Genomic DNA, 60,948 nt, shown 5'->3' with positions numbered 1-60,948 from the left:
CTGTAATGGAACTACAGCTCATTCACTTTATGTTGAAGATAATGAAAAATATGAATTATGTAGCATTTTCCAGATTATGTTGACTCAAAAAAAAACCTCCATAGAAATTAGTGTTAAACATGCAGAAGTTCTCTTGGAATGACAAATGCTAGCTGTAGCTGTCTCTATAAGCTACTTTGATGTGTTAGTTTGGATAAAAGGAGTGATCATCAGATACATTACATGTGTGCTTTTCCAGCATATTTTTTCATTTATTTCCACACCGTGTGCTTAATGTGTCTGAAAAAAAAAAAATATCAGTCTTTCAGCAAGTCTTTATCCGGCAGATTGGATGATAAGTGAAGAGAAGGTAATATAACTTGACCTGTGACTATATTTGGTTATAAAACGTTCTAAAATGCCAAGTAAGGCAGAATTACTCAACAAACAAAGGAAATAGATAACTGGAGTTGGCATGAGTTCTTTGGGCGTGTGCCAGCATAGGTGATTGTGCCTTTTTGCTGAGAATGTCAGATCAACTTCTTTAAAGCGATGTAATTCCTTGGGCTTTGTCTGCACTTGCGTTTTTCTATGTTGTTTTCCCATCCTAGACCATAAGAGAATATAAAATCTGGAGATGAGATGGACCAAGGTGCCTATCAGACGTTTAACTGCGTGGACTGCTAATTCTAATTGACCTGTTGGGAGTAGGGACATGGCAGCCTAGCTATTGCCCAGTCTTCCTGTGTACAGCACTATAACCCCAGTGGTCAGAGCTCTGACTTGTCAGCCATGAGACATTCATTCCTACGGTAGGGTAGTCAGTTGAGATTGCATCAGTTATTGCATCGATGCACTACTGATCCTGAAGATCAATGACAAGCCTTCTTCCAGTAGTACTGCTCTTGACATCTAGCTCTTGACCTGAGAAGTCAGTATTACTTTCTCTGAATAATGAGATTAAACTGCTCTTGAATTATCATGAGTACTATTACTAGTATGAAGCATAGTGGCAAATTTCTATCATGGAGCCTGGAACTAGACTGAAATGTAATGTAATGTGGAAAACCCTAGATAACTTTTAAATGGAACAGCTTCAGTCCCTACTAAACTGTATTTTGCTTTATACAGTCTGAGCAGTTGAATAGCTCAAATCCCATTCTTTCAAAGTCTCAAGTAATCCCCACTCCTTTCTAGAATACTAATGTCTGCAAGAGAGATTTTCTTTTCTTGAAGGACAAGTTTGAGTCAAGACTCTTTTTATGATCTTTCATTTTATGATATTTACAGTCTTAAGAAGCTGGGCTCTGCTTGGGGAGGAGAAAGCTTTGCCTAGCACCACCGTTCTATACAGCAGTACAGTACAAGTGGCTTTGCATTGTTTAGCAGTGGAGGGTACTACCGGTGCAGAGCCTCTCTCTGTTTTTACGTGCCCAGTGAAAATTTGAGATGCCCACTAAACAGTATGTCATTTCAGGGGTACTTGGAGAATGGTATCCGTGTAGAGTAGCTTTCAGGATCAGGGCTTCAGACTTAAAAACTACCTGGATTTAAAATGTAAGTAGTTATATTCTAAACACTGGTTTTCCTAAGTTAAAGGGATAGGCATAGGTAAAAGGACTTGACAGCTGGTTCTCATTTGGTATTAGAATTTTAGCTTCCTTGGGAGCTGGCCAAGTAAAACTTATTGGTCAAACTGAGAAAGGAACATCAAGTAACATCATAATGTATAAAGGAATTAAGAATTACACAGTATGATCACACAGTTCTTAATTCTTATATACATTATGATGTTACCTCCTCCCTCTTTTATATTTACCTTTTTTTGATGAGGAGTACAATTCGAATGGACACGGCTTTGGATATTTTTCTTCCCAGCTTCATCAAATCAAGTACTTGCACTTATTTTGTGAAGGTTTAAGCCTTCCATCTGTACCCCATCACTTATTAATTTTTTTCTCACTATGATATGACTATTCAGTTTTCTGCATGGTTTTGTGTTGGCAGCTGTAGTTCATACTGCATTGTATAATATATTGTAGTGTCATACAAGTTCCTGTTCAGAAAAGCTTTCAGTTGACATGTTAATATTTTGGTTCTCACTTGTCACTGAATAGTTTCTATTTAATGAATGAACACTATTTTTATTTTGGGGAAGATGCCTTCAGTTATTTTTAAAATCTGATTATGATTTCCATACCATAAACTGAATCTCCATTTGTTGCTTTTTAGATTTGTGCTGACAAATGTGATAGATTTTTAAGTTTGGTTTAAGTATTTTTATTTTCTTTGATTTTTCTTCTGTTCCAGTGTTTAATAATGCAGCCTTCCAGTACTTAAAGGGGGCCTACAGGAAAGCTGGAGAGGGACTTTTTACAAGGACGTGTAGTGATAGGACAAGGGGCAGTGGATTTAAACTGAAAGAGGGTAGATTTAGATTGGATATAAGGAAGAAATTTTTCACTCTGAGGGTGGCGAGGCACTGGAACAGGTTGCCCAGAGAAGTTGTGGATACCCCATCCCTGGAAGTGTTCAAGGCCAGGTTGGATGAGGCTTTGTGCAGCCTGGTGTAGTGGAGGATTTCCCTGCCCATGGCAGGGGGGTTGGAATTCGATGATCTTTGAGGTCCCTTCCAACCCAAACCGTTCTATGATTTAATGTTAGCTGTTATGAGATCATAGCTTCTAAACTGCTCCTAATTTGAATGGTATATTAGTTCTAGCTGCAAGATAAAGTTTTATATATGTATAGTGTAAACATCAGTATAGTTCTTGTAATGAGGTGTCAGGTAACTCAGAACATTAGCTAAGATAGAACAAACTGTACTGCTTTTTGAATTCCTTTCTCTAGTCAATTGTAAATGTTACTGATCTCTGGAGAAAGGTAATAGGTCATATTTAATGTAATAGGGTTTTGGTTTTCTACTTTATCTACTAATTTTAAAAATCTTTAAAAATAAACTCATGTAACAGGTCTTAATGTGAAATTTACGGGAAGGGCAAAACCAATGTGTACTTTCTCATTACCTATTATATGCTCAATACTACAACAGCTGATTATTTATATTTCATGTGCTTCCTAACACAAGTGAAATCTGGAGTTACTCAAATCATTAGCTAAATACATAGAATAGTTTGATATGGAATGTATAACAAGCTCCCTGTATTTCTTCACTTCCTTGCATTAATTGTATTTTACCTCTAGTTTTCCTCTTTCAGGTCTTTACAGAAGGTACAATTCACCTGTGTGCATATGAAGCTGAAGTACTGTGTGTCATACATAGTTGTAACTCTTTCTGTAGAAATATGTCAGTTGACATAGAATAAAGGCAGGTTACAAAAGACTATTCAGAGATACTTTAGTAGTGAACTAATTTGTGTATTGGGGCATTAAGCAGAACTCTTAGAAAGATATATTTCCAACATTGACACTGCCATTTCTGGTCTATATTAAAACTTCCTACTAGTGTTTTTGAAAATATTTTTCTGAAGGCTACTGTGATTTTTAGCTTTGTATAGCAGCTCACATGATTGTCTGGATAAAAGTTATGCTAGTACACGAGTGGCCACATTGGCCTTGTGTGCGCCATCAGTCATATTGTTTCTGTCCTAGTGAAGATCAAGTATAGAACTTGCAACTTTTGGCAGAGAGAAAAACATGTATTTGTAAACAAGATTACAGTTCCAGTACACAAAGTATTAAGTAAACTATAAGGTGAGCATTCGTTATACCTCTAGTCTTTACTTGTTATATTGAAGTATACTCAGAAGCAATTTATAGTTTTACTTCAGCTTGGAGCAGCTTCTGCATGAATACAAATGGATAAATAGATAAGCCTCTTTACTTTCCATCCTTAACTCTTCATATTTCAGGAGCTTTGAAAGTTACACAACTTAAAATTTCATGGTTTTGTATTGTTGCTTTTGTCAACACAGTTTGGTAAGATTGACCTAGAGTACCAGCTTCTCTTTGAAGAACAGTGCTTTCTTCTAAGTGTTTTTTGCTGGTGTATGTCAACATGTAAATTCTGCATATACTTGGCTGGACTTTCTCCCAAAACATGTGATGGAAGAGCTAGGGTGGGCAGAATATTCCCAGGTATTGAAATGGTAAGGGGAAAATAAATGTTTAAGACTTTTCAGATTAGCTGTGAGTCAGGTAGATAGGGCTAGTCTCAACCCCTTAGTGTAATACACCTCAAAAATGAGAACTGTCTAGTACTGCAAGTAATAAAATAATTTGTAAAAGTTACTGAATTAAAGGCAACTGAGTGAAGGTACACAGCAATAGTCATATTAGCATGGTTCGAAAAGTAGTAGAGGTATTACCTCTACATAAAAACTGTGAAGAAAATGATGCATCTTTATTGACAAATAGGTACAAGAAGGTTTTTATCATTTGTTATGCTGCTGTGCATTATAACTTACAACAGTAGAGGGAGACCTAAAATGACTTATAACACCATACTTTGAATTTTTTGATTTTTGCTCGAGGTGTTTTCAGACAGCTGAATTACCATGGAAAAGGGTAGGTATTTGTGCAGGCCATATAAAGCAATGTTTCAAGCATTTTATTCACAGATTTTGTTCCATTGTGATCATTTCATGTAACTTTTATGGGCATAGTAGGATAGAAATGATCATCTACAATTTTAAGTATAATCAATCAAATTATTTTGAATGACTAGTCTATGTGCATTGCTACCTTAAAGCCTGAGAGAAGTTATCTCTTAGAAATAGGGAAATTTGCATTTAAAAGGCACCTTTGGCTCAGTCAGCTCTCTTGGTAGTTAGTGTCACCTGTTCTCTGTTAAAGCTTAACCAGTTTGCTAAACTAACATCTGTCTAAATGGTTGAAATGTAAAGGCTTATATATTAAAAAGCTAATGCTAATTTCCTTTATGTATTGTCTTAATTTTTTGCTAGGTAAATGTTAAAGGACTTTAAAAGTTTTTGTTTCTAGAAATTTGAGTGTCATTTTCACTAACTTAAAATACTCTGAAATTTTTATCTTGTTTTTTTTTTCCTGCAGTGCTCTAGTAAATTAGCAACTTTACTCCTTAGTCATAATACCTGTGAAAAAGCACTTACTTGGCTGACATTTGTACAATTCTGTAAAGAAATTGATATGTTGCTTCTTTAGCCACGACAAGGAGGAAGTGTGTGCAGTGAACTATCTGTGATCTTAGTGGTGCTGTTCACTGTTGTATGGAGCCAGCTTGGTCCAAGTCTGAAGGTTATATTTCCTTAAGGGGGCTTTATCTCTGAAAAAATCTTAATCATCTCAACTTCTAAACAGAAAAGTGTGTCTTTTTCAGTTGTTAAGGCTGGAATGTATTCGGGGGGGGGGGGAGGGGGGGCTGTATAGTGTATGCAATAGGAAGTTCCTAAAATAAGCTGGAAACTTCTTTGCGTTTTCAATAAGAGAAATACTAGAGATTCGGGTATGAAAGTCAGTACTGTCATGTAGCTAACATCTGTCAAGAGTTTTGTGTAAAATACAATGCTCACATCAGAAGATTGTTTTGTGAACTTTCCTTTTGAGATTTTAGATGTGTAGAAATCTTGTCTGAAGCCAGCTTTCATGTTTGAGATACGAAAGTATCAGGGAGATCAGGTATTTAGTATATTGGATTGCCAGTTTCTTTGAACTTAACAAACATACACTCATGATACCACATGAAAGATGTAGTTGTGTACGGCAGAAATAGATAAAATGTGCAGGATGTGGCTCAGGGTGGGGGAAGAATAGAAGAGGTTTGGTGCCATAGGTTTAGTCCTAGTCAAAAAATACTTGCTGTTGTTTCTGTTTACAGGAAGGTTAAATATTTGCTCTTCTGGAGAGATAACTGTGTAAACAGTGAGGATGTAAATGAACTCCTGATTGAGTTATTGGTCTAAAGAGGTCTGGTGGGCTTCTGTGCCATCTGGCTGCTTCTGGAGCTGCTTGTGTAGTTTCTGATTTTGCACAGCCTTGGAGTGCATCTTGATCTAGTGATGACTTATGTGCTTCTAGTGTGACTTTGAGTGGCTGGCTTTTTAGTTAACAGACATCTAACTTGAATTGTTTAGTGATGCCAAATGAAAAAATACCCCACTTGCCTTAAATGCAAGAGGAAGTGTTTTTTGTTAAAGTTTACTGTTAACATATCCACTTGAGAAAGGTGTTTTACTAACACTAGTAGATTACTAATTTATCTCACCTAAGTAAACTTATGAATGATGCCTTTTCAACACTGCCCCACACCACAAAAGCATAGTCATAGCAGTCTTACCTACAGCTATTGTCCCAAACATTGATATCTCATTTTTGTCTATGAATGTGCAGTCAGTGTTCATTTTTTTGTTATAAAACTTCATCTTTTTTGAGTGAGACTTTTGTAAAGGTGAGAAGATAAATGGTGACTTTGTATTGTAAATATTTTTTCTGCCGTAGCGTGGAGGTCACCTACAGTATGGGACAGTAAATTCCCTTTCCTGAGCCATTAAACCAACTGCACTTGAGAGCAGCCTTTAATTATGGCTATCTGCTATAACCAGTTAATCCCAGTGAGGTGTATAATTGTTGTGGAAGATGGATTCCAATAGCTTTCATAATGTGAAATACTAGCTCGCACGATTTGAGCCTTTTTTTTTGCGAAATGCACTGGATTTGTGCAGGAAGAGATGTACTTTATTAATATTATAATGCCTGTTGCACTACATTGTAGAGATGTTCTGGAACTTGTATTACTTAGTCAAACTGAAAGGTATTTGCTGTTCTAGAAATAGATTTTACAGCATCCATTAAATTGAAGCCTGGTGAATTGTTGCTCCATTTAGAAAAAAGCTTTATTTTCCTGCTTGGTCAAAAAAAATTCCATTTAACAAAAGAGAAAAGACTTTTACAAGAAGAAAATAAAAGCTGATACTAGCCTGATATCTTGGGGTTTTTCTCTTCCCATCCTAATAAATCAAATCTATAGGAAGTTAATCTGATGGAAATAGGGCTGTTTTGGTGGTTGTGTTTCTTTGAGCTGTTGCCTCACCTTCATCTTAGATTCTGTTTTGTTTTATCAACCTCAGTTTATCAGAAGGTTTACGTCCTAAAGTGGATTATCATTGGTAATGATACCTGTGGATAGTTTTCTGTAGATTTAACCACTTTTCTAAAAAAAAAAAAAAAGCTGTGATGATGCTACTCTAATGTTGAGATTTTTAAGATGCTGAAATATCTGGAAGAATATCTTTCTTGACAGAAGATATAGCAGTTTAGTTGTTTAAATAGTTCTCAAACAAGGGTTTGGGGAATGAGTGTTCTTCAACAAAACATGTGCAGCACTTTTGTGTCTCGTTGACCTTTTACCTTTATCTTTGTTTTTTCTACCCAAAAGGTCACTGTTCTTCAGAACTTTTAACTTCTTTTGTTTGCAACAGCCACCGTATATTCATATCTCCTTGGTTATGTGTTTATTGCAAAACAAAAATCAATAAATAGCATTTACTTAAAAGGAGATCTCACAAGGCACAAAGGCAGTGAGGAAAGAATTATCAAGTTAATCACAAAAGCCTACTACCATTACTCCAATTTTCAAACACAATGAAGACCATCTCAGTGGCTGAATTGAAAGCGTATTATCAGTATTCAGATTTTTGCATCATTTGGTTCCAAAAAATAATCCTTTAAAGTAAAATGGTTGATGCAACAGCTGAGTAGATGTGTCCATATGATCCAAGCTTGTATTTACAGAAGAAATATCTTTATTTCACATCAAGGAAAATACTGTCCTTTTAGAGCACAGCTTTAGAAGCCACAGGCCTTGATCCTGCAGGCAAGTAGGTACGTGTTAAATGTTAGCAAGGTCATTTGATTGCTTGCCTTAGTTCTTTATTTTAATAGTTATGAAGAATCACTTAGTGTTTCTAGCCTTTAATTCAGTATCTTAACCTTTGAAAAGTGTCAGACTGTGTGGAATTTCTGAAAACATTTATTTTGGTTTAAATTATTGATCCCCTTGCTTATGCTGCAGGAGTATTTAGGAAGGTTTCTATTGCAGTGCCTAAATCATAGGTGTTTCATGTTCAAAACAGTGTTTTGTTACTGGAAATGCTGCAGATAGGGGAAAAAAGTTTGGATACATGTTGTTTTGTGGCTATATATTGCTGAATACAGCTTTTATGTATTTGTAAACCAGCTGTACCCGTTTTGAGGGCAAATGATATTGTCCTCTGGTAATAGCGAGTGACAAGGACTAAATACTGAATGGATTAGTATTGCTGCTGTTTAATACAAAAAGTACTGAAAGAAGTTACTTTATGATCAATAATAATCTATATTCAGATAGCATTTAGAGGTAACTGTATACTAATTATTACGGGTACTGTTGTAGGCTAGTGATTTTCATAAATTTAGATATTGACTAACAGGATTCTTGCTATACCACTGTGTTTGGTCAACAGCTGCTTCTGTGTACAGTATTCCAGAAACATTACTTTGTGAGCCAAATAGCTGTCTTGGAGTAAAATTACTTTTGGTTAAACAGACCTGTTACAGATAGGACTACAGTCTTTGCCTGAAACCTTGTATTAAAATTTAAAGAAAAGATATTGGTGATTGTTACCATCACTAAACAAAGGATGACAAAAATAAGACTTGTAATTACCTATCCTATCCGTTTCCCCATATGTACTTTCTCCCACATGCATGTTCTCTTGACTTCTTGTTAGGTCCCACTAGCCTAGTCTAAAGCAATCCACTTAATTCTCCTTGAGCTGCCATTCACTTACAGGTTTAAACTTCTTTTAAGCCCATATGATACATCCCTCGCTCTTGTAGAGCATAAGATTGCTTCAGCTACAAGCTGCTTAGCTTGAATTTTTTCTGACAGTTTTATTTTCTGTTGAGTTCCTCTTACAACATAGATACATATGTAATGTATTTGGACCAAGCTTCTTATTGATTTGGTGGATAGATGCTGTTGCTGGTATATTGATTCGCTTGCAGTGCCAGCATGAGTGTTGGCATAAAGATCATCCTTCTCTTTTCTCACACAAGTTGCAAGCAAACATGTAATGCATTCATTGTTTCATCCTGGAGTTTTTTCAGATCCTGGGTGTATGAAACTCTTACTACCCTGCTTGCTGTTTCTCAAGGTTATTGGATAGCTACAGTACCTGGCTTCTAAAAGACAAAAGCTGAGTTTTGGAAGAAGACTTGAGCAGCATGGTAGAAGTGCCACAAGAGTTTCCTGTGATATAATCAGAATTCAGCATCCATAGATTTATTTTTATTTTCTTTTGGTTGGCAAGTGTCTTAGTAGATTTTCTACTCTACCATCATATGGGATGAACTGTCTTAAAAAAAAAAAAAAAAAAAACAAAACACAAAAAAAAACCCAAACAAAAACACCAAACCCAAAAACCAAACAAACAACCTTACAGCTTGAATTGAATTGGAAGTAAACACTCTGAAGATGGCTATTAATAACTCAGTTTCTTGTGCCGTAAGGTCAGTGAAACAGTCCTTTAATTTTGTTTATACTATAGATAGAAGTGTAAAATCAAGTGTGCAAACAAGGGAGGGGAAAGCTCACAGTAGAAGTTAAAATTAAGAATTTAGAGAATATCCTACTTTTTGTGTTTCTTTGTTATTTACAGGGCCAGCTTTTCAGCAAGTATAGGACAATATAATTGCTTTTGCATACTGTAGGAATCAAGTTATTAACCCCTTACAGATTTAGGATGTTCATCATCAAGCTGTACTAAATGAAAGCTGCGAGTTAAAAGAATATACTGTTTTTACCCTAAAAGAACTTCAGTGTTGAGGGTGTATGAGAATTCTGGAGGGAAAAATAAGTTATTACTCTAATCCTTTGTCTTCTGATGCATTGCTGTGTGTCATTTCTGTGATTTTTTTATTTATAGCTTGAAGCTGTAGTGTATAACAGACAAAGAAACTGTTACCCAGAGGTGGAATTAGTGTCATTTACTTTCGGTGTATGGGGCTTAAGTAAAGACTTGATGAAACTATATTTTATCCCTAAACAGGGATTTAAGCATCTGACTACTATTAATATTCAGGAGTGACAGGAAGCTGAGGCTGTGTCACCCTCTTGAAATTACCTTGGCCTAATGCTTAAGTGATTATCGTGGTGACTGAATACTATTAATGAATAGTGAAATATGGAATAAAAGTAATGAATGCTTCTGAGTTATTTTAAGGGTAATTTAAGGCCCTATGTGTAGCATCACATAACATTCCTAGAGTATTTAACTGTTGGAAGAGGATTTTTAAAGCTATTTTAAATTTTGTCCTATTTGTAGCAAATTACTAGAGATTAACAAACTATTAATTACGTAATTGTTCATTTTGAAGACCTTTAAATTTAGAATTCCTGACTGTTTAGGTCGGGAAATACAAGAAATGTGTTATGGTACATAGTGTAATACGTATATTAAACTTCAGTTGTAATGTCTTGCAAACGTAAAACTTGCTGATGTAGTTACTGGTTTTTAATAGATCATTGACCCGTCAATCAGACTCTGACCATTTCAGAGATAAAAAGCTAGGCTTTCATTGGCTATTGTGAATGGAGCACCTTTCCACAAATTAAGAAATGGTGTAATAATTAACAGGTGTAATGGATATGTGTGTTCAGGCTTCAGTTATATCTTTGAGCTTTAGCTCATGTTATCTTTGGTATAGTTAACCCCCTGTCTACCCACAGATAATTTAACTGCAGTATAAAAATGGATTTGTTTTGTGGCAGTGACATTTTCCTAATAAAATTGATAGGTTTTTTGCTCATTTTTTAAGATCTGTAAGAAGAGCTATTCTTTCAGACTTTTTCCTTAAAACAAGGCACAGAACTTCACTAACAAAACTCATTAAATAAGTAATAATACTGTTCTAAAGAAGCATAGCAAAGATTCTTTAAACAATTTTACATAGAGAGAATTTACCCAAACTTTATGTATTTTTTTTTAAATACAGACTTAAATAAGTACTGATGGTTCCTGGTGCTGGAGATTAGTATTGCCAAAGCAGATATTCAATACTGGACTTGCTAGGTGAACCAGGAAGTAGGCAGAGGTCACTTACCATTCCTAAGCTCCAAATATCTTAAGGAGAAAAAAAAAAAATTAGATTTTGAAAATATAAATGATATTTCAGTTGCAAAAATTCTTTAAATAACATCAAGATTCAGTTGCTTTGTACTATACTTGCACTGTAAAATATCAATCAGGAAAGAAAATCCAAAGTTGAGAAAAGTTACGGAACTGGAAAGTTAAAGAAAACTTTCTGAATTTATGTATAACTTTTATTAATCTGGAAATATGACAAAAAAACAAGAGGAGTGAGAGTTAAAATGAGAGGCTGATAAAATACTATATAACTAGAAGTTTACCAAGGTACAGAAGTTATTATTCTTTTGAAAATTGTTTTCCTGTTAAAGTATTGTTGGCATCTTAGTGCTATTAATCTGATTTCACGTTTTACACGCAATATTGTTTCAGGTGTGTTCTTCTATACCAGATATTTATTCAGAACACGTTTGTATACAGGCTTACATATTTAATAAACTAATTTTTGTACTAGAAATTGACATAGCCGTCATGCTATTGTAAATTAAATTTAATCTATTTGAGGAAAATTCAGATGCTTAATGACATCAATTGTCCCTGTATGTATATGGTAGTAGATCTTGGCAGTGTTCAGTTTTTGTGATCAGTAACTCACAGATTTGTTATTTGTGGGATTTTAGTACTGCAGTAAATGTCATTACTATTCATGCAATTTTGTCATATCAATGCTTCCTAGGTATAAGGTGTGTTTATAAGAGCAAATACTTGAGTACTGGTCTGAAAAAGTACTTTCAAAGTACATCTTAATATTAGTCACAGATCTTAAGGGATGTTTATAAATGTAGATGTAAAAGGATGCATTTTTGTCCAGAATAACTCATACACTTTTCAATTATATTTGGCAGTGTCATGCCTGCTGTAACTTGAGTCCAAAATACTGCAGTTGCAAGAGGAATTAGCTTTTTTAGAGCATACTGTGAGTCTGTGCCAAGATCTTCCAGGTCCACAGACTGAAATCCTCAAGGAAAAAAAGGTAGAAAAGGTGCTGTAGTTGTAATTTTCTTTCTTATTTATAATATCTCAATATATGTCCAAGTACATAGTTTACCTTCAGAGAAGATGAGGGCTAGTGGGATGTCGTCTGTGCATTTCTGATCCAAGAACGGCTTATATTGGGACTCTGGAATGCAATCTTCCCTGTTCCTAACCTCATGCTCATAAACCTTCCAGTTATTTGTTCCTTTATTTTTGGTAGTATATATGTTCTTTCATTAAGTGTCTCCTCATGCTGTGATGTACCCATACGTCATTAACCAGAAATACATGTAACTACTTTTTTGCTGTGTTTTAATTCTCACACATATACTACTTAATACTGTAATGCAAGAAAAACTACTTAAAACAAACCACAAAGCTAATGAATCTATAACAAATGAAAATCATTAAACCTAATTATGCTGTAATCTTTATCTTTGTGTTTCTTCTTCTCTTTTTTAAATCCAAACCTAAAACTCTTGTTTTGCTACAAGGATCTTATCTTAATGTAAGAAAAATTAATCGAGTTGAATCTCAAGAATAAAAATAAAAATAGTAAATAGATTTTTATGAAGACCACAAGCATCCCAAGATAACAGCTTTGTCTAATTCAAATTCTGCATAAAGTGTTTGTGTATATATATACACTAAGAAAGTTTGGGGCTATTGGGATGGATTTATATTTACATTTTGTTGTTTTCATAGATTAATAAAGCATTTCACTAAAAATAATATACTAGTGCTTAGGAATTTAAAACAAAGTTAGTTTTTCATGGCTTTAATATGGGGAGTTGACAGAATTAAAAACGAAACCCCCAATGCTTGAATGTGATTCTTCAGCGATATTTTTTCCTTCAGTGTTAAAGGATTAATTGATTGTTCAACCCTGATTATAGGAAGAATACATTTGAAATGCAATATGTGGTATCTCTGGAAGCAGAGTGAGACACAACTGCACTTCTAGAATCTTAAACTTACTTTTATACTGAACTTCAAGTATTGAAAAGGTATGCTTAACCTATGAAATATATAGTTATCTGAAAGCTTCTCTTTGTTACTCTTTTCTGATTTTAAGCTGTAAAGTGTGGAAATTTGCTCTAGTACGGTATGCAAAGCCCTGCGTTTTTACATGAACTAGTCTAGGACGTGTGACAGCTTTTTAGTTTTAGTTTTGAGTACTTTACACTATGGCTTCTTAAGCATCAACTCTTCTATGAATACAAAATCTGAAAGGTCTTGCAACTCCAGGTTGTAAGCAGGCCTCTAAACATACTGTTCCAATTTAGCAACTAAATTGGTCTGCCAGTGTACTCAGAACTCCTGAACTGAAGTATTCAACGGGCTCATTTACAGTGTAGTTGAATCTCAGTTTTTCCTTATAAGAAAACTTGGAAGAACTCTGTAACATGCTTTCTATAGCCCCAGGGTAAGCTCATAAGCAAATTATTTTGTCCTGGGCGTATTTTAGTTCACTTGATTTAAGATTTCTGTTTCCTTGAAACTTGATGCACAAATGCTTGAGAATTTTTGCAGAGTTGGCAAAAGCTTCTGAAATCTTTTCCAGGTTAAAGACACGTAACAAGACAGTAAGACTGGAAGAAGATGGTATCTTACACCTGTGATAGATTGGTATTCAGCCCTTGTTAGAAGATAAAAGATTGAAGTGAAAGCTGCTCACTCTACTGAAGCCCAGTTTGGAAATAACTGATTATTTCATTAGTCTCTGCATGGTATGCAAGTTCTTTAGAAATGTGTCAGAAATCTGCTGTTCAGCCTCTTTTGTACCATAGCTCATATATGGAAGAAGTATTTTGTAATTAACTTGAACTTTATTCACTTGAAACCTCCTTCTTAAGAGATGTTTATATTGTTACAATATAGAGTACCTAATGAAGAAAGCTATCCATCTGCAATGGCTCTAACTAAGGTAATAACAAATGAAAAAGCTACCAGTAGACTTAGACATTTTGAAATGAAAGAAATTATTTAATCTCATCATTTAGGTTACACTTCTAAACTTCATTTGAAGTAACATTTTCTGTTTGTCGTAGGGGATGTGTTACTGAAGGTGTTTTTTTTGCAATTATGTATTGGGCAATCTTATCTACAAAATTTATTTTAAACATCACTTCTTCAGGGATTCAACCTCACTATCGCTTTGCTTTGTCTTGCACTTCTTGCCTGATCCATTATTTTAGTGCTGAATTGTAAATTCTGTCTTTTTAGTTATTTGTATATTACCATTCTTTAATTACATAACTTAAAACTTTCAGAAGTATGGGAATTGTCCTTTAAAATTTGCTTTCTTATGAGCCTAAATCTAGATGTACAACTGCAGAAGTTTGGATACTCCAATCTTAAGTATTATTCATTTTGCAATAAGCATAAAACTGAGCAATACCAGTTACTGTGTTTTGTAACTTCTTTGTATTATGGCATGATCTGTCTAATTTTAGTGCTTGTATATTGTTTTTCCAGTTACACCTATAATATACCTGAGATCAGCATTCCAGGATGTTCATAGCTTTCCATGTTATGAGCTTTATGAATGTGCAGATTTATCGACCTCTAGTGGGTTGTTAGGAAAATTACTTCTAATTTAATAAGTGCTAAAGGAAAAAGTTAAAATATTTTTCAATGTTGACTTTGTTTCAATGCTCTTTTTCTTCTGTTTGCAGCTGGATTAGCTCCTGAATGTGTTCTGTTTCTTACCTCAGCAGAATTGCCTATTGCAGCAACTTCTATTAACAACATTCCCAGAACATGTAGCTGAGTTTCTGCTTTTCAATGAACACTTGCAGCTGTAGCTGAGTGTTTTAAAATTACAGTATAGCATAAATTTTAAAAAAGCCTTTTGTGCTGTGTAAGATGGACTTATATTTAATAAACTAGAAAAAGCTAGTAACTTCTTGAGTAGTATGATATAATCATCTCAAGTTTCATAGACCTTTTAGTGCATATTAAATGATTAGAATTTATCAATAATATCCTGAAGCCTTCTATTTCATAAAATAATCACTTAATACAGTATTTTCATGCTGAAACAGCATGTAAAATATTTAATTTCTAGCAAACTTTTAAACTAATTTTAAAACAGAGCTGGTATTTTTAATCATTTAGTTGAAATTGTAACTTTCTATGAGGTGAAATCATCTCCTAACCATGCTGTGAAAGTTTCTTACAGACATTTATTTCACATGAATTAAAATTAAGTACTGACTAGTGAATTCACAATTGGCTGTTTAAATAACAATTCTATATGAAGATAAGTCTTCATATCATGTGCTCAATAATTAAACTTAAATTGAACTTCACTATAATTCTGCATCTGCTACATGTTTCCAAGTATCAGAATCATAAATTAAGCCCTGCTGTAAATAATTTCTTTTTCTATGCAAGTTTGACACAGTAAATAACTTCCATTTTTTATTGTACATTAAATTTTATAGACTTTTAGTAAAGTGGGGGGTTTTACCAGTTAAATTATGAAATACTCCTTTGATTTTTTTTGTATTTTTGAATTGTTAAGAAAAGGCATAATTTTTGGCATTTACTAATACTTTGTGTTTATTGTATAAACCATATTGTTTAAAGTCAAACTTACACAGCAATCAAAAATGTCAAAAAGACCTCAAATTCATATTTTTGTGGGAGCACCCAGTATTCCAAGCCCTCTAGAGGTTTCAGAGCAAAGTGGTTCAGCACCTCCTGCTGAAAAATGGAGAGAACTGCACTGTTTGTGTGATACACATAATCTTTTTTCCGAAAAAGTGAAAGGTGCTGACCATATAGTGTTTCAGGAAGAAAGCTCTATAGTTATAGCAGTTCCTACAAATGATGACAGCTCTCAGCAGTCTAAACAGGGGAGATTGATGGTAGCAAAAGAATATTTGACATCTCTTGTACCTGTGACAGTAACTTGTACCAGCACACCTAAAAAGACTGAAAGCTTAACTTATTCTCATTGTCAAATTTCTATAGATAGATGCATACATGCAAATGTAAATCAGACTGCAGATGAACACCTTCCTCAAAAATTTGCAAAATCAGCTAGACAGGGTAAACAGTCACATGGCTGTTCAAACCTCACTGAAAGAAAAGCCAGTCATTTAGGAGTTAACAGCTCTGACATTTCTGATTTGGTTGCTGGTACTAAGCAGATTAGCATACATCTAAGGTCTGTGGGACAAGGTGTTCAATCAGATCATAGAAGTGATCACCATGAACATTTAAGTCAGTATCTGGATATGTTTTTCCCCAAAAATGAAGAGTCAAAACCAAAAAGAGAACCACGTGATTGTTCAGACCTTGCAGTGTCAGCTGATACTGAATTTCGTAGTATAATGACCTCAAGTCAGATGGCTGTTTTTGCACCTGATCGGAATGAGATGCAGAAAAGAATCCTAAAACTATCGGAAACAAAAGCAGACAAAAAACCTGAAGGAAGGCAATATGATAACTTCCAGTTTAATTCCGATGTTGGAATGTGTCTTAATGCGGCTGAAAATGAATGTAAGGAAGAAGATATAAGTTCCCTTGAACTTTTCAGTTCTGAGGGTGATGGGAAAAATGTTTCCTTTGAAGCTACAAAACAAGAAGGAAGTGCTCAGGAAAATACACAGAAGTCTCAAGAACTTAATATTCCTGCTGAGCAATTTGTAAATGAAATCCATGTTGAACCACTGAGCTCAGGAATATTGTGCTCTCAAGTAGACAGTTCTCATAAGAGCTCTTCTAAAAGAACCCACAAGTATGAAGATTCCTTTCATATTTTTCACTCAGTGTTCAAAAAACAACTGAAATCAAGGAGAGCTAAACTGAATTCTTCTCCAGCTGGTCCTGGGATGACAGTGAATCAAGAGAGCATGACAGAGTTCAAGAAACTTCAAAAGAAAGTATCATTGCTTAAGAATTGCTGCTGCAAAAATAAAAAGTACAATATTTTGGTCACAATAGTGCATCCTTGTCATATCAAAGAAATACAGGTGAAGACTAGACCAAAATCTTCATCTAAAGTTCCTGTAGCAACAATTGTAGTTATTGACCAGTCAGAAATTGAGAGAAAGGTGGTGCTGTGGCGTGGTGCTGCATTTTGGTCGCTCACTGTGTTTCCTGGGGATATTGTTCTGCTGACAGGTGAGAATTCCTTTATTTGCATTATTAAAATGTGGCTCTTCAAAATGCCTGTTTAATGTAGAACGAATGTAACCAGTAATTTGGAACTATAGCTAAGCATTTGAAAGTATCTTTGTTACATCACTTATATTGCTCAATGTCAGTTGGAATTCTCAGTCATCCTGCCAGTGGAACATCAACTGTCCTATAGATGTTTGCACATCTCTTATGTGTAGTCTTTGGTCTGAGACACAGCAGTGCATTGACACTACAGCAGTGCCATAGGTAGTCAGGTGACCTGTCTGCTTTAAAACAGTTGTTTCTGAGAGGTAAAAGTGCTACTACAAACTAGATGTACTAGTTGTTTGATTTATAGGCTTTTTTGTAATTCTCTGATGTTGGACCAGCAGATGGACTGGAAAATTGCAATATTATGTTCAGTCTCAGGATGAGAAATACTTTTCCTCCTGGGAGGGACTTTGTAGCTTAGCACTAGCATCTTGAGATGGATTGTTTATGAACTAGTAACTTACATAGACTGCAGAAATATAAAATGTTGATTGCAGTTCACCTTCTTCCTAACATGTCTCCTAATAAAGAAGATTCTTCCCGATAAATCCTTTGTACTCTTTAATATCTAATAGGAGCAAACCCCTCCCTCTTTAAGAGAATGCATGTCATGTAAGAAAATGCAGTACTATAAAAACAATATTGCACCTAATTTAGGGCTGGAGTTGACCAGAGCTTGACAGCGATCTGGCCATTTAGGTTTTGCAATATGCAAAAAATTACACAATATAAAATTGTTTGATTACTTCTATAGTTTAAGATGCCTGTTTCTCTTTAAGAGTTCTCATGGTGCTTATAGGTAGGTAGAAAGGTAGATATTTTGAAGAGATAGAAGATAAGCTGGGCTTTTTCTTTTCTTAGACATTCTTATCTCAAAATACATAAAAAGTGTTTCTGGGTAATCATAGTACTTTACTAAATGAAACGTTGCACAGTAATAAATTACCCAATACAGTCAGTCACTTTATGTATACAGTATCTGTTACGAGGCTATTGAATATTTCATATGAATTGAAGAATTACATGAAACTACTGAGAAAATTTGATTAACTCATTGCAAATGGTGTTGGTAGATTAAAAAAACCCACTTTATTTCCAAATGATCTATTTCAAACTGTCTTCACATCTATATGTATGATGGTTCTATAGTCAAGAAAAGTATGGTACTCTTCAATATTGTTGATACATGAGTTGATAAGGTTGCTTTTTTCTTGCAGATATAATAATGTATGAGAATCTTTGGTGTGGAGAAATCATGCTGCAATCTACATTTACCAGTCAGTTACTCAATCTGGGGAACTGCTCATCTCTTGATCCAGAAGAATGTAAGATGATAGTGCATAATTTTCCACAAAAATCACAGTAAAATAGCTACTTGAAGTACTCCATTTTGTTGGCAATGCCTCATAATACACAGGATAAAATGGAAATTTGTACCTCTCACTTGCTCACAACGCTATAGGAAAATATGACAGGAACACTTGTGGGTAAGATGTGGACATGATGACATTAGATAGGCATGTGGAGTTTATGGTAAAGTTGAGTGGTTATCATTTAAAACTCTGAAAAACAGAATTCTTTGAGCTTAGTTTAAGAAACAGCAGTTATCCCAGAACACAACCATAAGATGTCTGAGATTCATGATTAAATTTTTTGCGATAATTTTAGAAGCTCAAAGAGCGAATAGATATGTTCAGGGAAAGTAATTCATTGCAAACTATTAAGCACAAAGTCTTTAAAGATACCTGAGCCATGGAGGGTTGGGGACTAAGGGGAAAAGAGAGTGGAAATATCACTGTGAACTTGCGTTGTTCTTGCTGTCTTCCTGATGACCATTATTGCCAGCTGTTTAAGGCAGGTTCTGGGGTACATGACCAAAAATGGCTATTCTTCCGAAGCTATGATAAAAGATTTCTTTCCTATTTTTGGTGTAATTTAAAATATCATACTTAGCTTAGCTTTGGGATATTACCAAGAGGAAGCAGATGAAGTAGAAGGCAAATGAAGTACAGTTTAATTTTGGATCAAGTATTACACATCTCAGAAATTTCTTGTCTTAAAATTATTGTGAAATGGTTTTGGTTTTGTCAGTGTAAATCTGTACCAACTGATAAATTTTATACTTATAAGTTTAAAAAAAAAAAAAAGGCCCTTTAACTTTGTTTTTTTCATATAAGTTTATCCTGTAGTGGATGGTGGTGTTCTTCATGGTTTATTGGCATACATTTCATCAGAATTTCCACACTTTGGAGACATTCCACGAAGGCAAGTTCAGAGACTGGAGAGTGTTCAGTATATGCAGCTAGATCAGCTCCAGCCAAATATATTGGTTCACTCAATCTTGAAAATTATCAACATTGCCATATTAACAGGTAAGTTCAGACATTAGACTTCAGCTTCCAGAATTTCAACAATAGCTGAAACTTAATTATTGATTTTGCAAGGCAATTCTGGTTGTTTGCCATTTCATACACCAATGTAGGGATCACAAGTAAAACCTTAGTAATAATGATCCACTCATGGGAGGCATAGCAGTAAAAGAAATGGAGTTAGAGACAGGAAGGAAATAATTACTGTAGTCAGCTGCTGAAAGGAGATTACTGCACCCTAGTGCTGATCGGTAGCATACATGTCTGTGGGAGAAGCATGCAGATAGTGCCTGCCTCACTGAGGGATTGCAGTGCTTTCACTAAGGAATGAGGACTCACCGGAGACTGCAGTTACTAATTGACTTGTGAGATGGCTTGAGCATCTCCACAGCTCCAATTAGTGTGGTACTCGACCTTCAGTATGATGGAGGATGGACAAGAGATGTGGGTATAAAGTATATAGTATTGAGAGGTGGAATGGAAGGAGGAATATCTTAGATACAAGGAATGTAGGCTTGAAATCTTTTCAAGGGAAGACAGGTGTGTATAGCAGGAGTGCTGAAAAGAGGGAGATACTGCAGTTACAATGGAGGAACATAAATGTATTTTTTTAATGGGTCTTGAAATTCCAGAGGTACATTCTTGCTGTAGACCACTGCTTGAGAAAGGAGACTGGTTTATGAAAATGTCGTGTGGGACAGTCAAGCTTTAACTCAAAGCTCACCTGCCAAATAGCTTCCATGTAAGCATCCTGTCACTAAAGGAGAATTTGATTGCGCTATAAATCATATGTTTTTCAGAATGACATAAGCTATTGATTATTTTAATCTACTGGTTTATGATTTGCTTGCCTTATTTTATAATGGAAATGCACTCTTTTCTGATGTTTTATTTGGAACGTTTCTTTTTTGCTTCTTTGTTTTTTCCTACTTAGAATAGATTTTTAAAGCTAAACATTCCTGGTTTCTTAAGTGCAATATTTCTTTATAATACTTGTGTGCCTTTTTGTACAAGTTCTTTTTGACTTTGAACACCGGAAAATGCACAGTTGAAACTATTAAGATGTGTTACTGTGATACTATTTCTTCCGTGTGGGTATAACAAAGAACTACGTCATGAATGTAATTTGCTTTGGAAATATGAGTTTCCTGTATATTTTTGATGTAAAGATTTCTGTCTCTGAAAGAATCATGGTCAACAGTCCGTGTACTGACTTTTTTGAGTTTATTCTTCTGTCGCATATTCCTTTTCTTCTAATAGCAAATACAGTTATTTCAGGATTCCTTTTGCTGAAGCAATTTTTCATGTTAAAACTGATAATTTGTTTCCATTTGTTCATAATCAGGCCTTACAGCTGTTTCCTAGCATCTTCTCCACCTTGTGAAGTGAACAAAAACAAATTATTTTGGCGCATTCTCAGTGTTTCATGCAGTGTCTTGCCATGTTTTTTTAACATGCTTTGGGCAGTTAAAGACCACTGTTCCCACCTGGAAAAGAAATTTTCATATCTTTTCCCGACATAACTGTTCTGATTCTTTTCTTTACAGTACCACTGTTTCTCAGTGCTTTACTTCAAGCTTTGCACATAAGTTTGATTATATTGCACTATCATCTTGTATTAGTTCTTGTATTAGTAAGATTCAAATTTTTACCCACACTGTCAATATCATGTTTATTTGTTTATGAATGAGAGTTTTGAAAATAGGAGTCTTCATAATTTATTATTGTACATACATCTCAGAACTGTTTGATATTTGAACAAGAACTCTTGCTTTAAAAACTGTTTGTTTATGAAAAATATTATAGTTTCAGTGTGGAACTGAAACTTACAAGCGGTATCCTGGGTAAGAGTGCTGTAGAGATCTTAGTTGTTTCAATTTATATGTACTATTAGTAATCCTCTTAGTGTGCCTTTACATTAGTACAGTTTTCTTTCATGTGAAAACTTCTTGAGAAATGTTTCTTTCAGTGTGTTCCACAGAAGTTACAGGAACTTTAGCTGCCAATTATGACAGTCTGTTGCTGAGAGGTTGAGTACAATTCCTTTCAACTTAGATCAGTCAGGATGAGTGGGAGCTGAAAAATACTCAGGTATCTGCTGTTTCAAAGGGAGGTGTCCAGTTGCTGAGTATTTAGGTGGATAAAGGTAAATTAATATATTTTGTGCATTCCTTCAAACTAAATACATGTTGCTGAAGAAATCAGATTGCTTTCATTCTGTCTTGAAGACATGTAGGTATATTCTTGTTCACTTATAATTGTACCATAAGATATGATAGCAGCATGACTTCATCTTAATATTGAGGCATGTGGGTTTTGTGTGTTTATATGCCTTTTACTGTAGAAGTCATATCATTTCAAACTTTTTCAGAATCTGTGTATAGCTACAGAGGTGGCAACCAAAGAAAAATTATTCTAACAGTGGAACAGAACAGGGATCGACACTATAGGATGGTGCTGTGGGGAGCAGCAGCTGCCTGGTGCCCTCAACTTCAAAGGAAAAAAGGTAGGGTCCTTGTACCTACATGCATCTGTAAAAGGATTTTTGTGATGCTACAAGTATCTTTAAAATGCTCAGCTGGTAACATTTTTCCATTCAAGCTTTAAATACACCCCTTGGCAAGGCAACAAATTTGATACCAATTTTAACATGTCTCTTCTATTTAGAAGTGGTGCTATTAGCAGCAGAATTTGAATGCACTCACTTCAGAAGACTGAGAAAGCATGACTATTTAGAAACTTGAATCTAGACACAAGAGGCACTGGTGCCTAGTTATGTCACTATAAAAACAGAACTGGAGAGTTAACTATATTATCAGTTTTGCTGAGTCTTCCTTATTGTTGTCTAGTTTAGCGTAAATTGCTGTTTTTCTACTTCTGATTTTCAGTCTTTCTGCCTTACTACAGTTCCAGGCTTTATATCCTAATGGTCTTGCTATCTTTTGGAAGAATTGCATAGCCTATGTTTTAGCAGTGACTACTACTGAATTTTCGTTTATTCCTGGCTTTGTTCTTCTAAAATGAGTAAAACTAGTAGGGTTTTTTTAAATTTATAACTTCAGAGTGTGTATTTCCGATCAATGGATACACCTAGGAAGTAAATGCTGTATTAGTGCTGAATAAGTCTGCCTAAAAAGCCAGTTTTTGTATAGAGCAAAATCATAGAATCACAGAATGGTTTGGGTTGGAAGGGACCTCAAAGATCATCTAGTTCCAACCTCCCTGCCATGGGCAGGGACACCCTTCACTACACCAGGTTGCCCAAAGCCTCATCTAACCTGGCCTTGAAAACCCAGGAAGGTTAAACAACCTCATAGTGAATCTTGGCCTATTAAATGTAGACTTTTGCCGAATTTTGCCCGTTCCACTTCAATTTATAAGTAATCTTCACTCCCAGAAATCATTTAACTGCAAGACCTGTCTCTTAAACTACTTGAAGATGATCCAATTTAAGCATTAACCAATTAACTTTACTACATAATACCTAAATGGCTTTTACTTTTGTGCATACTTCAGTGTGAGCAGGTATATACTGTTCATTAGATGCTTGGAAGTCTTATAGAATTTAGTATGTTAGACTATTACACTTTTCAAAACACAGAATTTTAGTTGTTTTGTAGCTGCAAAAAGAAGATACCAAAGGTAATTTCTAAGACACAATAATGTATCATTCTCTGATACTTAAAGCAGAAAAGTGTAAGATGTAGATCTCTGTAGTATTAAGTGTTTATATTTAATGTAAAGCTAGTGTCTTATTCTCCAGCTAGTGTTCTGTGCATCTAGAAGTTTGTGTTTTGATGATTAAAGGATTGTCTGAAATTCAAGATGAGAGTGATTTCTCAACTGTTCAAATACTCAATCACAGATAAACCATGAACATTTGATCCCAGTAAGATACCCAAAAAGATAAATTCCCGTGATACTAAAGCACACAAAGTGCGACAGTTAAATAGTGTAAGTAGGTTACAGGAAGAACATGATGTCCATCTTTGTTCGGAGTCATAGATCAGCTGTGGTATGTGTTTATTGATTGTACTAGCGGATTAGAAACTTCAGTCTTGTAGAAGAATGTATGGAGACTTGTAATTTTTAAACTGTCTGCGTGCTGAAAATAGAAGTTCATAAGACTATATAGTTCTAGAGCACTTAAAATTGTTGTCAGTAAAAGTTAAATTTATTTTTCATCTCTTAAAATCAGTCCAAGCTTCCAGTATACAGTCATCAGACATTCAGTTCGTGCTGTATGCTCATCTAGTTTAGATTACCAAAAAAGAAAGATTCGTTTCATTAAATACATTTCCATAAACTTGATTACTTATAGTTTACTCATGTTTTGTGATCAGTTTTCTAATCAACAGAGGAATGTTGAAGATCTGAATAACAGGTTAAATTCAGATATCAACCAAATCTTGTACCGCAGTTCGACTCTCCTCTACTTCCATATATTCCCTTTCTGTACTTCATATATCCCCTTTTGCCAAGTGCCTCTGTGTGTGTCCTCCTGTTTGGGTTTTTCCCTCAGTGTTGCTCTAGTGTTACTACCTGAATCTTGCTTTGAGCAAGATAAGCATGCTCAATTCTGAGGGGCTGCAAGATCTCTATTCACATATGTGGTGCGTGAAACTAGACTGATGCTCAGAGAAGTTTTGTTGAAATATTTTACGGTAGAACACTGCATCTGACAGCAGATCTTTCAGGAGCTTGTAACTTTAGCAAGTTACCAACAAAAACCATACTAACCCAAACATGAAAATACTAAAACATTCTAATAAAATGCTTATACTGACACTTGAATACATTTTTAAAAATAATCTGTTTTTTTCTAACCTTATTTCCAGAAATTATTATTTTGGTTGTAACTTTCATCTTGAGCAAAAACAGAAAAAAGTAACAGCCTAAATAGTTATCAGACTTGATTAGTATGTGAATACTGGATTCTTATAACAAAGTGAAGGACAACCCAAAATATGTTACTCTTCTCTATTCTCCATTTTTAAAGTATTTTTCTTATTACAGTCAATTAGAAGATGGAAAATGAATTAATATTTTTAAATCAGAGTATTATGGAGACAGAAGATTAAAAAACAGGAACATATTAAAGATGGAAGTTGATTAATGACATGAAGATTTTTTCTTCTAGACATTGCCAGCTTTTCCTTATTAGAGCTGACAAGAAATTTCAGAACTAGTTTCTCTTTGAAAAAGTGGAGCTGTCTTGAAAGCTTGAGTTCAGCACAAGTGAAATGAAAGCATCATTCTGTTATGGGAGGACTCATGCGAAGTTTATAGGGAAAGGAAAAACCATACATGTCACCAGGCTTGAAATAAAGTTGCCAGAGCTGACCAAATGAGAATGCCTTGCTGATTTGTTTCTCAATCTTGTAAGTGACCTTGACTTTCTATAAATTAACCATGGTGTAGAAAGTAAACTCTTCTGTTTGCTTTTTTGTTCTGTAGATCACATATGGGACTTCAAATATCTTCTCGTCCAACATAGTTCTGTCTCAGGTGACTTTGAACTGCACACAACTCCATGGTCATCCTATGAGTGCTTGTTTGATGATGACAAAAGGGCAGTTGAATTTAAAGAAAAATTTCAGAAAAGCAAAACATCCCTCACACAGATGACAAAGCTCTCTGCACATCTGGAGGAAAAATGCTCAGGTAAAGTTATCCATAGCTCTGTAATGTCTGTGCAGTGCATAACTGATCAAAACAGATGTTCTGTTGATACAGTAAAATGCTTTTTTTTGAGTTAACGCAGTTCTGGGAGCCTGAATTAATCTGGAGGCTACTACTCAATACCCAGCCAAAATGCAAATGCAGCCTTCGTTCAGTGAGCCAGAGGTGAGACAGGTGACAGGTGTGGTATGTGGTACCATGCAAAGATGGCTTTGGAACATAGGGAGAAATGCTGCCTTTTGTTGTGCATGCCAACCAGTCTAGTAATACGTGATTAATCACTGAAAGTTTGTTGACTAGTATTTTTCCCAAACCGGAATTCTCTAAAGTAGGCCTAAAATAGCTACTGCTATTGAAAACTTCTTACAAAAGAACAAAGAAGACCTTTTATGCAAACAGTCCCCGCCCCTAGATAAACCTAGAAGATTGCTGCAATTGACATTAAACATTAAGAACTAAATAAAGTTGATATTGCAGCGTTTAACTCTAGTTTATGTCTAAATAGTGGGAAGCTAAATTAAGGCTATACTTTTCAGTGTCTCTGAATTAGCGTGGAAGAAAAGCAATTGGAAATTATTTGCACAATTCTAATCTGTTGACATCTTATTCAGGCTGTTCTGTATTGACGTTTACCACAATAGTACCTAAAAATGTAGTACTCTTATACATTTTTTAATATTTAACCACAATGATTTTTCACTGCATTGATTGTCTCAAAAAATGAGTATGTATTACTAAAGGAAAAAAATCATTAAGTTTTGTTGATAATGATTTTGTTTTGAATCAGCTGTGCAATCCTTGCTTTTGCTTTCAGTTACAAAGAAAACTGAATACATATTTGTTTGAAATGTTGTTTTTGTAGGAGTGGTTCAAGTGAAAGCCCGTATCTTAGAACTGAAGTTTACCATTTCAACTGATCAGTACAAGCAACTCATCTTCCGTGCTGACACTTCACTGGAGTGTGTTTTGGCTTCTCTGCCTATGATTACGTATTCAGGTTGTGCTAAATGTGGTTTGGAACTACAGGCAGATGAGAACATGATCTACAAGCAATGCATTAGATGTTTGCCATACAACAAAGTAAAAACATTCTACAGGTAAACAAAATAAAACTAATGTGAACTATTAAGGAAGTAAACTATGAATTTCTCCATTTTTAAGTTCCCCCATGTATAAAATTCTGTATTTAATATGTGGTTAGAAATTCGTATTTGCCTAATGAATTTTCAAGGAACTGTTCTTGAATTGCAGTATTATATTGCCATTATGTATAGGTGATATTCTTTGTTTACATTTAACTTTTTAGTTTCTTTGAATACTACGTCATACAGTAACAAGGTTTACCAAGTACTATGTCAGTAATCTAAAATGGAGTAGGAGCTTGAGGACCAAAGGAAAACTCCTTGAGTGTCTTGTTTCGGCCTAAGTTTGAAATCATGTGAACACACAACTGTATTTTTAAACTTATCAATAAATTTTAGCCTTGCAGGAATCGTATTAACAAATGTTTTCAATAAACATTCTCATAGAGAGCGAGGATAACTAAATTGTCAGCAGATGGCACTGTGAGACAAGATGTATATGCACATTTTCTTAGAAAATAAACTAAATAGATCCAGTTGATGAAGGAACAGCATTGTTAACTCATTATTCAATTCTTACATTTATCTTGGGCTTTTGAAATGTAAGTATCATAGCAACTTGAAAGACATGTAGGGAGAGAAGGCTGAGGCAATCACAGATGTAATAGAATTCTAGAATATGAAAACTTTCTCCCAAAATTCTTTTAAAAATTATTCTTAAACTATTTCAGTGAGTTTAGTGAATCATTGCATACTCAAGAGTTTCTCACTTGACTCTGATTTAAATACTAGAATCTCATTTGTCTAACAAAGTAGTGACTTAATTTTTTTCCTCTATACAAAATAGTCGTGCATCTTTAAGTTTATATGCTATTTATTTTCCTATGAGGGGGAATCAAGTGCAAAGAGTTTTTTTTTAACTGAAAAGGTTCCCCCTCTGTGTCGTAAGATTATGACCTTTCATGTGGTCCTGAAGGACCTCAATTTACTCTCTCACACAAAAGGGGATAGAAAAATTATAAAGACTTCAAGTGTTTGTGTTCTCAGCATGTAAACACATCTTGATGTGGAACTTAAATGCACAACTTCTTCAGAGAGAAGTCTGTTGTTTTTGCGCTGAAATTTTGCTCTGATGAGTTTAGTAAGAATGCATCTCCTTGGTAGTATTTCTAAATTCTGTATTGTAGGATAACTTGATACGTTAACAGGAGAAAAATCTATCTCTTGCTAAGGAAATAGTTAATAATTTTATTTCTTTTTAACAAGCTAAATATGCTATCCTAGTGTTATTGTGCTACTCAACAGCTTGATATGTCAATGGTTAGTATTAGTCTTATTTAGAAAATTGTATGCACACCCAGTAGAAGACTATACTTTTCCTGTAGTATGCTAATTCATTTTCCCTTATCTCAGATTGCTTTTAATCCCTCAGTATTAGGGTGTAGTAAATTCAGTATGCTCTGTTTCTAGCAATGCAGTGTCTACCAGCATCAACTTGGGAGTAAAATCTGCATATTGTTTTCTACTTATTATGAGTAAGTGTAGTAATACTAAACACTATGGACTTGTTAAAATGTAAGATTAGTCTGTAATTTTATTTCCTTCCTTCCTTCATTCAGGGAATGTAGTAACTTATTAACCTAACATAAAAATTCTTTTATTTTAGGAGTGTGGATATTTACGATATTAAATAGACACTATGATAGGAGAATAGATATTGTGGTAGGATCTTGGTATTTAAGAAACTTACATAGCCTTAAAATCTTGAGTTTCAATATTGCAGGTCAGTGGAGTCATCTCCTGTCATCTTTTTCATTTGAAATGTGGGATCCCAGTTTTGTTAATCTGCTGTGATCGTAATTCTCATCTTGTACTTCAGATGCTGAACACAAAGCTTAAGATAGATGAATGTTTATATGCTTAGATAGCTTTTTTCTGTTAGATGCCCAGAACACTGAACACTTTAACAGTAGCAGTAATCATGAGGCAGAAGATCCTAGAAACTTATACTTTGCATAAAGTGTTGTCATATAATGTGTGTAAATATTTCCATATTCTTTTTGAGCTAGGACAGTATCAACATCAAACTAGAAGACATCATGAAAACTAAGATGAGGAAAAATATTTTGTTTTAGAGCTTACCTTCTAGATTTCAGATCTCACAGATAGGTCCTTGTTTTTTATATCTATTTTTGCCCAAACTTTCAGTTTCCTAGCATCTTTTCCCTGGAATTTGCTATGATGGTAGCATTCTCGTCAGATAATTTGTTCTTTAGTCTATACCAATAAGTGTTTGTCACTTAAAAAAATGAACATTTTAACAGTAGCGGTAATGAGATAGGAGATTCCTAGATACTTATACTCAACAGGGATTGAATCTAACCCTTCTTTAGTAGTGGAAAAGCCCATTTCACTGGCATGCTTCATCAAATCTGTATACAGGTACCAAAGACTACTTACTCGGTAGCATCTAAGGAATATTTTAGTAGAACTATGTATGCCTTTAGTGAAATTTAGCTATATCCTCAAACAAGTTTCTAACTGGTTTACAATTATTTAAATTCACTGTATTGAGAACAGTGATATTTAAGGAATAACATTAATCATAAAATTGCATTTTCTGTGGTGCTGGTGAAATAAAATTATCAGTGCTAGATTCTGTTTTGAAGGCTGTGAAACTTTCTCACTATGACAGTTGACTCTTGTTGAAATAAATAAGATGATCTGAAAGAAGACTTAAATGACCTTGAGAACAGAGTCGGAACTGAGAAACAGTTAGTCAGTATATGATAATCAGGAATGAAGCAAAATTAATCTTTCCTAATGCATCACTTGGTTTGCAAATGACATCTGTGGACTATACTTGCCTATGGTTTTGAAAGCTTTAAATTTTGCAACATCTTTTAGTACATTACTCTGCAAACATATTTAAGTTGATTTTACTGTTTCCAAAACGTTAATTTAGTATTTCTGGAAGTCATAATAATTTTCATTTACTTGAGCATAAATGGTCTAAACCAAAATACATTTGTTCAGAGATAAAATAGCAGTTGCCTACACTTATTTGGAAAGCTGAACACATAAGTGTGCTGTTGTTAAGCTTTCTCTCATGAAGGGAGCCAACAATCTTGAGTGACTGCATAATCTGGGCCTTGGTTTCTGTCTAAACCAGCAGATTTGAAATAATCCCGCAGGCTTCCCCAGACATGGAGTTCTCTTACCTCTTTTGCTCACTGAAGATTATGAAATTAGCAGTAGCTTTTTAGATTAACAGATGTCAAATCAAGAGATTTGCCTGCTGGGGAAGTGGCATATTAGCAGTCATTTGCCTTCGTGCCTCAGAGATGTTCAGATTAGTCTTGCTAGGTATATTCTGCATCATGCTAACTAAATCTATTAATAACACTTTCCAACTGTCAATATACTGAAGTGTACTGGCTGACTGTCCTATTTGACAACGCAGCTCTCCTGGTCTCTTGAAGTGGCTGCTCTTCTTTCATTTCTGCTGCCTCTGCAGTGAGCACGTTGTATCCTGTTGAGAGCATCTCCCATTGAAAATTTCTGCACTGAAGATGATTGTGTTTTTAACATATACACAGTCTTGATATTGTTCCAATATTGCTTATAACCAGAATTTACATTATTGTGATTTGTCCTGATATTTGCTATTTTAGTTTTGTTTTTTTCTGTGGGATGGTCAGGATATGAGCATTGAATCCTACTTTAGTCAGAACAGTGCAGATTTTCTAAGAAGTGTGAGGATTGTGATGCTGCAGATGTTGCAGGTCAAATTGCTCAATAGTCTCAGGAAAGTCAAAGAGCATGTGTTGGGGAGAGGCTGCATCAGCTGTGTAAACAACTGGGCTTAGTAAAATCACTTAGAAGCTTGAAAGCAAGCAGGAACTACCTATTGAACATCACTGTAGAGGACTGTTAAGGTGTCATCTCACAGAAGCATAGCAAAAACCAACAGCAAGGACTTATTTGGAGGAACAATAAAAAAGGTGTGGTGTTGGTAATGACAGGTTGGAAAGAAGGCAAATACTTGAAATACAGGGAATACCTGTACTGAAGAAGGATCATTTCTTACCAGTTGATTGTAAGATTGATTATTCATTCAATATCACTTTTGAATCATGTGAAATAGCAAAATGTGGGAAGACCAGTGCTTGTGAGACAGCAGTCGCTAGCCTGGTTCATTTTAGACCTAACAGGAATACTATTGATCATATCCTATGTAGAAAATGATTTCCAAGAAGAGGAGGGATTTTTACTTGTTTAGTGGTGTGTAAAACCATTTGGCATTTGTCATAGAACAAGACATACTATCTTGGTGTTATGTAGTGGCTATCAAGTGGTGCATTAAGACAGACAATATTAGGTGATGTTGATATAGGTGATAGAATTCCAAGGGATATATCTAAACTTGTCTCCCTACTTTGCACTTCAAATCTTTATGTACTCTTTGTATATTTGTAGATACATATACTTACATATTAACATCCATACCTTAAATATGCAAAGTTCAAAGCCATAAATAACATAACAAGAACGGCACTGTTATGAAATGAGTGCTGCCTTCTAGGAAAAGACCACTGCTAAAGCATTTTCTGCAGTTGTCTGAATATAAGGTTTACTTGATAGCTTTAGAAGTTATTTTAACATTGAGTACTAAATTCAGTGTATATATTTCAAACTCATTCCAGTTCTACAGATTTGACAGAGGCAAGCGCATAGAGATTTTTCTAGTTCTTGATGTTATGTTGGGCGGTAATATTACATTCTATTACTTTTACTCAGAAACTTTACTTGAATCAAAAAAACATAGCAGCTAACTTTCAAGAGTCTTTTGTTTTCTAATCTAGACCTGCTTTGATGACAGTAGAAGATGAAGGATATGAAATTTATGTTCATGTGATGCCTGAGTTGATGGAAAAAATCTTCCTCAATATTCCTGCAGACTGGCTGAAGAGATTAGTAGGTACTGTTTCATGAATTACTTGTGATAAAAACAGTCAGCAAAGTTCAGAATCGAAGTAAAACTTTTAATTATTGACTGTTTAGAATTGGGATGAGATGGTTCTGGAAATATGATGATTGCTCATATTATATGAGACTTAGAATACTTCAGTTGCTGTCTGACAGACTCAGACGTTCAGAGTAGAGGTAGCAACAAGAAAAGGTGAGATGGTATGAATGTCTATTGTATGTTATATAACTAATATTCAGTAACAAAATAGATTCCTTATTTGCAAAATAGAATCTCTTAGCAGTTTTTAGAAATAGCTGACATGCTTTCATGATGTGAATAACTGACCAGTGTTTGACAGGCTTCCTTTGATACATTCTTTTTGACTTCTTGAGAGATGGTTTATGTGATTCACAGGTGTTACAGTGTAATGAAAAACAGTCTTAGCATGTTGTTCTTAAAAAAAAAAAAAAAAAAATTAAAAACAAAAGCTAATTTTCTATTCAGATGTTGAGCTGTGCTTCCAGTAATTCAGTGTAGCTTTCATCGAGATAGAACTTGTAATGTTAGGTGCTATTATGAAAATAAAGAATAAATTGGATTGTTCTATCTTTTGCAGTGCCCTCTTCAGATATAACCTACAGCACAATAGTAGCAGATCTGTGTCATTTGCTGCTAGCAGACACGGAAGCATCCTATTTGTTGGAAATTAGAAGCCATTTTGTGCTAGATGAAAACAGCTGTCCTTTGCAAAAGGACTTCCATCTGCTAAATTTTCATCTTGATCTTTGAAGCATTGACCTCTGCAATAACTGAGAAACAGACCATAGGAACACACAGATGGCAAACAGAAGAAAAATGAATTAGCTCAAGGAAGCAAATTTTCTTAAAAATACAAGGAAGGATTTCATTTTTAATTTATATTAAAAAAAAACCCAACCAGAAGTACTGGTATAGAATATCTGCTAGTAGTATATACTGATGCTGTAATACTGATAAATTGTCATAAAATATATTTTTATACATATATTTTTATCTTAAACTGTTACTGGATATGTTTTCTTCCCAGACAAGTTCACTAGTATTGAGACTGAATTTTTCTCAGATGTGGCAGATTAGAGTAAGACAGCCACAACTCAGTAATATTATTTTAGTTACACACTATTTTGTCTTATGCTGCACACTTTCTGTAACTTGGTTATGTCTTTGCTTGCTTTGCTGTTGTTGTTGCTTTCCTTCTTTTAACAGCAGAATTTCTGCCATTTATCCTCAGCAATTTTGCTACCGTTAGTTGTTCTACAAAAGAAAACATCTCAGTGAATCTAATTTTGTGTATGTATAAGTTATTGCACCAATTTAATTAAGAGGTTTAAACTGGTACATTCTTTCATGGACCCTTTCAGTGATTTAATTGTTATAGTATTTATTGTTGTAGCATTTATCCAGTATAAGCTGGCAAATAAACTTAATCACCTTAAGCCAAATGTAATCAGTTTAACAGAGGTCTGCAAAATTTTCTCCCAACTTGATCAGATTTAGAAATTTATTTAATTCTTTTTAAAGTCTGTGTATTCTGATAGTGATTTTTATCAGCAAAAGACTGAGTAAATGATGACTGCTCCTGACTTGATAAAGTAAATGTAACTATTACTCTGTGAAACTGAGTAAATCCATAGAACAGTATTTTTCTAATACAAATACTGCAAAAATGATTGAATATATAGATGAGTATTTTTCTCTGATGTATTAATTGTGCCTCATAGAGACTGGTAGAAGCTGTATGGTATGAAGCATATTTACCATCTGGCTAAATCTTTGCAGATATTTACCAGCACTGTTCTCATTTAGGAAATCAGTTTCCACATACACTTTCAACTATCCTCAGGCTTCAAACACAGAACTATTCTCAAAACTGAATTTGATAAATCAAGTTGTCAAAGGCATTGTAATGCAAGTAATGTGACTGTTGAACAGCTTTCATATGCTGTTTCTTGGAAGTGGCTACTTGCAATTGAATAACCGTGTTGCTTGGTGCTGGTTTGGATTCTGTTGAATCTCATGTGAAATCTATTTGGACTATTGGGGTTTAATGATGTTGATTAGAGCTATGTGTAAGCCATGTGTTATCTTGTGTACCAATAAAGGGAAAGAGTAATGTCAACGGTTCAATGTCCAGCTGGAGGCCGGTGATGAGTGGTGTTCCTCAGGGGTCAGTACTGGGGCCAGTGCTATTTAACAACTTTGTTGGTGACATGGACAGTGGGATCAAGTGCACCCTCAGCAAGTTTGCAGATGACACCAAGTTGTGTGATGTTGTGGACACGCTGGAGGGAAGGGATGCCATCCAGAGGGACCTTGACAGGCTGGAGAGGTGGGCCTGTGAGAACCTCATGAAGTTCAACAGGGCCACGTGCAAGGTCCTGCATGTGGGTCGGGGCAATCCCAAGCACAAGTACAGGCTGGGCGGAGAATGGATCGAGAGCAGCCCTGAGGAAAAGGACTTGGGAGTGCTGGTAGATGAGAAGCTCAACATGAGCTGGCAATGTGCACTGGCAGCCCAGAAAGCCAACTGTATCCTGGGCTGCATCAAAAGAAGTGTGGCCAGCAGGTCGAGGGAGGTGATTCTGCCCCTCTACTCTGCTCTCCTGAGACCCCACCTGGATTACTGCATTCAGCTCTGGAGTCCCCAACATAAGAAGGACATGGAGCTGCTGGAACGAGTCCAGAGGAGGGCCACAAAGATGATCTGAGGGCTGAAGCACCTCTGCTATGAAGACAGGCTGAGAGAGCTGGGGCTGTTCAGCCTGGAGAAGAGAAGGCTCCGGGGTGATCTTATTGCAGCCTTCCAGTACTTAAAGGGGGCCTACAGGGAAGCTGGAGAGGGACCTTTTACAAGTGCGTGTAACGATAGAACAAGGGGCAATGGATTTAAACTGAAAGAGGGCAGATTTAGATTAGATATAAGGAAGAAATTCTTCACTCTGAGAGTGGTGAGGCACTGGAACAGGTTTCCTAGAGAAGTTGTGGCTGCCCCATCCCTGGAGGTGTTCAAGGCCAGGTTGGATGAGGACTTGAGCAACCTGGTGTAGTGGAGGGTTTCCCTGCCCATGGCAGGGGAGTTGGAACTAGATGATCTTTGAGGTCCCTTCCAACCCTAACCATTCTATGATTCTATGTTTCTGATGAGTCTGGCAGCAAGAGAGAATTCTAAGGATTATTGGATGACTTTGAAGAAATGGATTCTTAGCTGAAGTTTCACAAGATCACTTATCTTACTTCTGTATTTAACTACTGGTGTACTGGTCAATCTGGTCAAATTCTGTTGACGAAACAAGCTTGTGCAGCTCTGCTTCTCATAGCAAACAGTCTTCTGGTTTAGGCTTTAGCCATCTTGTGATGAAATAATTCCCCAGTATTTTTGTCTATCTCTGAAACAGTCTCTGACAGCTTTGTCAGTGAGCATAGAAATACTGGTCTCATGCCAGCAAAATCAATTTCCTGCTGTGCCAAGATGCCTGAGCCTGGTATAAGAAAGACAGCACAGTGACACCAAAAACTATGCTCAACACTAGCTCCACTGGTATGTAAATCAGGTGAAAATGTCAGGACGAAATCTCAAGAAGAAAATAAGTAGCCCTGTATACAAAGGAAACACTGCAGAGTCTTTGTGGAGGAACACTAATTTCCACAATGTTGAGCCTATGGCAATGGAGAAAGCAGTCATAGAAGAGACTAGTTATATCTTCATCTGATGATCAAGAATGAAAACTTACTTTTGCTACTGTTAATAAATTGTGTTCAAGATAATATGGAAAATTACAGCTTTGTAAAAGGAGAATTCAAGAGGCTTGTGATGGTTGAATTTCACCTTATTGTAAAAGCACTTTTTATCTTTAGTTTCTTGTGATCTGGCAAAAATAGGATGATGTTGTCCTAACTCATCACCTTGGGGAAAGTCCTAAGCATCTGCCTTCTGTACCTTATTCTGACTATACTTTACTCAGTAGTGTCTGGTTCTAGAATGAGGATTTCTTAATGCCAGGGAAAACTATGTTGAAGGGAAGAGCAATTTTGGTGTTTGGATTTAAATGAGGTATTAGCACCAATGCTGATCCTGTATGAGTGAAAACATTCATAAAGATTGTATATTTTCTTTGATTCCTATCTTCACTTTAGTAATTATGTGTAGAATTTCTAGGTGTCCTGATGCCTTGTGTTTACTACTTCAGACTTTTCTCACTGCTTTTCAGACAGGAAGCCATTTGACTTGGTGCCTCCATCTAGCAGAGATTTCTTCTGAAGAAGCTTTCTCGTCCTTTATCACCTGTAATGTGTCTTGTTCACTTTCAGTTTCATCAAGCTGCTGCTTTTAGAATGTACTGTTACATTAGGAGCAAGCAATTCTCAAATCTGTTGGGTCTCTTGTTTCCTCACATAAAGGAAGGATAGAGTCATGGAGATGGTAGTGATCATTAGGCTTCCTAAAAGACTAGTATAGGTATAATTTTAATAGGGAGAGAAGATAAGGTAGAGAGTGATCCACAAGGGAATATAAGTAAATATTCTGCAGGAGGAGTGGTAGGGCTTCTCCAACATCCTGTTCTCTAGAGCAAGAACGTAATCATTATTTGTGTCTGTTCTAAAACAGTGGTAAATTGCTGCTCCCTGTTGTTTGACAAGGTTGTACTTTCATTAAGTTATGGACTAGATTTATTGCAGAGCTTTAGAAATTCCTATATTTCTCAGTAGTAACGGCAAGTATTGAGGAAGGTGTCACATTTTGTATGATCTCATATCTGTTTCTTGGATGGGGATTTTCTGTGCCATGCATCTTCGTAAAAGTTTAAATTTTTTTAGATGAAAAGAAGCACTGTTAGGCACTGAGAGGTCTTGTAATCATTCCTTCTCCTTCATATCTGTATGTCTCAAGCACAAGACCAGATGGATGATCTGTAAAAGGCAGTAGGTAAAAAATTTTGCTCTATTATGTGACAATTGATAACACTGTATTAACTCTTTTTTAAATAATGTTTCTTGCTTTACTGGAGTAAGGATCTTTCTTATTTACTTCTCTTGGATGATCTTCAGCAAAGTCAATTACGTTAGTAAGTGCATTTGAATATGGTTCTGCATGATTTTAGCTGGAATTATTAAACACACAAACTGGAAGTATTAGTACTTTAATGTATAAGAAGCACAAAGGAAAGAGACAACATTAGCACAATGCATTGCTTTATTACTTGGACTGTGCTGTACATCAAGTCAGACAGGTGACTTCTCACTTTGGAGGTATTTATGTTAATAGACACTGTACATCACACGTGTCTTCCTGCACAAACTAGTAAACCTGTCTGAAACATTCTTGACAGCTTACTTTTAAAGTCTTTAATGTTTATTAATATGATTTAAATCATAAATGTGTTTGGTAAAGTTGCTTTTTTGTATTAACGTAGTTATCATGGAGTTCATATATAGCTTTCCTTTGCAGATCAAACGTATTGCCTATTAGATTGGGTTTCATGGTTTTGGAGGAGTAGAATTTGAAAACAGCTCTTTGGGATTGGGGATGATGGCATTACTCATTTAACAAAGGCATAATGGGGGTTGAAGACTTGGAAGAATTCAATTAAATATAATGAGTGTAGGCTTATCTTATATCCAGTGGGGCAGTTAGCAAGACAGACTGAGGATACCATGTAACACTTCAAATGGGAGATCAAGTGAAATGGAGTCTGTTATCTTACAATTCCTCCCAGATACATTCTCATTCATAATATTTCCTTTAGATAATAACAATATTATCAAAACGTAAAGTGTTCTCATCTCTTCAGAGAAGCCTCATTTTTTAAATACATTGAATTAATTAATCTTGTATCCTGTTTGAAAGGAAGTTGGCTTTCAGCTGCAGAGATTATGGTCCTGTTGGAACAGAATTGTACAAAATGTTTTGCTGCAGTAGTCTGTGTGTCTGGTTTATGACTGTATGGTGTGAAAAGTACAGAGTTCAGGTCCCAGTGGACAATCAAGATGAGAAGAATCTCCTGTTTCTTTTATTTTGATTAAGAATAATTGCTCTAAATTATTTTACAGAACAGTAATTTACTTCATGAAGAAATACAAAAACAGACGTATGTCCTGGAGGCTTAAGCTAATTGGGTTTTCAATGTAAGAATGGTCATACTAGGTCAGACCTAAGGTTTTTGTAATCGGTGGTCTGTCTCCAGAAGAGATGTGTTTAGGGAAGAATATGTAAGACAGGACAGGTCCCTGCATTACTTTCTCAGAGTACTCCAGTACTCTTGCAAGCTTCCAATCATTTGTGACTTCAGGACATCTTTTATGCTTCTCCCTTAGTGTCAACAGTGTTGTACATTGGGGTCAGCTGAAAACATCAAACTGAATTACTGCAAGAAATATGCCATGTGGAGGGATGTGAACAGGTACTTGGAGGTTTTTGAGCAATAAACACTCAGTGCTTTCCACCACTCATATTCAAAAGAGGTTTTAAATATAATGCTGCTATTTAAAATAAATAGTAAATTTAGTAGTCAGTCAGCATCTTTTGAGCTGTGTGTGTTTTGGCATGCTTAGTGAGTTTCCATGCCTTTTGGTGAAGCTACTCTGGCTCTGGTGATGCAGTGCAGAGGACAGTTAGGCCTGGTGTGGTCATTGATGACTTAGGTCATTTTGGGTTCCATCCACATGAGAGATGATGATTTGTGCCCAGAACTCACTGACCAAGAATTGAAAATTATTAGTCAAAATAACTAATACTGGGAGATCATGTTTGTCTTCGTCTTTTGTTTACTCTGCTGCATATTAATTAAATTGGAAATAGATTTTGAAGAGAGGAAATAGAGTTCCAGCCTAGCAGGGACCAAGTCTTCTCTTTGCGTTTGGGCAAGGAAAGAATTTACTTATTTTATTCTTGTCTACTTAGGAGTGTAAAATGGTCACAGATTTTGTACGCTTTATCATTAGATTATGAAAGATAGTGAGAGCTTTTCCATTTTAAGGTTGTTTCTTCATCCGTGCTGTTTACATGCTGTGGCAGAGAGCATGCCATCGTTTAACCAACTCCTTGGGCTTGCTGATCATTTCATTCCAGTGTTCCAGTTCTTTGCCGCGGGTGTACATGAAAGGCCCAACTACTACACGTCCTAGAAGATGCGTTTCTGGGAAAAAAGCAAGCAATTGATGATTAACACCTGTAAATGCTTCTCTGAAATCCTTACCTAAATTAGAATATTAACTTGTATTTCTCTAATGCATGTTCTAAAGTTATTTTTAAACCAAAATTTTCGTGAACTCAGTAGGAATTCACTCTAGGTTTCAAGTTCCATAGCTTCTACATGCTAAGATTCAGCTTTAAAAGGTATTGCAGTGAGTGGGTATTTAGTCAATTCAGGTCTACTGTGCTGCCTGCACTCTGAACTAGAATCAGTTTAGAGCACACGGATCTCTGTCTGCCCAGCCCCTCTGCCTCACCTGTACTGGGGAAGTGTGCCTTAGTTTCGGGCATCAGCAACCTTAGTAGGATTCATATGATGCTCTAGCTTGGGAAAGAATACATTTAGTTACTGAGACAGCTGGGAGTCACAATATGTGGGTTGCCACTAACCACCCTCTGCCAATGAGCAGATTGTTTCTTCATGCCTGAATTTTTCAGCTGTGGATGGGGAAAATAACGCCTTACAAGAACTTAATGTTTGTAAAGCATTCAGCTGTCTGCAAGTGAAAATGATGAAAGACTTGAGTACTGATCCTAGTTCTTGTCAATTCTCAAAGCCAAATTGCCTGCCCAAAAGCTCTCCTGAAGGAATTTTTTTAGAAGTGTATGAATCCGAATTAGGGTATTAATGTTTCACTATTGAGATCATATTTTCACTGCAGGGAAGGTGTTTTTCTTGTGAGCGGTGGACGTATTGAATTCTGATTTTTCTTTTCTAAGCAGAGCTCCTTAATGGATTCTCTGACAATTAGTAAGCATCAAGCATCAAGTTTTCTGCCAGGAAATGGGAATGTTTGTCATCTTGCTTGCTTTCTCACTGCTTGAACTGCTGTGATAATTGGAATTCCTATTTCTCTGTCAAATTTGGTTAGGAACAGTGAATGGCTTAAATCTTGTAGGTTGAGGATTATACACTAAAGTGTTCACAGAACGTAATTGCATAAGCTTGTTTTCTTAGGATACCAGAATGAAACGACAGTACACTCCCTTGTACTGACAGTGACGAGACTACGGGTATTTTATTCATGTCTTCCTTTAAGTTTATCTTTAGCCTGTGAAAGAGACATACACTTACTCCAAATAAATTGTTCAGCTTTTTAAAGAAACAGCCTGTGAAATACCTTTTATATGTTTTATGATTATTGCTGAAAAGGAATTAGCTCCTCCCAGGTTTAAATATGTAAGAAATTTATGACATCTCAACTGTAATAATTTACATAGCTTACTTTCTCCCTTGGTTCCCTGGAGCACAGATAGACTCAGGCTTGCTGTATCCAGCTCTGTCTGATCTGCCTTGAAACTGAAGGTTTCATTGTACACTGGATTGGGAGATCCCAGAACGGCTGCTGTCTTTTTACTTTTGATGAATTTATTATGGTTCATTAGTGAGACTTTGACATACACACCTTGAAGAAAAAGAAATTCAAGAAGAAAATACATCAGAGGTGGTTGGGAGAAGGCTTAAGGAATTTCTTGCTTTCAGGAATCAATATTAAGTATAAAATTAGATCATGAATGATTCATGAAACATACATGGCAGCAGAGCAATGCGTAACGCTAAGCAGGGAGTACGCAAAGTACTTAGGGTGCAGTTTTGCAGTGTGCTTTCCAATTTAAGAGCTGTTAAAGGGAGAAGAGCTGTTAAAAGGAGCAGTCATATTTTTACCCTGCATCCTTAATCTTATATTCCTGTACCTACCCTTCACCTGATGGAGGCTTTTTTGAAGGCTTAGTTTGTAGGATTGGTAGTTCATTTCATATATTTGATCACATGACTGTCTTATCCAACACAAGGGAGACTGTGAGGGAGGAGTGGTGGTGCAGAGCTGCAGCCTGTGCTTCAACTGGATACCTTTCAGGGGAACAGATTGTCCTAGTCAAAGAAGAATGCTTAAACAAAAGTTTTTACTAATGACTTTTAGCTCTGTGGTATGGGATTCTGTAGAAAATTTGAGGAAGGGATCAATAATCTCTGCTCTTTCTTCTATAAAACATTACAAAAATTGTGTGTGTGGGAACAACAAAATTTTGCTTTGCTTCCTGAAGGGGACTTGTCTTGCATTGTGATCTTATTCAGTAGATCTTTGACAATGAGATCCAAGGCAGCCTGAATTTTGCCATTGTTCCCTACCCTTCTACTAAATTTAGTAGCATGTAGAAATTTCATCTTAATGGTTAAAATTTGTTCTTTTCCAGTGAAGCAATAATAGATTCCATGCTGCTACTGTGTTTATTACTCCCTGCTAGTCAGTTCATTAAGGTTCACCTGTATAGCAAAAATGATTAGAAATGCCAGGACTGAGACAGCATTGATGGACTCCTAATGTCTCCTTGTTACTTCCACGGATTCAGCAGGTGCTCATTACTGTTTCAGAGGGTAGAGGATTACCAGAACAGACTTTTTTGACAGAGCTGCTATCTGAGTGCTATATATGGACAGAGTTACTATGTAAACTGCTTGCACAAAGTCTGACTTTTCATTATGTTCTTACTACTTCTTAATACGTGTAATTCAGTAATTTGAATCTAAAAATGTCTTTGCTGTCCTATACTGCATATCTTCCATCAAAAATTAGTGTTGCACATATCCCCGTTAACATAGAAAACTTTTTATTCCTTTTTTTTTTTTCAGGATTTACCAGAAAATGTGTGGACCCTAAATCATGCTTGAAGGATATTATCAAAGGAAATAACCAATTTATTTCGTTTTCCTTTTTGTTCTTGGTAACATATTCTGGAGAATAGCCTTCTGGCAGCTCTTCCTTCTGGCAGCTCTTCCTTCCAGAGTGTGCCTATGAATTGTTTATTATGATAACCTGAAATATACCAGCACTAAAATAACATGGCAGATTTATGTTAGATTTGTAGAAAGAAACACATAGAGTTCTGGCTCTCTGTTCTACAGAACTTCACAACAATCTGCAGGCAGAGACATGATGTATGAAGTAGTGTGTTCTTCCTTTCTTGAAAAGCTATTGAGATGATGCAAAACTAGAACACTTGCTCTTAGTTCATGATGCTACTTTGTTCACCTGCCATGAACCAGTCATTTTTTTTTCTGGCTATCTTTATCTTAGTTATTTTTTTACTAATACATTCTTAATATATTTCTCGTTCAACAAGTGCACAGAGTATAATTCTGCTTGTTGGAAACCTCTATATTCTCATTGTTTTACTGGGCATTTCTTCATTTGAGTTTTACTCTAAACTGATAAAATTTATCTTCAACATTATGAATGTAGATTTACTCATTCAGAGAGCATTATTTTTAAAGTTAAACATCCTGGTTTAACTCAAGTTTAACATGCTGACCCACTCAAAAGAGACCTTAAAAAACCTTCGTAGTTGAAGTGTCTATACAGAGAACTAACCCTCTTTTCTGTTTAACTGCTCAGTGTATTTGCGTTTATATTGTTTAGTTTCAAAGCACTTCAAAAAAATCACTGCAGATTCAAACGTAAGTTTGGTTCTTCCATCTATTTTTGCTTTGTGTGTTTAGATTTTTAAACAGCGTTTTGAGATAATCTCTACACTCAGCATCTCTGAAGCCTGATGTGCTACAGAAACCCTCACTGCAGTAAGGGAGAAAAATTGTGACTCCATGCCATGGTCCTTTGAACAATGGCCAGGCTGCCCTAAAATGGGAGTCTTTTCCCTGTTCAGTTCTCCCGAGGACAACTGTTCAGTTTAAGTGCGTGTTCTGCAGCTGCTACCTGTGGGCTTTTGCCTTGAGGCAATTCTGTTACTGTCAATATCCCCTGAAATGCTACCTTCTCCGGATCGGAGTGCAGCAAAGGTATGTTGCTCATTGTATTAAAGCAGGAGAAAAAAAAATGCTACTGATGACACGAGACAAATCACTTACTATGAAACAAAACCGCATCGTAGTAGAACTGAGTTCTCAAAATCTAATTACCCCAGTAGCAAAGTATGTCTTGTTTCCACTCAAATTAAATCACCCAGATGTTTATTTGTTCTTTTCAGAGTCAGTCAGTGCAAGCCTGGGTGGACAGATGAGGAAGGAGCAAATTAAAACAGGAATTCTGGAGCTGATAGCAGAGAGGAAATCACACTTACTGACAGCATGGCTCTCCTCCTGGAGCTTTAATCCTCTTGCCCTCAGAACCACTACCGTGAGACGGCCCAGGTAGTCATTGTAGCTGAGGGAGAACTGGATATCACCATGGTCTGAAGGAGGCTGTGGAAGCAGAACAACACTTGTCAAATATATCTGAAAAACTCTCTCCACGCAGACAAATGGGGGGAAGAAAGTTCTTCGTGCTAGTGGTTTCTGCCACACCAAGGCATGCAAGTGAATTGTAATGCTTTATTTATACTTTTGTGACATTTGATAGAAGCAATAAATCAGCCTTCTTGAACCTTTGAATTCCTTCCAGATGATGCCTATTTCCTTCCCTCTTCTGCTTTTTTTTTCTGCTCTTACTAATTCAAAACAGAAGGAAATAATAAAATGTGCTTTCTTACGTAACTGTCTCTTAACTCATGACTGTTTATGAGCAGTTGGATAATCCCTATACAACAGCTATGGATCTGCAGGTCGGTGAGATGGGAATTTTAATTCCAAATGTTTATCAAATACTTTTGCATATGGTGTATTTGATACAATATACTTCTACTTCAGCTGTACCCTTCCAATACTTGTAAGATGACAGAAGTTCCACAATGCCAAGCAACCTGGTATCACATACCTCCAAGTTTTCTTTTTCCAGATCTCTCCATATGACTAGTTTGTTATCATCAGTTAACGTTTCATTTTTTAGTGGGAAGATAACTTGGCCGAGGAGATGATGCTTCTTCTGGTTATCAACATGATAAACCAAAAACTTCAGAGTCCTTTGGAGCAACATTTTACTGGAAACCTGTACAGGAAAAGGAAGAATATATTAACAATTATGAAACGTGAGATTTTTCTACTCTAGTGTGACTTCAAAGGAAGAATTTTTCTAAGTGTAGTAAAGGTAAGTGGAGATATCCTTTGATTATTTGAAGTCCACTTTCTTAATTTTCCTAGTTTTAGCTAGGCAGGAGTCTAAAGACCTAAACTAAAATAGAATGAGTTCATTTGAAAAATGCGAAGTTAGCTGGCAGTTTTTGAACTCATATAGATCTGGTGTTATATGATGCATTGACTTCCAGACACAAATGTTTAGAAACCTGTAAACATTCATTTTTCAGTTGTCTGATACACAGACCTTTTTTTGTTTTAAAGCTTTTGTCTTGTGACACCTGCTCAAAGCCTCTTAGCGTGGGGATCCAAGCTCCTAGCTTTTTACAGCACTATACAAATAGTATACCAGATATATCACAAGTTCTAGTTTTTAGCCTACTTCCACAGCAAAGGAACTAAAAGCTATGAAAGCATGAAAGGTCAGTATAGGTTGCTTCTGGATTTCTAGAGCTACTGAGCTGAACTGCTCAGCCATAGTTCAAACTGGAGTTTTCATTATTGCCAGGGCAAGTTCTGGAGTCCTCAGCTTTGATGCAGACCACAATTAAGATCAGTTCTGGAGCCACAGACTTATGTAGCCCAGGATCTCCAGAAGCCTCAGTAAGAAATCCTATCTCCAGTGGAAGTTACTTGTATCTTGATAGAAGTTTGTAGAAAATTGCTTTTCACAAAGCATGTATTGTGGTTTGACAAGTCAATATTTGCAAACAAAAGTCTGCTTCATCAAAAGGAAAAGTACCTGAAAAACAAAGTTTTCATCAAACTGTGGGTTAAGGGTTTTGCGTTTTGTTTTGGACTGCAAGTAGCTTCTTTCATCAGGCAGCAAGTAGATTTTCACAAACGCACTACAGGAATCGGCAGGAGGCTGCAGCTTTCTGACTTTGATCAAGGAGACGAGGAGCCTTTCTGATTCTTGCTCGTATTCTACGGAGAACCAGAGGCGGCCAATGTTGCCTTCAGGAAAATCTGTCTCGCTTTTGTCTTCGGGAAGCTTGTACAGCTCTGGGTTAATGGTCCCTACAACATAAGCTCCAGCTTCATGAAATAAAAAACAAGCACCCTCAGATTAGTCTCAAGACTGTAGCAGCATTTCTATAACCACTACTGTATGAGAAATCACATCAATCTCTTCATTAACAATCCATGTTTGCGTAAACTTGGTATTTTAATTCCTTCTCCCTCAAATTTGGGGGAGTAGTTGCAGGCTGCACCACTTTTATTTTGTTTCTTATTCCTGTGACTGTACCTTGTTAGTTTTGGGTATTCGTTGTTGCAATCTGCAGCTGTCCTCCCTGCTGTTTCTGGGGACAACAGTCAGATACTGCCTGAGTTACTCGTGTTTTGCCTTTATGAAACACAGGAGAGAGTGTGCTTTGTCTGCCATATGTGCAAGGTCCCACAGCAGTGAGACCAGAATGTCTACATTCTGGCCCAACTCCTCTATATGTAAAAAATACATATACATATAGTGTTTAGGGCTTGTACTGTGTAATGCCGTGTCTGGTATGCCTCCAATAAACACATTTCATAGTAATAAAGTTACCCTTTAAAAGAGTACCCTTAAGAGACCTGTTTTTGCAATGCCATACCCAAAGAATGAAATGATGACCGTGGCCCAGACGGAGGAATCATGTAGGGGTTGCTCTCTTCCTGAACCTGTTCTTTGTTCGTCAGGTTAATCCAGTCTCGCCAATGCAGTGTTGGCGGAATGATAAACGGAACGCTTCTGGATCTGCTTAAGACAACAACAGCTACTGATCTTCTGGTTTAAATACAGAAATCAAACTTGGTAACAGTAACCTATCTCATTATTTTGTGAAAATTCTACAGAGATGCATAGGTAGAAAAGATAAATACTCATTGTTTTGCAATTTATTTTATTTGTATAATGCCTAAAGGTCCAGCAAGGCACATCTGTCTGAAGAATTAAGATCTGATCCCTCATTTTTTCCCTTTCTTCTCCTTTAGAATTGATCTTTCAAAGGAAAGGAATAATTAATTGCGGCTGCTTTTAGAGCCCCAAAGCCCTGCAGTAACTTTCTGAGAGAGTCTGCTTTCTGAACTGAAGTCCTGTTTGATTCTCAGATGTTTCATTGTAACATTCCTGTTCCTGGAATGACTGTGGAACAGAGGCTGAATTTGTCTAGGTAACAGATAAAGCTATTCATGCACCAATTACACTTTAATGTATTATCTTTTTTTTGCATAAATCAGAAATAATCATTGCATTCATAGTTATAGGAAGTATTATTTTCTTAAAGGAACAAACCAGAACATGACTGATGTTTTCATATAATTTAGAGGTCTCATTTCTGTACATGAGTATATTGAGATCACCCCTCATTTGAGATTTGATGAAATTAATTATCAATAGTGTATGCTTTAAAAAATAAAGTACCTTGTGCTTTTTAGTTGAACTTCAGAAGTTGACTGATCCTGAAAAATGGCATTTGCATTTATCGTTTTGACAGGACTGGTGAGCTTTTCATAAGAAAGGAGATGGCAAAATTTCTTCCAAAGCAAGTAGGCAGTTATTCCAATGAGAACAAAGAAAAGGGTCCCTCCTATTATACCTCCAACAACAGCAACTGCTTGTTCTGTTCAAATGTAGAAGCACATAAAACATCATAGAAGGATCAAAATTATGTATGTTTTGAGGGTAGACAGGAATATTCAAGCTGGCAAATTTATTTGATTTACATTCCAAAGTGATCTTTAAATTAAACATTCCGCTCACTTGCATGTTTTTGTCTTTGGTTATAGCATGATGCAACACCTGAAGATATATGACAGCAGCAGTGAGAGATTAGAAAGTGTTCAGATATGCTGGTGGTGACGGTAATGAAAGAGACTATAGGAAGGAGAAAAAAAAAACAAAATAAACCCCAAGGAGTTGTTTGGACTCATTTTACAGTAGCATAAGCATTTACCTTAGCATGGCAGAAGTGCTAAAGCTTTCATAACAGAAGAAGAAAAAACAACAAACCCAGGAGGCACCTGATACAAAAAGTACCATTATTTTGGTTTGGTTTGTTCTTCCAACTATTCATCTACATTGAATTGAGACTAGATCCTGGCACAAGGAACAAAGCAAAGCTTTGGGTGGTTTTCTTTTGAAGGATGCATGTGTTTCCTGAACTGTAAAGTCAAACTTAAGTATCCATTAAACACCGTTTCCTGAATCTTGATTACTTCAGATAAAACCAAGTCTTGTATAATTAGGGTTTGGTTTTTTTACACTAATAAAATTGATAACTTAATAAATGTCTTTAATATGCATATAAGGGATTGTTGTGAGAATTTCTCACTAGACCAAGGGTAGACAATTGATAATGGGCTCAGTTCATTGTTTTCTCATGTTTCCAAGCATGCTAGAGTAAAAGGCTGGAAAGACCACTTCTGCGCTGTACCTTAAACCCAGCCTGTCTTGGCCAGCTGCTAAACTAGTACTGATGCATCAAGATGTGGCTAGGTCTTAACTGAGATTTGATCCTACCAGATTATCCTCTGTCTGAAAACAACCTCAAACTACAGAATTATCTCACGCTCTGCAGCCATGGGAGGCAGCTCACGATCAGCTGAGTAGTGTGTGCTGCTAGTTCTCAGGGTCTCCCCTGAAATTAAAGCAAGAAAGTGACCTGGTGTCCTCTCACAACTGGTACTGATATTTTTTTTTTCCTGTTCTCTGCTTCCAGGTAGAGATAACTGTGATTATGCTTTATTCCTTTCTCCTTTTTATTTGTCTATACTAGGCAGATACTTTGCAGTTAGCCACCTATACCTGATGGTACAAATAAATAAAGTCAATACAAGCCCAAAATAACCAGTCAACACTACTAGTAGTTTTGAATAAGAATTCAAAACTAATTTGATACTGTTTATTGATTAGAGCTATAAAAAGTATAGGAAGTGAGCTGCAAATACATGTATTACTTATTTTTCACTGTTGCCATGTTGTGATAAGTGATATGAAATGTCCTTCAGCTACAGAACACTTATGTAAATACCTCGTGCTATAAAATTAACCTAGCCATAGTTCCTCAAAGGTCTTTACCTGATCCTATCTCATTTTCCTGCCTTTGGTACAGTCATAGGAGCTAACTTATTTTTGCAGCTCCTGTCCAGGTGTGCTGCCTTAGCTCTCTGCAGGAATTGGCTGGCTGCTTCCCTATGAGCTATGTAATCAGTCATGTCTCCCAGCACCATGGAGCAACCACCACCCTGCTCCTGACTATACCACAGCAACAGGGACTTTGCTGTCCTTGCAACCGGTAGGTGGGCTGAATACGTTTCAGCATTTAGCCAGGCTATTAATACAATAGTATTAGTACAAGACTTATTCTGAGGAACAGGAAACAAGTACCTGTTTGGCATGGGTTAATATTAATAGAGAGATAAGTCTGGTTGTGCTACTCTGGTGACTTAGTTTTCTTTCATAAAAATGCACAGTATGAGGAAATGTGTAAGATGCAGTCCTAAGCCTGGAAATTGCGTGTGTGCCTCTTAGTCTTGTAGGGCATGCTTGAGTATGTCTTCAGTCAGATTGCTATTCTATTACAGCTTAGAAGGCCTGGTACAGGAGAAAAAGCTTTAGTTTAATGCCCACAAACCTAATAGAAATCAACGGTTCAGTTCATACAGGTGTACTGTCAACAATACTAATGTTTATATGGCTGGTGGTTTTACTGTCTGATATAGGCATTCTAAAGGTTAGCATTTCAGGCAAGCTCAACAAGACTCTGGTTAACTTGTCCTCTCCATTCCCAAGTCTTTAATTCTCTCAGCAGCAGTCTTGTGTTCTCCCATAACCAGTTTGTCACCATTGAGGACAGTTAAGTTGAGGTGTGCTGTAATGCAATATATAGCACGGCAGCTGTGTGCTGATTTTGGAGTAAGAGAATGGGTTTCCAATCACTTTGTTAATGAGTTTAGTGTACTGAATTTGTTCACTGCAGAATGATGTTAAGTATTTATGACCCACCTACTGCCACTTGGCTCAAATTCTGCTGTTTGATTTTTACACAGTCATAGACAGAAATTTTCTCCCGTTTCAGTAAACCTACCTATGATTTAATAAGGGTAAGGAGAATTTGGCTTACTTCTAGTCCATCTTATCTGATTAGATCAGCAACAGAACCAGTAGTTTAGGGCACAATGTAGCACTAGTCATAAAATCAACCATTGAAATAAGTTTAATCCATTGTTTGCTAGGAGAAAATACGTATCTTTTTCAATAACTACCTGTCATTATGAGAAATTGTTTTATTGTATTCTGCTGTGGTACAGGATCATGGCAACTGGAGATGGAAGAGAAAACCTGTTAGACCATTTCATCTCCAAGGGCCCAGTGCTGGGAGAATGTCCACTGTTAATAGGTACCAGGTTTATCCTAATACAGAAATATTGGTGGTTGTCATCTGTCTCCTTTGGGATTGGATCCCTTTTTGCTTAGTGTCTGATGATACGCTTTTAATAAGCTTTTGTTAAACTTTGCAGTAAGCCTTTTGGAGTTACAACTAGGCACTTCGTCAAAAGCTTTAACCCCTATATAAATACTCAGACTTACTAACGTTTACGGTACAAACATATGTACAGCATAAACCACATTACTTGGAGTGGGGGGCAAACTCCTTGTCCTTGCTGTGTCTGTCTGACAAAGCCAAGCTGTTCCTCTGACAGCAAGGTGCTCCGGCCGCGGAATACAGATGGGAGACGCCGAGCAGCCCTGCAGGTTACAGGCTGATGCCTCCTTAGCCGGCTCCAGCAGAGGGTCCGAGAGCTTTACAGCCTTTTAAGTTTGAGTGGGTGTCTTACCCAAACTTTCCCGAAGTGCCTGCGCGGCGGCGGACAGGGCTCCGGCAGGGCCAGGCAGCGCACCGCACCGCGGAGGCGGCCGCGTGTTTTCCGAGGAGGGCGACAACCAGCCTCCGGCCAGGTGCCCCAGCGGGGGTGCGGGCACAGCCGGGCCCCCCCCTCCCGCCTGCCCGCTCCCGGCCCCGGCAGAGCCGCGGCGGGGCTGCCCCGCCGCCCGACCGGCACTTACCGGGCATGGGTGCTCGGGCTGCTGCTGTCACGGCCACGGCCGCGGTCCCACCTGCCGCCGGGCCCGCCTCGCTCGCTGGCTGGCAGGCGGTGGCTGACCGCTCCCCCGCCGCGTCCGGGGCTGCCGGCGATGTGCCAGCCGCCGCCCCCCGCTAGTTAAGGGCGGGCAGCCCCTCCCCGGCCCGCCCCCGCCGGCTCACGGGTCGCACACGGGGGAGACTGGAAACACGAGCTAAAATAGAGGCGTCCCTGGGTCAGGAAAAAAGTCTTCGGGATGGGAGGTCCAGCCTTGCCCGGGCTCCCTGTGCCGAGGCAGCCCACGCGGGCAGCTGGTAGGGACAGCCGTCTCGGATTGTCCATAGCTTCGGCGGCCGTGGCTGGGGAGGCAGGGCTGGTGATGTGCAGAGAAGTAGCCGTTGTACTGGTAAATCCCCTGCTAGCCCTAAAAAACATCTGTGCGACGTTGGCTGTGCGAGATAACTTTGAAAACTATGATTATGCCTAGAAAAAGACTTTGATATTAGTAGCTTAATTCTGAAAATTTGGGCGAGAAATTAGTATACACTTGTTTTAAACTTCTAACAGAAAGCAAAAGCACAAAGGAACACAGAAAGTCTACCTAGACAATTGCAATTACAGTTTTTCCTCTTTGTATTTATAAACTTAACGATCTTTAATCTCTTGTATGTGTAATAAATACAACCGAACAGATATTAACTAATAAAATTATTCATGCATAGTTTAGAAACAATTATTCACCACCTTCTTGCCTGCTAATGCTTACTTCTTTCTCAGCCAGTTATGACGAGAATCTATACCTTAAATTTAATAACCATTTGTATTACACATGCTTGTTCTGCTCGCAACTATTGCCTGCATGTGTATAGTGCAGTTTAATCTAAAAGTGAAAGAAGTGCGTAGGAATTAAGCCAGTAGGATTCTTATGGAATCATCTGTTTCTGTGGAATCTTAGAATTCTTTTAGAATGTAGATGTAATGTGGTTAGCTTTTACTATTAATTTTTGAGTCCTCCATGAGTAAGAATGTGTTTAGATCACTTTTACTTTTTATTAAAATAAAAAGCTCCATGTATTTCAGTTTTGCACTTTTAATATAATTAGCTATTAAATAAATATTGCATAGTCAATGCTTCTGCTATTCTTACTCTACACTGAATTAGTAGTAATATTGAAGTATAGATTTTGCACTTGTGAGGATTCTCTCTGTAAGCAAGTTCGAGACAACTGAAAGTTTTGAGTTGTGTGGCAAGACCAACTTTTAACTGCTTTTTATTACAGTGTTCTCACTTGAGCTCACTTTTATGTCTCTACGAGGAGTGGTAAAGTTGCTTTAAGCATCTGACTGCTTTGCAGAATGCTCCCGAACAGTTAAAATGATCCTAGCCAGATGCACTGTCTCCCAGGCAAGCTGTGCTGCTCGTGTAGAGAGGGGTGTGAAGTGTGTGCGTCTGGGAAGCAATGACCATCTGCCGATACAGCTCGTTTCAGTGAGTCAGTGGATGGGATGGACTGAGCTTGGAGGAGCAGATCTCACTCTCTCCAAGTTCCTATGGAAGGAATTAATGGCAAAGTTGTGAAGCAGGGAGCTTTAATTTTCATTCTGTGCTTTACCACAAGTTTTCTGGTCTTTAGTCTTTCTGTGCTGTGCTCTAGCACCAGTTGGAAATTAATATCAGCCAAACATATAGATACTGCTTGCCACGTGTCTGAACATGTCTGCTTCCAGTATGTAGTATAGGAGGCCCAGGAGCAACAGATGAAGGATGTTTCTCTGCGTGCACTGTGTGTCTGATGATGGTCATGATTGCTTCCAGGCAGAAGCTGGTACGATTTCCTTTATTGTTTTAAAAGCCTAGCTCTAAGTTCAAATATAAGATAATGCTGATCTGCCCACATTCACGTACTGTAACTTTAGTACTGTATCAGAGAGAATTCTGGAAATGGCTTAAGAGACTTGCTGCCTAAGTTTGGGCATTTTAACAAGTCTGTTCGCTGCAAGTATATAGTACTGCCTTAACAAATACGTGTTCTGCACATTCCAGCCTTGACCAGGATTGATTCATGCTCTCTGCTCCTCAGTTGATGCTGTGAATATTTATTCAATTGTGTTTCTTACCTGCTGGATTTGTCAAATAATTTTGTTTTCTCGGAGAAAGTTTCTCTCTGGAACAGCTGAGAGCAAGCTGAGAGTTTAATGTTTTATGGACCTAAATATTGTACTATAAATATTCTAAGTTTCTGGTGCTCTTTTATAACATAGTATATACATTTTTCAATGTTTATATCCAAGTCTCACTTCTTACAGTAAAACTTTGGCCTTTAATGGCCCACATAAAAATTCCATTTATTACTACAGAATTACATTTACTATACCTCAAGATAATCACCAAGACATCCTAGTTTAGAATACAAGGTAAAGGATGCTGCAGTCTCCTTACTTTTTAATGCCTTTTGTAGTATTACCAACAAAAGTAAGGAGTCAGGCCCCCCAATAGTAATACGTATTTCTTAAGTCTGTTTCTCGTCGTGTTCTGTTTTTCTATCTCTGATGGCACATTCTTATCATGTTTTTGAAAATACACATTCTCATGAAATTGCATAGCTCATTGTCTGGGGAGATATCAAATACTGTAGTTTTTATTGTGTTATGCCTGACACCACTTTGCTTATAGGTAATTTCCTTGCTTTGGTGGTAATTAGTCTTGTTTTGAACGCTGAAATGGTGATACCATTTTTATGGCTGCCCAGGTGGAGGCTTTCTTCTTGCTTTGGAAAAGCTGAAACTGAAGCTGAACAGGCAGATGTGGTCACTGGAAGAGGTGTGTAGAAAAGCTAAGCCTGAAATCTGCTGTAATGTAGCTTTTAAATCCTCTGAAAAATAGAAAGAGGAGTTGGAAATGGATTATAGTTTCTTAAGGAAGTGATTTAAAAAGTCAGAACACTCAAGCTAAAGAATATTCTGTCACAAGGTTTTCTAAAATGTGTTAGTTTAAAAAGTGTTGTCACATTGCTCATGAGACACCAAGTAACACGTTTACATTGTTTATCGTATGATTTTCTTGTAATTTCCACTAGAGTGAAATTGAAATGTATGTATTTTTTAAAATGGATATCTTTGTGAAATATTTACTCTGCACCTTCTATACCATTCTGTTTACAATCAAGTTGACTGTGTGTAATCATTTAATGCTGTTTATAGAAACACCTCATGATGGAGGATAGAGAAGTACTTAAGATATAGCTGTAGAATCACAAGCATCAGTAGATCCTTCTAATGGTAAGTAATTCTAGTATAATTCAGTTGACAGTTTACCTCTAAAGCCTAATCTCTACTGTAATTTATTAGTAAACTTGAAGTTACAACAGATTCCTTTCAATGAAAGGATGAATTTTTAAAAAATTTGTCCTTTTTTAAATTTTAATCCCATTTGGTAGTCCTGGAATGATTGTTAAATACGGACATTTTGAGAGAAATGTGTTCAAATTCTTCTGCCTTTGCACCCACTTCCTTGTATTTATGAATTTTTTCTTTTCACATTGGTGGTACCTTCAGCTAGAATGGCGTCTAGAATGAGGTAGACTTTTTTTTTCCAATTAAAATATAACTAATTTTATTGAGACTGGTGAATCAGTCAGGAACATAATAGATTAGGGTCTGCAGGGAGCATTGATGGACACCCTAACTACAGCAAATAGATTACATCGAGAAGTATAATTGTGAATGGCAAAAATAATGAGTACTTAGAATTTCTATAGTGCCTTTCATTCCCAGGCTCTCAATTTCTGCACCAGCATTAATTACTGGTAGTTAATCATTACAAAAGCTTTTTGAAATAATAGTTATTGTTATCCTTATTTTATAAATTGTTTAATAACTGGAGTTCCTCCAGATTCACACTTGTGTGACTGAGATAAGAATTTCTCCCACAATCTACTGTTGGCCTTGGACTAGCACCTAGTTCTTAGCTTTAGCAGGCTATAGATAATTGACTGTTTCAGAACATAAAATGTGGAAGAAAGATCTACTCTGTCATAAAATATCCTTTGGATTCATACTGGGAGTCATTTGTTAGTTTCCTTTCGAAAGAAAAGATGGGAATGGGAAAGTAAGTGCATCCAGAAGCGAATGGGTGTGCCAGAATTGTTTTCTTTCAGCTTTGCTGTTGACAGAAGTTGCCTTTAAGCACTCTGTCTCAGCCTACAATCCAGAACAGCTCTCCCAGTAAAGTTACAGATATGAAATGAGGACAGAGACAGCGCCAACATGGACAACAGGAAAAAAACTCTTCAAAAGCTGCCATGTTTGGTTCCTTTAGAAGGGTATAGGGAGAAAGACGGCAAAAGAAGAAAAGAGTGAAGGGGAAGATAGCATTAACCCAGTTATGGGGTTTGGATTCCTGCTTTGGTATTTCTTCTTAGCCCAGTAAAACCCCTGACACTGCAGCTAACCTTTATGTTCTTCAGGGGAAGGCAGGCAGAATGCTTTCTGGACCTGCACAAACCTTCCACCTCAGTGTATTTGTCCCATCAGTTTCCTTCTGGCACAGCACTGGTCAGTGGAGCCTTGGGCACATGAAAAACTGCTACAGCTTGCACAGAGCATGTGTGCAAGACAGATTTTTTTCCATGCTTTGATACTTATCTTATTGCTAGATATTTGAAGTGCCTGACAGACATGCATTTGCTCTTTAGGGCCTTCTTACAAATCTTTTCAGCAGTGTTACAGTGTCTTACTGATGTGAAGGTATACATAGGTAAAGTCTGCACAGCAGCACTTCTACATAATTCCGAATGTTTCTCTTTTTTTCACCTTTTGCTTCTAGTATGCTTTAACTGTTGGTGTTGCCTAACAGTGACATTTACGCAAGCTGTGGCACCACCTTCTGTCCAAAGTTGGGATTTGGTGCAAATCGATAAACCAAAAGTTCTCTTAAAGGTGACTTTTTTTTTTTTCTGTGTGAAACAGAATGCAGAAAATGTGAACTTTTACTCAATTGACTTTTGCTTCCTGTGTTTTACAATAGGAATTTCAGAAATACTAAATCTGCTTTTACTGGAACATGTTGTGGGGCTTTTTTGCTAATGTAAATCGCATTAAGAAAGTTAGCAGCTGTTGCTGTTTTCAGAAAAAACAGTACAAAATGTTTCTTTAGAATGACTTTTATTAATAAGCTCCAAGTTCACAGGTGAAGTGCACAAGGCCTATAAAGATTTTTGCAGAGAAAATTACTTGCAAAGTTCTGGCTTGCATGGCTTTAAAGCTTTTGGTGGGCAATATCTGGCTTTTTGTTCTGGTTTTGTACACCACCTAGCCTTGGTAACAGTAATCTAAACTTTGTAACTTTGTCAAGGCCTTGCAAGATTACTTATGTACACATGCAAAATAAACTGTTCACACAGCTGTAGCGATGAACATCAAATGCTGCTCAGAGGCAAGACTAGTTTTTGTTTTAGGTAATGCTTCCTAACTCTCTGGAACAGAAAATGGATTTGGGTCAGACATGATGTAAATAAGGTATAACAAAGGGGAAGGGATTGCTGAGCAGGCAGATGAATCTGTAGATAGGAATGCATCTTAAGATTTGGGTGAAGTTCAGGAAGGCACAAAATGATGCATATGGCATAGCGATTATACTTTATTTAATATAACTAATTGGTACAGCCTTATGGGATGCAAACTTTGATTTTGCTCTGAGAGCAAAATTTGATGTTTCGTTTTGGGAGCATATACAACTAGAATGAGATATTGAAAGCTGAAGATCCGTTTGTTTTAACTTATGGTTGTTTCTGCAGGCACATGCACCTAAAGCTGCTCCATGTATAGCAAAAACAGATTTACAGATGTCATCCCATACATTTCTGTATTTAAAAAAAAAAACACCAATAATGCCCAAAAGCCTGGGCAAGACTGTAGTGAGATCTTGATGCTTAAGAATGTAAGAAAAAAAAAAAGTAAAATACTGAGTGTGGGGAAAATAGAATAAACTTTTTGTATAATGAAGTTCTTATTTCATTGGCATAAGTGATCCCTTTCTCTTTGCGAAGCAGCCAGGAGACTGTGGGGCAGGCACCATTCTTGGACTGCCTCTGCTGCCATTCCTTCGTGAACTGGCACTCAGGGCAGAGCTACGACATGGCTGGTGTTATCTGGACACAGCTTCTGGCTCTGCCAGAACAAATAGTTCAATACTATCACAGAATCCACTAGAAGACCATCCCAGTATGTAAAGGGACTTAGTAGAAAAAGGCACTGTGCCTGTTCTTATACTGCTTTTGCAACAAGTAATAAGGAGTACCTGATCCATCTACAGAATATTTGTCTAGTGTGCATCAAAAATACACCTCTTCTAAATACATCTAATACAATGAGATTTGTCTCCAAATACATTTATTTCCAAGTGATATCAATCCTCTTTGGCCTGTGCATGAATCCTCAGTACAAAGGGTTACAAATTAAATCAAGTGTAGGGTAGATAACAAGTGTCAGTCACATTGGCAACATCGCAGCAGCTATGTGAACTACCTCACAACCCCAAGAGTTCATCTTAACTCAAATCCTTTCACAAGTCTAGGTTAGAGCCTAGCCAGGAAGGGCCAAAATAAGCTGATGTGGGCACGCTTCAGATAGTAATTGCCAGAACTATGACTGTTGCAGCGAGAATGCTGCACACTCTTCCTGTTGTTAGCTCCTCACTTAAAATATATGTGAAAATGTTCTAGGGAGTGCGAGAAATACAAGAAGGATGAAAGTAAATCTTTCAAGCTAAGAGAAAGCAGTGTCATTCCCACAGATATTATTGCCTTGCTTTACTCAGAAAGGTAATTTCTGAATGCTAGAAAGCAATATTTTTTCCCAAGGAGCTAACTAAACAATTTCTGTCCCTTTCCCAGCCTGGGGCTCAAATGGTACATCCTGTGGTTGGAAGTGCTAACCTGAAGGACACCTGCCTACCATTAGCCAGCTTATTATATAACTTTGGTTATTTGTATGGAGAAGTACGTCGGTTTTTAGGACTTTAACTGATACCTTTTTTTCCCCTACCAATGTAATTTTTCCTCAAAGAGAATGAATGAGATCTCTGACAATCTGTTTATTTGGCAACCAGTGGTTGAAGGATGGGAGAGAGTTAAAAAATGAGATTTTCTTTAGGTTCCTGAGACCTATGAGTCAGTATGTCCATGAGCAAAGGTTACATAAACTAATAGATTAGAACAAGATTTAGTTGCATAAACACTGTTACTGCATTGCAATCTGTCACAGAGTCAACCCTGCAGATTATTGCAGGCAGAGCTAGCCTGGGGCTTACAGCCCATCTCACTGACTGCCTCTGGTGCTGGATAGACTGAAACAGCATTACTTCCTTGCTGTGGGGAAGCTCTGAAATCTACGTATGCTACTTCATAGGTCTTATTTGTGCAAGCCTTATTTTATAAACAGTGCTGTTTCTCTCAGCTTGTGTCTGATTTGGAATGTCACCCTGGTATAGTGGTTGCATAATAATTTTGTCTCTGTTTCTTTTAACCAAGGGTCATGCCTCTTATGAGGGTGGTCCAATATAGGCAGCCACAGGGACTAGATCCAAATCCTCTTCAAATTCCCCCAACTTTCCTGAAGCCTCTGTCCTCCGTCACTCTTCCTTCCATTGTACTCTCTCCCCAGCATATCCTGGAAGAGCCTCTCGGCTCATCTGAGAGAAGTCAGGGAGACCTGTATAGGAAGGCTCCTGCTGTGTGGGGCAAAACTGGGGGTGAGTATGCTGCCCAAGCATATTGTACAGGGAAAGGAAGGATGGAATAGGACTGTTGAGAGGGCTGGAGTCAATCCAGAGGCCATGGGGCCAACAGACAACTATGTTATGGTGACTGTGGTCTAAATTGTTTGGGAATATTCCAGGTCATATGGGAAAACAAAACCTTTCTTGGAGCTGCAGAGCTATATTTTTTCAAAGTGCATCAGGGTTGGAAATTATCCTCCCAGGCTGCAGTACTTTCCTCTTGTACAGTGTTTTCCTCGATGCTTTCCCCAGCTTCTTGCTGATACCATTTCCTCATTTTACGTCTGGAAATTGGGGCATCAAAGTTCAAGTCTCTGTTTAGATGCTTGACTCCCGTTAAGTAGAGCTAACTGTCTCTACAGCAGGCTTTGTTCATAGCACTCAGCATGGGTGTCAGCTAAGATCCAGAAAAGACTCTGATCCTTTTGTTTCAATTTGTCTTCCAAAAACCAAATAATTTTTTTAAATCACACCATTTGCAAAAGTAAACTAAAGAGGCTTAGTATACACATGAATGTGTTCTTGGAAAGAGTTGAGGTGCAAATTTTTAAGAGTGTCTTGGTAGACAAGTCACATAAGACAGAATTGTTGGTGACTTCTCAAAGTGTAGTGGTTTGTACTTGTTTTTTTCTGAGTGCAGAGCCTGGGAGCCCTGCCTGCTTATGTGGTGCTGGCTTTCCTCCTTTCCAGTGGAGAGTAATGGAACAGATGGAAGACTAGCAACGAAATGCAGAGTGAAGCTAAACATGTGATTAAATTCTCAAAAAGGCCAAAGCCCTTACTGCGTGAAAGGCAGCTTAAAGCTACCTCAAAACTGGTTTGAAGGATTGTTTTTTGAGCAATTATTGTTCTTTGCTACTGTATATTAAGCAACTGTAGAGAAAAGGGGAAACATTCTGGTGGTTGTGCATGGGAGGAAATGAGATCTGGGAAAAGGAGAAGTGAGAGCAGGGTGCCCATGTGATAGTCCCTTGATTTAAGATGAGATTTTAGGTTTCATGTCATGAAATCTTTGGTTTGTAACAAAACATGCTGCTTTAAAGAGGGATCTTGTTTGTATTCTTCATAATCAGATGTTGTTCTATTCATTTGATAACCAAACAAAAGAATAGTGCTGTGTACACATTTGCTAAGTCCTTGAAATATACGAGATTGCTTGTATCAGCAGTCTGCTTTGCAAACTGCCAAGGCAAAATAAAGGCAAAAGAACTGGTCTGCTTTGTTGAGAAAGCTGCTCTCGAATCCAAGATGAAAAAGAAAGGAGATGACAGTTCAAAAATGCCAGTTTTCACAGTACTAAAAAGCCTGACAGCTTTCAAAAAGATTAGTCCTGCAAAGAGGAGTACTACATCTATGTTACTCCTTGACAAAAAGTTGCTTCAGTGGTGTTATAGCATTATTCTCAAGAAAGATGAATGTAGATGACCTGGCAGATTTCATAATGACTTTATAAAACCAACAGATGAGATAAACCCACACAAATCATCCTTCTTTTCATAGAAAAATAAAATTGCAGGAGAGATGCTTATTCACAGACCATGCTCGCTGCAATTGGGCTAACCAGCAATTATCTTCTCCCAGGCAGAAGCAGAAGTCATCGTGCTGCTCACTATATATAAACACTCAAAACATGTCTGACAGCTATTCTTTTCTAAAAATAGATATACACCCTATTCAACCTGGCATATCCTTAATTAGAGGTATAAAAATATTTTTTCTATTTTTTTCTGTTGATCTATCTATCTTCAATATCTAATAGTAGAGTCCTTAAAGAGTAAGGCTGTTACTGCTTTTTAACAGTGACTTTTTATTAGGCTATTGCGTGCATTGTAGTGAAATTCTGCCAATAAGGATCTCTAGGGGAATGGTTCAGTCTCGGTTTTTGTAACACAGAATGTTCATTGAATTAAAAGAATAAACCACCCTTAGAATAGAGACTGGACCCCAGTCTCCTGTCCCCCTATTGACTAATCCCTAAAAAAGATTGCCATGCTCATTCTCACTTTTTCCCTGCTTCTCAGCGGATCTTCAAGTTGTTAATCCCAAGCGTTGCCTTTTGCAGGCCAAAATTGTTTCATGCACAGTGGCCCAAGCAAATCATTCCACAGCAGTCAAGGCCAGTCCAAGTTGGCGTGGTTTTACACACACACAAACACACACGTGTGCTCTCCCCTGCCACCCCGCCGTGTATTCACACTCTGCTCAGCACTAGTGCCCATCTAACCCTGCAGTGTAAGGTTTTCACCGCGGGGATTAGTAGAAGGGGAAGGAATGCAGAAATAACAGAGACTGGTTTGCACTTTGTGGAAATGACAATAGAGGTAGGTCATGATTTTGAGGATTGTTTGGACATAGATACATGAACAGTACTTTCTAGCTCTAGTTCTTAGTCAGTACTGGGAGGTCTGAGAATTTGAGAAAAGCTTATTTTCTTAAATAACTTGTACATGAGAAGATGGTTTAGAGTTGCAGGTATTTTTAATAAGTTAAGCATTTATATACAAATGGCATTGCTTTCTTAAGTAGAACTTTAAAGTGATCGGATGGATTCTATCTGTAAATTACCTTTGAATTACAGCTGTTGCATGTTTACCTAAAATTTTAATTTGAAGTCTTTGTGTTACTGCTTATCTGACAGAATAGCTTTCTTTGTAAAATTCTGTTGGAAGGAATTGTGCTTCTTACATCAAATGCAAGGTGGTGGTCAGTTTTATGTTTTCAAACAGTCTCAGATGTGTTTTACTTGCCTCAAGCGTGCATGAAAACACTTGCTATGCTAGCTCCTATACTGGACTGACTGGAATTATTTTGCATATCTGAGCATAAGCAAAAACTGAAAACCTGCCACTGCATGCAGAATGCCAGTTTCAGTAAGGGGCTAGCAGTATCCAGAGCAGAGAGCTTCTGACTGGTTATATACATAGTAAAAGTTAAGTTTGGCTGTGGTGCATTAGTTATTATCTTGAATACTCTCTCTGACTGTGCTGAAGTGCTGTTACTCTTCAGAAACGCTTAAAGATGCTTTACGGTAGAGATATCCAAGACCTGATCCAAATTGACTGTGGCAGATGACATTCAGGCAAATGAGCAGCGTTACCCACAAGACAGCGTGTCGTTCCTGGAGGGCTGCATTATTGTTGTAGACGAGAATGTATTCCAGAAATGCATTAAGCTAAAATCAGACTGGTTGCAGATGGAGTTTCACTGGCTTTAAGTGGCTTTGAAACAACAAACAGCAAATATCAGCCTCCCAGAGTTTGCAGACAGAGCCCCCAGACAGAGATAGATGAACAAATTGCAAGTAGCATTTTGTGTCAGCTCAGGAAGGCACTTCCAGAAGGGCACTCTCCCACCAAGGGCACATGAACCTGCTTCCTCAGGGAACAGCTCTGCCCGCAGCAGAGCTCTGGAGGTTCAAGGCTGATGGAGGAGTTCAGCAACTGCAGTCTGGGCAGGTCCAAATCTCCCCACCTGGCTTAAGAAAGTTACTACAAGTGATAGTAGTCCAGGTAGTGCAAGAAAAGACTGCAGGGTTATAAATGGGAAGG

At 37.0% G+C, this 60,948-nt stretch overlaps 2 protein-coding genes across 2 annotated transcripts; one reads left to right on the top strand and one right to left on the bottom strand.

Annotated features, from left to right (window-relative positions):
• Positions 1–15,565: 15,565 nt before the first annotated feature.
• SHLD2 (shieldin complex subunit 2) lies at positions 15,566–32,290 on the top strand. The gene is made up of 8 exons (XM_009980632.2): positions 15,566–17,213; positions 18,479–18,586; positions 19,439–19,633; positions 22,002–22,136; positions 25,088–25,294; positions 26,175–26,409; positions 31,260–31,375; positions 31,983–32,290. The coding sequence occupies exons 1-8, from the start codon at positions 15,695–15,697 to the stop codon at positions 32,153–32,155; spliced, it is 2,688 nt and encodes an 895-aa protein (XP_009978934.2). The 5' UTR covers positions 15,566–15,694; the 3' UTR covers positions 32,156–32,290.
• Positions 32,291–38,401: 6,111 nt separating this feature from the next.
• On the bottom strand, positions 38,402–49,613 carry SYT15 (synaptotagmin 15). The gene is made up of 8 exons (XM_086616851.1): positions 49,607–49,613; positions 45,962–46,160; positions 45,153–45,295; positions 44,303–44,598; positions 43,304–43,474; positions 42,672–42,792; positions 39,821–40,000; positions 38,402–38,538 (listed from the first exon to the last, which is right to left on the bottom strand). Exons 1-8 carry the CDS (start codon positions 49,611–49,613, stop codon positions 38,402–38,404), a joined length of 1,254 nt encoding a protein of 417 aa, XP_086472977.1.
• Between the last annotated feature and the right edge of the window lie 11,335 nt (positions 49,614–60,948).

Source organism: Tauraco erythrolophus, chromosome 9 (genome assembly GCF_009769465.1).
Source record: "Tauraco erythrolophus isolate bTauEry1 chromosome 9, bTauEry1.pri, whole genome shotgun sequence".
In the NCBI taxonomy this organism is placed as follows: domain Eukaryota; kingdom Metazoa; phylum Chordata; class Aves; order Musophagiformes; family Musophagidae; genus Tauraco; species Tauraco erythrolophus.
Note: the sequence above shows the minus strand (reverse complement) of the source record. Positions and strands in the feature narration are given on the sequence as shown.

What these genes read in the sequence shown, in the direction of transcription:
- SYT15 (XM_086616851.1), bottom strand. An exon ending in GTTCAACTAAAAAGCACAAG is followed by an intron (nt 45,296 to 45,961) that starts GTACTTTATTTT and finishes TGTCTTAAGCAG; the next exon opens with ATCCAGAAGCGTTCCGTTTA. An exon ending in GGAGGAGAGCCATGCTGTCA is followed by an intron (nt 40,001 to 42,671) that starts GTAAGTGTGATT and finishes TTTTTCTTCAAG; the next exon opens with GTGTGTATGTCAAAGTCTCA.
- SHLD2 (XM_009980632.2), top strand. Translation starts at nt 15,695, where the DNA reads ATGTCAAAAAGACCTCAAATTCATATTTTTGTGGGAGCACCCAGTATT. An exon ending in GGATATTGTTCTGCTGACAG is followed by an intron (nt 17,214 to 18,478) that starts GTGAGAATTCCT and finishes TTTTTCTTGCAG; the next exon opens with ATATAATAATGTATGAGAAT. An exon ending in CAACATTGCCATATTAACAG is followed by an intron (nt 19,634 to 22,001) that starts GTAAGTTCAGAC and finishes AAACTTTTTCAG; the next exon opens with AATCTGTGTATAGCTACAGA.